The sequence below is a fragment of the Garra rufa genome, chromosome 11 (assembly GCF_049309525.1).
Source record: "Garra rufa chromosome 11, GarRuf1.0, whole genome shotgun sequence".
NCBI lineage: Eukaryota > Metazoa > Chordata > Actinopteri > Cypriniformes > Cyprinidae > Garra > Garra rufa.
The window spans coordinates 5819831-5891919 of NC_133371.1; the positions used below are offsets into that span (position 1 = coordinate 5819831).

Consider the following 72089-nt stretch of genomic DNA (forward strand, 5'->3'; position numbering starts at 1 on the left):
TACTGTTTAGTTTCCTGAATGATAGACGACTGTTTTTATCTTTTGTGTCCGTTGTTGAACTAAATCTAAAACTAAAAACTAAAAAACTAAAAACGAACAAAATTGCATCCGCATATTCACACAGTTATCACTGTAACCACTAGGAGCTCTTATGTGCTCTTGGTTTCCCTAGTGTTCAACACACTTGAAAAAACCTCCATTAAAACCACCTGAGCAAATATATTTGCTTAGGACTCCTATTACAGCACCTTGACAACAGCACATCCACAGAGACAATGTGGAGGAGAAACAGGAAATATCAGAGTGTCTGTGTAGGACACACATGTCTATACACAGTCACATCCTACATGGGCAGATATACACTCATATACAACTAAATCAACTTATTTTGCTTTATATTATGCATATTTGGCACTTTCTGAGGCAATGGGCTAATTTCTTTCCCATCTGTGTCTCATGAATTTCTATTTGTATAGTCATCAGGATTCCCAAACAGGGTTCACAAACCTCTGAGGGTTAGTGATGGAACCGATGAGGTTTGCTAGGTGAAGAGAAGTTAAGAATTAATTAAATTTTCAAATTTAAGATTATCAAGTTAAAAGCTGCAATTTAAAGGAGTACAGATAATTTACTCACCCCCTTGCCATCCAAGATGTTCATGTCTTTCTTTCTTCAGTCGATAAGAAATTATGTTTCTTGAGGAAAACATTTCAGGATTTCTCTCCATATAGTGGACTTCTATGGTGCCCCAAGTTTGAACTTCCAAAGACGAGCATCTGAGGTTAAAAAAGTATGAATAAAAAGACAATGACCAATCGTTTTGCTAGATAAGACCCTTCTTCCTCGGCTGGGATCGTTTAGAGCCCTTTAAAGCTGAATTTAAACTGCATTTTGAAGTTCAAACTCAGGGGCACCATTGAAGTCCATTATATGGAGATAATTCCTGAAATGTTTTCCTTGAGAAACATAATTTCTTTACGACTGAAGAAAGAAAGAAAGTGGAAGTGGTTAATAATCTTTACCTTTATGATTTATTTTAAATTATCTGTTTACCTGCATGTCATGTAACCTTTAACCAACATTAAAGAATTTTACTTCAAGTAGACATTTTACTTGGCTGATAAAAATAAATAAATAAAAATTGGGAGCCCCTAATATAATTAACAAGAAAAATGAGATACTGCATTATTTGGCAGATTTAACTATGCTTATTGTGTACTGCAAAAGATTTAAATTAAACAATGTGAAGTTTACAAAGAATTACTTTTAAAATGATTTTTAAATGTATCAGAATATCAACCAGTTTGTATGTCGCCATCATTATTGTTACATATTAATTGAATGCAATTTTTATCTTCTCTGATTTTAACTGAATAAAATCAACTTTAATCACTCATGAGATTGCAGAAATATCAAATAACAACGATCTAATTATCCAGTCAATTCCCAAAGAGAAAAGTCCCACCGTTATTTTCTCTTGTTCAAGAAGGCTATGTGTCACAATATGGGAAAAAAGTCTATTGCAATTTTCTTGAAAAGAGTGCAGTGTGAATTGGCCTTTAGGGAGGCCACAACTTAACCTGTGGTTTGTGGTGATGAGGGATGGTCTCACACTCTGGTTGTCACATGCTGAGTGTGACCCAATGGCATTTTGCCGTTTCCCCCAAAACTATCCCGTTCCTCCACAGGGTCAACAAGAGAACTCCAAGAGAGACGTCTCTTTGCCACTGTGTGTGTTTTAATTTATAGGCCTCTCATAATGATTTATTCTAGTTTCCCAGTTCAATTATATTTTATTTTTGATGTGCTATGTTATCATAAAAAAAAATCCATATGATGATAATTTAAAGGAGGCAGTAAGTCATGAGTTTTTGATGGATTCCAGATCAGTCTCAGCTGTGAATGTCATGTTGTGGTTAGGGAGGAAGACGAAGAAGAAAAAAGAAGAAACCAAGAGCAGCTATGGTGTGAAGAAGCTGCATATGTTTGACAATTCCATTGATGACTCAGAAAAGGAAGGGCAGAATCAATTAACTCAGTTCCTAGAGATCCTTTGCATGTAAGTGTCACCTCTTTGATATATGTGACCCTGGACCACAAAACCAGTCATAAGGTTACATTTTACAAAACTGAGATGCACACATAATATGAAAGCTCAATAAATAAGCTTTCTATTGATGTATGGTTTGTTAGGATAGGACAATATTTGGCCGAGATTCATCTATTTGAAAATCTGGAATCTGAGGGTGCAAAAAAATCAAAATACTGAGAAAATCACCTTTAAAGTTGTCCAAATTAAGTTCTTAACAATGCATATTACTAATCAAAAATTACATTTTGATATAATTATAGTAGGAATTTACAAAATATCTTTATGGAACATGATCTTTACTTAATTTCCTAATGATTTTTGACATAAAAGAAAAATCAATAATTTTGACCCGTACAATGTATTTTTGGCTATTGCTACAAATATACCCCAGCGACTTAAGACTGGTTTTGTGGTCCACGGTCACATATGTATATATGTATATATATATTGTTCAAGATGTCTTTTTTTGGAACACATCTGATGCATTTCTGACCGTAAAACCTCACACAGATACACTATATTGCCAAAAGTATTGGGGTTGGCTACTTTAGTTATTTCCATGAGTACAAATTGTAATGTTTAAGCATTTAATGATATTCTAGGGAATTGTGTGCTTCTAATTTAATAGCAACAGCTTTGACAGAACCCCTTTCTATTCTAACATGACAATCCCTTTGTGTATAAGGCAAGGTTCAAAAATAAATGATTGATTCAGTCAGTGTGGAAGAACTTGACTGGTCTGGAGAAAGTAAAGTCCTAATCTCAGCTGAACACCTCTGGAGTGACTTTAAATGCAGACCTTGAGCCAAAAACTCATCTCCAAACACCAATGACTTGTGCATACACTATATGGACAGAAGGATTGGGACACCCCCTTCTTTAGAACAGAAAAGGGCACTTGCAAAACTGTGGCAACAAAGATGGAACATGATTTATGTATTTAAAAAATGTATTTCCATCTCTGTTGTACCAGTTTTGGAAGTGTCTAAAATGACTGTATACATATGTAAAAGTCATTGGTGTTTGGTGATGAGTTTTTGGCTCAAGGTCTACATTTAAAGTCACTCCAGAAGTGTTTAGGGGGATTAGGACTTTTGTAGACTTTTCATTAAGTTCCTAAAGAATTTTATCAACTTGTGGACTATGGGCATCCGATTACCCCTTTAAGTAGTTTATTTTTGTTGTTGTAAATTTCCATTTGGATGTAAATGTGGCTCCAGTATTGGAAATAATTCATAATACAAAATTTCACTTAATTCACTATAGACCAATTATTGGTTTGCAAACATTCGGGATGCGCGTTCATCATGGTTGCAGAAAACCCGGGAGGGATAGTCTTTATGTCTAGAGAATTACACGGATACAGTACAAAATAGTTAGATTTAAAAACATTATAGATCATATTGATTAAATGTCATTTTAAAAATATTCTCCGCATATTACTGTCACAGTTCTGTCAGTTCATGTCTTTGGTTTATCCCATTTGTTTTCCCCCCCGTTGATCTGTGTCATTTGGTTTAGCCCTCATCATTATTTCTAGCACCTGTCCTTGTATCATTAGTCATCTGTGTCACCTGTGTCTGTTGATTAGTGTGTCTTTAAAAGTCTATCTGTTTTATGAGTTCACCGTCGGTCTTTGTTAATGTTATATGTTACTCGTGTGAGGACTATCATCTGTGTTCCTACCTGTTCCTGCCTTGTTCATCTTTGAGAATTATATTAAAAATAGTGTTTATTGTGTATATCGTCTCGTCTCGTCTCATCCTGCACGTCAAACCGTAACAGAAAGACCGACCGAAACAGTTTTTTCCGGCACCTTCCCCTACGTTTATTTTTTCGTTTTGTTAGCCTCAGTGTTTTGTTTTTTTTGGTTTTTCTTCATGGACCCCACAGTTCTCCTGATCCTCCTGAGGCAGGGGGAACGCTCTCTTGAGGACCACACACGTGAGTTTCTCTTCCTGGCAAACCAGTCACACTTCCCGGATAGCAGCCTATGCGTCCACTACCGCCTAGGACTGAACTCTGCCACCAAGGCGCTGCTATCCGGGGAGGGTCCTCAAGAGAGCCTGCCGGATGTCATCGAGTGGGTGTTGGCGTCCTGCCAGTCATCCTGGACTGTCGACATCGTCAAGGAGGACGTCAGCCCCACTCCAGACCCAGAACCCAGCCAAACATCACCCCGACATGCGGAGTTGCAGCCCGAACCCACCGCAGATGGAGAGCCAGAGCCGAGAGCGACAGAGCCAAAGCCTGACCCATCTGACCAGGTGCGAGAGCCGACTGCAACATCGGCGACGGTGGATTGCCACGTGGAGCGAGAGAGGGCGATAGAGAGCCCTGCCCACTGCACCACCACTGAGGGTGAGCTTGGACCTAATTCTGGGGACTTAATAGACTTTTTCTCGGATCTCATCGAAGATAACTCTGGTAACTTAATTGACTTTGATATGGAAATATCCGTCTGTCCTGTCTGCCCGGAATTCCCACCCACCCACCCTCTGTCATCTGATGCCATGTTCGTCTGGCCGCCGCTGTCCCCTGACAGCCCCTCAGCTCACCCTCAGCCCACCACCTGTGCAGTGGGCTCGCCGCGGGGCTGCCAGCTTCCATCGGCGTCTCGGCTGGAGGATCCCTCAGCTCCGCCTCCAGCCTCCGAGTCCAGGACTCCGCCTCGGCCCTTCGACCCCGCGGTTCCACCTCGGCTCTCGACGCCCTCCTCTACACCGTCGCCCGTCGATCCACCAGCTCCACCGGGCTCCATCGTCTTTTCGGCTCCGCCCTGGTCAGTCGTCACCCCATCGTCACCTCAGGACTCTGCTCCTCCGGCTGTGCCTCGTCGCGCCGTCCCACCGGCTCCTTGGGACTCCTCCTTCCTGCGGGCACAGCCTCCATCCTCTGTCGCTCCGGCTCCGCCGCGGATCTCCGGGACTCCGCCTCCGTCTCGGGCGCCAGAGCCTGTTCCACCTTGGCCCTCCGGATCCTCGGCGTCACCCCGGATCATCGGCTCTCCGTCTTCGCCTCGGGCTCCTTCTCTATCTGCTCCGCCTCTGTCGGTCGGCCCCATGGAGTCGGCACGCCTTCATCCACCATGGTTCCTCCCTCCGTCGGCTCCACAGTGGGCCGTCATCATGGCTGCGGTCTGGGTCAGTTCCTCCTGCCTTACGCCCCACCCATGTCCTCCCTGGCTCCTCCCTCCGTCGTCGCCCCTCTGGACTGTACTGTCTTTCACCTGGACTTTTGTTTTGGTCCCCCTCCTGGGGTGGCGTCCTCCGCCGAAGCCACCATGGACATTTTCCTTTTTTTTCGCCCCTCTTTTCTGTTTTGTTTTTCTTTTTCTACGGCGCGAGGACGCGCCTATTCGGAGGGGGGCGTAATGTCACAGTTCTGTCAGTTCATGTCTTTGGTTTATCCCATTTGTTTTCCCCCCCGTTGATCTGTGTCATTTGGTTTAGCCCTCATCATTATTTCTAGCACCTGTCCTTGTATCATTAGTCATCTGTGTCACCTGTGTCTGTTGATTAGTGTGTCTTTAAAAGTCTATCTGTTTTATGAGTTCACCGTCGGTCTTTGTTAATGTTATATGTTACTCGTGTGAGGACTATCATCTGTGTTCCTACCTGTTCCTGCCTTGTTCATCTTTGAGAATTATATTAAAAATAGTGTTTATTGTGTATATCGTCTCGTCTCGTCTCATCCTGCACGTCAAACCGTAACAATTACGTAGTACACCTGTGCAGCCATGAAATAAAATAATAAAAAAAGGTAAATTTGATTTTATATTTCAAAATTCTGACTTTATTCTCACAATTCTGAGATTATATCTCACAATTCTGATAAGGAAAAACAACTCGCCATTCTCTCTTTAGTATAGAGTTTAGAACAGAACAGAATAGAGTTTATATCCCACACTTCTGGCTTTTTTCCCCTCAGAATTGACAAACTCATTGTTTTTTGAGTTATAAAGTCTGAATTAGGAGATACAAACTTGCATTTGTGATTAGAAAATGTCAGAATTGTGAGATCAAATAAATAAGTGTTATGTAAAAATGTTAACAGTAATAGGTTTAAATAATAATTCATGCTGTAATTGTAGGGTTAATAAAATAACAATGAAAAAACATCAAGTAGGAAGGGTGGAAAATGATCATAAACATTTGTTCAAAATGTTGTTTAATTATTTATTTTATTTATGAAACCCACATTCAAGTGTTTATAAAAAAGAAGCTAGAATAAAATGTTATTGTTTACAAACAGATACCCTGTGCTTTGTTTTGATGTTTTGTTCAGATAGTCATATAACAAAACATATACAGATTAATACCTAAATAGGGACATAGTAGTATACTTAAAGTATGATGTAAAGTTACGAAAAATGCATAAAAATATTTAATTAGTAAACTATCAGTATACCTATAAGTTCACTTTTAGTCTACTTGTAATACAAACTGAAAACATAGATGTAAACTAGTTGTGAACTCAAAGTTTACTACTTAAAAGTATACTTTTATATACTAGAAAGTGGGACAATTTAGTCCCAATGAGTATTTAAATAGTAGTACACTACTAGTACACTAATATTTGCATACTTACCAAATAAAGTATACTTAAAAATATACTTGAAGTATACTTCTTTTTGATTGGGGAATCAAAATCTGTTTCTCAACAAGTTTGTGTTAATTATTTCGTATGTGCTGTCTCATTGTAATGTATGTGTAAATGTATTTCAGTATAGTGAAGTTCTCCAGTTACCTGACTGAACTGGATCTGGGTGAAAATCACATCGGAGAGGATGGTGGGAAAGTGCTTTTAGAGGCCCTGAGAGACAGACAAGCCGGTATGGATTTAGAGAAATATGAAAACATGACTTTAATAGGGCAGCGGTCACCTCATGCAAAAATGTTACATTTTTAAAGTGGTTACTTAAATACCACTTCAGAGTTGTGTCTCACTGAAGGGGATGAGTGGATGACAGCTCAGTAAAATGAGATTGTAAATCATTTTTCTGTCTTTTCAACAGCTAAACTATCCCCAATAAAAATCCAAGTTTCAACACGCATGTCTACAGAAACATTCAGTGCCATTTTGAAAAGTGCGAAGGAGCTTAAATCTGGGAAAAAGAGAAAAAGGATGAAGGTACAGTATGAGATTTTGTCATTCTACACACTTACAAATGTGGAAACTGTAAACAAATGACAATAGAGATTTATTTTTGTTAAATGTTTCTAGTCACAAGGCTTCAAATTATTTTAGCAGTGGTGTATGAAGTACCTGAAAGCCATACTTAAGTAAAAGTACAGTAAACGACTTTGGTAGAAGTTGAAGTCACTGTTTAAAATATTACTTAAAGTCTTAAAGTATGTGATATTTATTGTACTTAAGTACAAAAAGTATTTTTTAAATCTTAAATGTACTTAAATATTGAAAGTACAAGTAAATGCAATTTTTTTTTCGCAATTGCGAGTTTATATCATCCATTTTTGAGAAAAAAGTCTGAATTATGAGTTTATATTGCAATTTTGCAAAAAATGTCTTTCTTTCACCTTTTTTATAAAGTTATAAACTCATAATTCTGACTTTTTATCTCAGAGATAAAACTCGCAATTCTGACTTTTTTTTTCTCAGAAATGGATGATATAAACTCGCAATTGTGAGAAATAAAGTCAGAATTTCAATATAAACTCATAATTCAGACTTTTTTCTCAGAAATGGATGATATAAACTCGCAATTGTGAGAAATAAAGTCAGAATTTCAATATAAACTCATAATTCAGACTTTTTTTTCTCAGAAATGGATGATATAAACTCGCAATTGCGAGAAATAAAGTCAGAATTTCAATATAAACTCATAATTCAGACTTTTTTTTCTCAGAAATGGATGATATAAACTCGCAATTGCGAGAAATAAAGTCAGAATTTCAATATAAACTCATAATTCAGACTTTTTTCTCAGAAATGGATGATATAAACTCGCAATTGTGAGAAATAAAGTCAGAATTTCAATATAAACTCATAATTCAGACTTTTTTTCTCAGTAATGGGTGATATAAACTCGCAATTGCGAGAAATAAAGTCAGAATTTCAATATAAACTCATAATTCAGACTTTTTTCTCAGAAATGGATGATATAAACTCGCAATTGCGAGAAATAAAGTCAGAATTTCGAGAGATAAGCTCATAATTCAGACTTTTTTCCCAGAAATGGATGATATATTTTTAAAATCTTAAATGTACTTAAATATTGAAAGTACAAGTAAATGCATTTTGTTTTCGCAATTGCGAGTTTATATCATCCATTTCTGAGAATTATGAGTTTATATTGCAATTCTGCAAAAAAAAAATGTCTTTTTTTCACCTTTTTTTTAATAAATTTATAAACTCATAATTCTGACTTTTTATCTCAGAGATAAAACTCGCAATTCTGACTTTTTCTCACAAATGCGAGTTTGTATCTTGCAATTCGGACTTCTTTTTAGAAAATTCTGGCTTTTTTTTTCTCACAAAAGCGAGTTTGTATCTTGCAATTCTGACTTCTTTTTAGAAAATTCTGGCTTTTTTTCCCCAGAATTGCGTGATACAGACTAAATTTTTCCCAGAATTGGGTGATATAAACTTGCAACTGTGAGAAATAAAGTCAGAATTGCGAGAGATAAGCTCATAATTCAGACTTTTTTCTCAGAAATGGATGATATAAACTCGCAATTGTGAGAAATAAAGTCAGAATTTCAATATAAACTCATAATTCAGACTTTTTTCTCAGAAATGGATGATATAAACTCGCAATTGTGAGAAATAAAGTCAGAGTTTCAATATAAACTCATAATTCAGACTTTTTTTTCTCAGAAATGGATGATATAAACTCGCAATTGTGAGAAATAAAGTCAGAACTGCAATATAAACTAAATTTCAATGCAAATGCAACATTTCTTTGGAGGGAAAGGCAATAAATCTTTGGGGGAACGCAATACTTTTGTGAGATTTTTTTTTTTTTTCATACAGTTTTGCAAAATTAAGGAAAAAACATCTTTTTTCTCACATTTGCGAGTTTACATCTCGCAATTCTGACTGAGATCCCGACTTCTGACTATTTGTAGTAAGTAACGAATATGCTTCGAGGAAATGTTTCTGAGTAAAAGTATACATTTTAATTAGGAAATGTAGTGGAGTAAAAGTAAAAGTAGGCTAAAAAATAAATAAGTAAAGTACAGATACTCCCCAAAAATACTTAAGTACACCAACACCACTGCATTTTAGGGACACTGTCTAGAAATTGAATGTTGAATGTAATTGAATTCATAGAAGTATACATTTTTGTGTGCCATAATTCTCCTAACTGTGTCATTTTTTGATTTCTAAAGGGAAAAACGAAGTAGATTGTCCATCTGGAGGATATGACTTATTTACACAAGAATGTTTTTCTGGACTATTTCACCATATTTTCAGTTGTCACTATGGTTTTTTAGAAATCATCTTCTTTTTATGTGGTCTGAATTGTGTTTGATAACAGCCGTACACCAAATGTGTTCGCACAACAGATTCCCAGATTACAAACCTCATTTGTCAGCGCCGCAAAAACAGGGGTTCTGGATCAACTCTTATTTTATGTCGATGTTTGTTCTTAAGTACTTCTTTGTTTTTCTTGTCCTTTAAAGTATGATGATCAAATGCAAATGTAAATGGTGCGTGTTGCATCAAGGGAGCAATTTTTTATTTCCACATTTTTATTTATTTTATAATAATTTATTCATATAATCATTAGCAGAGATGGCAAACACATATTTCACTCAAGTAGACTTACAGATACTTTTTTAAAAGACTGAAAGTTGAAGTACTGACTATGCTGTTTTACTCAAGTTAAAGTAAAGAAGTAGGAATATGTACTTAAGTAAGGAATTAAAATGTATGCTTTATAAATAGCATAACTGAGGTGAGTTATGTTTGATTAACAATGCAATGTTAATCACTGTAGAATAATATAAAAAAATATAACTTCTGCCCAATTCTGTGATAAAAAACCATGTCAGATCACAAAAGGGACGTCATTAATTTAACACACATTGGAAAACTTGATTGCACACATGCTACTGTGGTAAATGTATTTATTACACACACCAATTTTTTTACTTCCTCTGTTTCATCCATAATGTTAGCCATTTTTCTCGCTGCCATCTCTGATCATTAGTCATTTATGTAATTTATCATTTGATTATATATAAATGATTTTTCTATTTCTTATTTCCCTTGCTTATGCGTTTTCATTGTTGTTTAATCTTCTGATTGTGAGCATTCATTAACTGTTTTGTCTTCATGAGTAAGAGATAAGGCAATGTTTATGGAGATTCAAAGTTTATGAGATGTTCTGAAGCAGTTTGAAACACATGCAACTTATTATTCAATAAACTCTGCTCCTTTTTATCATCATCGTCTTCCGCTTCTGTTCTTCTCTGGCTTTACTCTGTCAACATCTTGGCTGACAGAAGACTGCTAATACAGTTTTGGGTACCAGACAAGACTTGATGTTTATGAGGTTTGGGTATCAGCGATTCTGCTGACTAGTTTAATACACCAAATGTAGGCTTTATAATAATGTGAACTGGTGAGGCCTGTTCCGAATGGAACCCTTCTTGGAAAACCTCTGACCACTGTAGTGTAACTCCGGTTCAGATTGTTACTGAACCTCTAATAGCCTTGGCCATCTTTGTGGAGAGCAACAATTCTAATTATCAAATCCTCAGAGAGTTCTTTGCTCATGAGATGCAATGTTGAACATCCAGTGGTCAGTATGAGAGAATTGAACTTAAAACACCTCATTTTAACTGCTCTAATACAAGATACATAACTTTGTATGGTCCTGTCAAGCAGACAAAAGCATAAACATGATGAATAGGACATGTGGCTTTGCGTGGTTAAACAACATTCTGCTGTTTATCACTTTTGTTGCCAGCTATTTTGACAATAATGGCTGTAGAGTTATTTTCAGAGGACAGTACATCTATACTGCTATACAAGCTGCACATTGACTACTCTAAAATATATACAAGTTTCATTTCTATAGTATTGTCCCTTGAGAAGATATACTAAAATGGTTGCTGAAAAGTGAGGGGTGTACTCACTTTTGTGAGATACTGTATGTGGAGAGCAGACTAGATGTGCTTTCTGGTAAATTTGGTTTTGTCTCCACTCTATGGCCAAGAATGATTCTGCACTGTGTCGCGTTCATTTCTATTGATTTACAATCTGATTGATTTTACTTCTGCCTCTGTACTAGTACACTGAACAAAATTATCAATTGAATTTACTTTTTTTAAGGTAAGTGGTTGCAATCAATTTAATTTGCATTTAAGTAACAAAAATGGTTTATTTAAATGTAGCTAAAATAAATTGATTGCAACCACTTACCAATGAATTTTTTTTTTTTTAGTGTACATCACAAAATAATGTGCATCCAAAACTGAAATCTGACAGCATAGTGTCAAATTTCTCTTGTCTGGATCCCATTAAGGAATGTCTGTTTGTATGGCTCCAAATGTTGCAGAATAGTGGGACAAAATAAATAGATTGTGAAATTAACAAGCCAACAAATACCAACATTAAAAAATACCAAAACGATAATTACATTTTTTTAACCCAGTATAGAGCTACACTTTTTTCTCAACTTTTTCTAAGACATGATTTCAGTATTTATTGTTCTTAATTTAACTGTATTGAAATGTGTTTATATTTTATTGCATTAAAATTTTAAGTCTTTTAAATCTTTAAATCTGAACATGTTATTCCACACAATTCTGCAAAAACTGAATAAACTTGAAACTGTGTTTACTACAAAGGTTTCTATAAAAAGTAGTCAGAATTAAATCCATGTGTTTTAATTTGCTATAGTCGTTTTTTATAAGGTTTATAATAATTGTTTTCATGTTTTACAGAAATAAAAAAGACATGTTGCCATTTTATTTAGCAAAAATTAAAAAATAACTAAAAAATAGTGTTTAACCCTCATGTTGTGTTCTGGTCATTTTCACCTTTTTCTTTTTCTTTCTTTTTTTTTTTTTAAGTTAGTATTATCACATTGGACTAAAACTTTTTGGATATTTTTTCCCAACCTTGTTGTTACAAAGAAATACAAAAAAAGGGTAATCCCTAACTTTTGAAATGTTGTGTATATAATGTATAAATAAATAAACTGTCCTAATTGAAAAAAAGTTGATAAGAGACTACACAATAAGTTTCTTCATTGAAAAAGAAAAAAAAATCATACAAAGATACAAAACCTGTAGGCTACTAAATGAAAGAAAAGAATAAAAAACAATCCAATATTTGGTGATGTTGTGCAATTTTCAACACAGCACAGGGGTTACGCCACCTTTAGTGATGTCAATAAAATAATAGCAATATTTATAAATAATATAAATAATTTTAACATAAAAACATTACACACCATCTCTTTCTGTGGAAAATCAGTGTTTTTTTTATTTTTATTAATGCTTGAACAGATAGTACAAGGGATCCCTTGAATCCATAAAATAATGACCAATAATTATAAATTAAACATTAATGACAAACACAAACATATACAGATAAATAATAAATTAAACATTGCTACAAAAAAGAGAGATTAAAAAACACCAGAATGTCAATGACATTACAATGATATTATAAAGATATTCCAACAAACGCATATAAGGAAATCATCTAAATAGATGGATATTTCTTTAGAAGCGATGTCAGTTCAGTTTTAAAAAGGGGATAAGATGGGGAACTATTTGCAAATTTTTGTTTGTGAATGAAATATTCACCATATAAGATAATTAAGCAATAAGGTACGAGAGGCCGTGCTGTATCGTGAATAAATCCTCAAGTACCTTATTGCTTTTATAAAACGGTTACCACACAATAAAAATATTAAAATCAAAAATATATATTAATTTATATATATTAAGTTGTATGTTTTCATAAAGTAAAATCATTAACTGCCTTCCGCTGTAAAAAGTAGTCCCTAACTGCTGCAGCTGTGTTTACGTTGCTAAGGGTGGTTGCTAAGGGGGTTCAATGATACACAAAACCGTTGAGTGAAGCGGTCATAGCAGTGCCGTATCATGCAGAGCCATATAAAAAGATATATATATATATCTTTTTATATGGCTCTGGTATCATGAATACGACACAGCTGCTGACCAATCAGAATTGAGGAATGGAACTAACCGTTTTATAAAAATAATAATAATAGCATGTTCCAGGGGTTTATTTTTTTTTAGAATTTTTATAATAAAAAAGAGTGTTCAACATCAGAATCAAATATATGAGAACCTAGGACAATAAAAAAAAAAAAAGTCTCCTCTGCTTGTTTGCAAAAAGAACATGAGCTGGCCATGTCCAAATATTTAGAAACATTAGAATTAACAGGCTATGTTTTATGTAAAATTTTAAAATGTGTTTCCTTTGCCTCATTAGAAGTAAAACATTTCCCAGGTAAAAACCAGTCTATATCATTAACCAAGGACCTCCAGTAGAACTTTCCTCTTGAAGAAATGTTCTTTATGAATTGAAAAAATTGCCCAATAGCGTTTTGTCCTCCGCCACGCAGAGGCGCTGTGACGAATCAGTGCAGCGCTAAGCGGAGGTCACGCATGCGCACTAACTACTGTTTCTAGACGTTTCGAAATTCAACGCAGAGGAAGAGCACTGTTATCCTTTTCCCCTCACTCTTATTATTATTATCATATCTAAAGCCTTTAAAATAGAGTTGTGGTATCTTTATAATGGAGCTGGAAGGTGGCAACTACGAGCCTGGTTTTGTGGGCATCAGGTTTTGTCAAGAGTGGTGAGTTTAGACGAGTTGTTTGTTTCTCAAACTAATATCTCTGATCCGAACTGTATGTGTTTGTTTTGATGGCATGAACCGGTTTTATATGAATCTCTTTCTTTCTTTTCACAGTAATAACATGTTGTATCCTAAAGAGGATAAAGAAAACCGCATCCTGCTATACGCTGTAAGTTTTTTGTTGTCAAATCTGTGCATGAATTGTTCTTTTAGTCCATATTAGAGCGTTTACATTACATTTACAGTGCCTTGCAAAAGTAGTCATACCCCTTCATTTTTTTTCACATTTATTTTTGTTGCAGCATTATGTTAAACTGCTTTAAATTAGTTTTTCCCCACATCAATTTACACTCCATACACCGTAATAATGACAAAGCAAAAACCAGATTTGCAAATGTTACAGATTTATTAAAAATAAAACACTGAAATAAGTAGATTGCATAAGTATTCATACCCTTAACTCAGTACATAGTTGAAGCTTCTTTACAGCCTCAAGTCTTTTTGGGTCTGATCTGACAAGCTTCACATCTGCATTTGGCAATTATCTGCCATTCTTTGCCTCACCTTTTCACCTCTCAAGCTCTGTCAGACATTTTCTAGAGTCCTAGTTGTTCCAGTCGTCTTCCATTATGGAGAATGCTTCTGTCAACCTTCAATGCAGCAGATTTGTTTCTGAACTCTTCTCTAGATCATCGCCTTAACACAAGTCTGTCACTGAGCTCTACAGGCAGTTATCTTGGTTTTTGCTCTGATATGCATTTTCAGCTGTTAGACCTTTTCTGAGAGGTGTGTGCCTTTCTAAATCAGATTCATTCAAATGAATTTGCCACAGTTTACCTCCACTTCAAATGTAGGAACATCTAGAAGCAATATGAATGCTCCTGAGCTAAATTTCCAGTGTCCCGGAAAAGGGTATAAATACTTATGCAACGGGATTATTTCTAATAAATTTGCAAAGTTGTTACAAACCTGTTTTGTGCTTTGTCATTATGGTGTAGGAGATGTAGATTGATGTGGAAAAAAGTAATTTAAAGCAGTTTAACAAAACAAAATGTGAAAAAATGAAGGGGTATGAATACTTTTGCAAGGCACTGTACATTTAGATATCTAGCAGACGGTTTTATCCAAAGCCACTTACAAAAAAGGACAAAGGAAGCAATCAAAAACAACAAAAGAGCAATAACATGCAAGTCTCATTTAGAATAACGCAGTACACGTATGTTTTTTTTTATTATATATTAAATAAAAAGAAAATACATAGAATAAAAAACAAAACAAAAAGCAAGCTAGTGTTAGATGCCTAAAAATAGATAGAAGCTAGTGATAGTTTTTTTTTAAAGAAAATAAGCAGTAAGTAAATTAATAGATAGAATACAACACTGCAAAAAAATGCTTTTCTTACTTAGATTTTTTGTCTTGTTTCCAGCCAAAATATCTAACAATTCTTAAATCAAGAAGGATTTTCTAGACGAGTAAAAATTATTTTCTATTTTTCATTACAAACATGTCAAAATGAAGTGAGACCTGTCAGTGGGTTAAGAAAATTAATCTTATTTCAAACAGAAAACAAGATTATTTTTCTTACCCCATTGGCAGATTATTTAACTTGTTTCAAGCAAAAACGCACTTAATTTTGACTTTTTACTGAAAACAAGAAAATAATTTTTACTTCTACAAAATCAGTGAACAAGAACAGAGAATCTAGTGTTAGTTAGTTGTTTTTTTAGTAAGTAAATTAATAGAGAATAAGTCTAAAAGGGCAATTTTTTTTTGAAGAATAGAGTTAAAGCAATAAATGAGTATTTTGTGCATGTCTATGTGTTGATTCATGATTACAGTTAGATCTAATTATCAAATGTGATCTAATATGCATATGACTTATGATTACAGTCGATATCCAGAGCATTAACCTTTAAAAAGGCTTAAAAGGGGTTTAACATAGAAGTGTTCTATATAACTTGATTCTTATTAATTGACAGAACAATCCCTCACTTGTTTGTGTTCATGTATGTTTTCAGTGCAGAAACTGTGACTATCAACAAGAAGCCGACAACAGCTGCATCTATGTGAACAAAATCACCCACGAGGTTGAGTGAGTGTCTTCCTGTTTTATTTACTGAGAGACAATGCATTGGTTTGAGACAATGCCTATAGAATGACTTTGTTTTGTACTGGAGACTGCCTTTTAGGTCACTCTAAATGTATGTTAGCACTGTTTAAAAGGGCATGGTGAATGCTGGATAAATAGGTCTGGGTCCATCTGATTCTGATTCACAAGCTCTTCTTCGTTTGATATTGATTCGATTGGAATTTGGATATATCAGGGACAATACATCAATATTTCTGAAAGACAACAATCTCAACCAATGCTGTAAACTAAACAGAGAGCCCTGTCAGTAACATTTACTATATTATTAAAGTTTTAAATAGCAATAGACCCATTTAGAGTAGATGTCACTTTCAGCTGCGTGCACATAGTGGTTGCAGAAAAACACTGGTAACAAGTGGAGGTAAATGGGTAAAATCCATGGAATAAGAAAAAAAAATACGTTTTTGAGCTTTTTAATGTCAAAATCAGTTTAAAACGTTTAAATAATAATTGTAGTGTTTTTTCGACAATTAAGTGGTTAATCTTGTTGTAATATTTTTTTTTATCATATATATTGTTTTATTTTGTTTACTGTGTGTACACTGTACAGTATGATATGATGCTAGTAGATAAAATCGCAGCCTTATGCGGTTTAGAAATCGCGATATTTTTTTTTGTGATTGCGATTAATTGCACAGCCCTACTCCCTATTAGTCTAAACTCTAAACCAGGGGTGCCCAATCCTGTTCCTGGAAATCTACTATCCTGCAAAGTTCAGCTCCAACCTTGATTAAACACACCTGAACCAGCTAATTAATCTCTTAGGTAGCACTTGATAATTACAGACAGCTGTGTTGGAGCAGGGCTGGAACTAAAGTCTGCAGGTAGGTAGATCTCCAGGAACAGGAGTGGGCACCCCTGTCCTAAACCATCAGTTGCAGGCTCAAGTGTCTCACGCTCAGATTTGATCAAAATTTTGGGGTATTTCGGATTTTTTGAGAACTAGTAGGTTTTTCGCCCAATCGGAACCAAACCAGTGCCGAAAGTTTCTCTGTAGAGCGAATATCAATAATTATTTTTTAAAAAGTCTAACTTTGGACTTTCCACCAGAAAGGGATTCCAAAGGGGTGGGGGCTCTCTTAGTAAAATGCCTGTAACTCCAGAACAAAATAAGATATCTTCAACAAACTCAGAACAGGTATGTAAGAAATCAGTCTGGGGACGCAGGACAAAAATCACGAAGCTTGGCCACTTGGTGGTGCTATAAAATTTAAAAATGGCTATACCTGCGCAACCATTTGTCCTATCAGCATGCAAATCGCTGTGTACGGTCTTGGTCCAAAGTGCCAAAAGTGTCTATAAGGACATTTGCATATCCCCAAAAAAACGACGTCCGCCATTGGCCGATGAAATTTGAGCACCTTTTAGACAAGGTTAACTGAGGCCGATTGGAGCGAAACTCGTTGGGCCTGTTTGACTCATGGCCCCAAAGGTCTGTGAGAAATTTGAAAGAAATCAGCCACTGGGGTGCGATACCGCGTTTTTTTTTTTTTTTTTTTAATGCCGTAAACAATTGTGCATTGCTGTGTTTTTTGTGCATACACATAATATTCATATCATATAATAGAACTCCTCATTCAAGACAACTTTGCCTCTTTATCACTGCTGTCAATCGAATAGATTGTTAAATGATTGAGAAGATTAGATTACAAAAACTACTTTTGCAAACTAGTCCTGGGTTTTTCAGTCAGTCTGGAAAAAAACAGTGCTGTGCAATTGTGTGGACTCGCTAGGTCAATAATTATATAGAAAATGTTTAAATTTGCCCTTTGGGAAGATATAATGGGGTAATTTAGAAAATAGGCCTGTCTGAATTTTCCCTTAAATCCTATAAAGCCTAAAGGAAAACTCAATACTTCACAAAACCTGCTGAGCACATGCGACAGGTGATTCTAAACAAGCACACAAAGTTTTAAGGAGATCCAACCACAGCTGGCGCTATAACAGTCAAAAATGTTACAAAACATCCTATTTCCATGGTAAATTACCTGTGTTTTGCAAAAAAAAGGCTTGCTACATGTTTTTTTTTTCATACATGCTTAAATGCCTTAAAGCGCTTGAACCCCGTTAATCGCTGCTTGTAGATATATTTCATTGTTGAATTCTGAAAATTTAAACAGAGACGGACAGCTTTTTAATAACAGATTTATTAAAACATACAATAAAGACATAAATGACAGGTTAATTAAATGTGTAATGATTATGTAATGTAGTGCATAGATTTAGTAAACTGCTACTTTCTAGAGATTTTTCAATGTAACGTTACGTCACGCTGTTTACAAATTGTTTATTAATATCTTTCAAAACACAAATGTTCTACCTACCAAAACAGGATTATTCTATGATGTTTATTGGTTAAAGAGATTTTTCTAAACACCACTAACCTCAACCCTCTTCTCTGCCAGTGAACTCACTCAGATCATTGCAGACGTGGCTCAAGATCCAACACTGCCTCGGACGGAGGACCACCCTTGCCCAAAGTGAGTGATAAACATGTTTCTTGATGTAGATATATACTAATAATGGTATTATTGTAATTCCCAGAATTCTCATAATGGCCCGTTTTATGATGAATGTGTGGTTTTAGGTGTGGACACAAGGAGGCGGTGTTCTTCCAGTCTCACAGCATGAAGGCTGAGGTAATGACACACACACACACACTGCAAAAAATGCTTTTCTTAGATTTTTGGTCTTGTTTCCAGCCAAAATATCAAAAAATTCTTAAATCAAGAAGGATTTTCTAGACGAGTAAAAATTGTCTTGTTTTTAGAAAAACAAGTCAAACTTAAGTGCGTTTTTGCTTGAAACAAACTAAATAATCTACCAGTGGGGTAAGAAAAATAATCTTGTTTTCTGTTTGAAATAAGATTTTTTTTTCTTACCCCCATTGGCTTGTTCTAAGCAAAAACTCACTTAATGTTGACTTGGTTTTTTTTTTTTTTTTTTGAAAGCAAGAAAATCATTTTTACTTGTCTAGAAAATCCTTCTTGATTTAAGAATTTTTTTATATTTTGGCTGAAAACAAGACCAAATATCTAAGTAAGAAAAGCATTTGTCTTGATAACTGCACTAAAAATGTATTTTAAACCGTTTTCACTCAGAAATTGCTGGTAAACACACTTTTTTAATTACAGCAATATCATAAATGCTGTCTAGCATAAACTTGGAACTTTTGATTTTCTGAATGCAGGATGCCATGAGGCTTTACTACGTCTGCACTGCCCCACACTGCGGCCACAGATGGACAGAATGAGGAGGCGTTCTGAGGTCCTGCGTCACTGTTCCATTCCCGAACATTATTTCTCAGTTTAGGAGACGTCTATTCTGGAGTGGATGTATCTTGTCAGTGACCCATCTGTTGGTCACTGATGCATTTGGTGTTTATTTTAGTTGTGAATTTTAGTGTGAGATTCATGCACAAACACCAGCGACTCGTCCTTTGACCTGAAGTGTTTATAGTTCTTCATTTTAATTCTACACAAGTGTATTTTTTTGAAGGTTTGTAATAAAAGATTACAAAAAGTATGAGTTTTCATTTTGATAGTTTTGAGGATTCTGGATGCATTTTTTTATTTCATGGTGGCTTGGAGTACAGGGAACGCAAGCATTTCTCTATGCACCTGCCACCTTCACTAACCAATGAGAAGAACTTATAAACTGCCTATTGTAATAAAAAGAGAAGAGTTAAGAGCTGTCCGGTTTTCCTTTAAAATAAATGCTTGATGGTTCAACGTTTGGAAAGGAGGATCACAGAACCAGTATTAAGCAGCCCAGGTATATTTGTAGCAATAGCCAAAAATACATTGTATGGGTTATCCATTTTTCTTTTATGCCAAAAAACAGTAGGATAAAGCATAGGATAAAAAATTTACAGATAATTTCCTCAACACTTTGTCATCCAAGATGTTCATGTCTTTCTTTCTTCAGTTGAAAAGAAATTATGTTTCTAGAGAAAAACATTTCAGGTATTATCTCCATATAGTGGACTTCAATGGTGCCCCTAAGTTTGAACTTCCAAAACGCAGTTTAAATGCGGCTTTAACGGGTTCTAAACGATCCCAGCCGAGGAAGAAGGGTCTTATCTAGTGAAACGATCTCTCATTTTTTGAAACAAATTGACAATTTATATACTTTTTAAATTCAAATGCTCGTCTTGTCTCTTCTCTGCGATGCGCTTGCGTACTCTGTGTGATCTGGGTCAATACAGGTACAATGCATGTCGAAAAACTCCCATCTCGTTCTTTTCTTCCCCAACTTCAAAATCATCCTACATCGCTGTTTTACCTTTTTGTTTTTTTATAAATGGCGTTTGATCTTTGCGTGTTCACTTATCTGTGTTGGTATTTCTGCAGCAATGTAGGATGATTTTGATTTTGATGTTGGGGAAGAAAACAAGATGTTTTTCGATATATACAATCTTGAGCCGGAGTTCACATAGACATAGACAAGACAAGCGTTTGAGGTTAAAAAGTATACAAATTGTCAGTTTGTTTCAAAAATAACTGATCGTTTCACTAGATAAGACCCTTCTTCCTCGGCTGGGATCGTTTAGAGCCCTTTGAAGCTGCATTTAAACTGCATTTTGGAAGTTCAAACTCAGGGGCACCATTGAAGTCCATTATATGGAGAGAAAAAAACAATTTCTTATCGACTGAAAAAAGAAAGATGAACATCTTGGATGCGTTAATTATCTGTAAATTTTTGTTCTGGAAGTGAACTACCTCTTTAAGGAAAGATCATGTTCCATGAAATTTCCTACTGTTAATGTATCAAAAACTTAATTTTTGATTAGTAATATGCATTGCACCCTCAGATTCCAGATTTTCAAATAGTAGTATCTCATCCAAATATTGTCCTATCCTAACAAATCATACATCAATGGAGCTTATTTATTCAGCCTTCAGATGATGCATACATCTCCCTTAACACCCGTAAGACTGGTTTTGTGGTCCAGGGTCACATATTGGTATTGCACTTTTAAAGTTGTACTGGGAAATATATTTTAAATATATTTTAAATAAACATTTTTTTAAACATTTTTAAACATTTTAAATAATCTTTTTTATTATTTCACAGTGTATATTACAGCTAATTTATAATCACAATATGTTTGACTATATTGTGTAGCTGTACAAACCTGTAGCTCTTAAACAAAAAAATCTCAACTGGAGTTTTTATCAGAAAAATCGCATTATTATTTTATTTTTTTCAGTTGTGTATGGAGAGTACAAAGTGAAAAACCCGGAATGGAGCTGGGGTAGAGTGATTACGGAACGCTTTGACACACAAACCTTGAACGCGGTGTTTCCGACTCCTGGAAAGTTTGTAAAACGTACTTTTCAACGTCAGGTGAAATGTTTGCTAAACCTCAGATTCTCTGTATTAATTTTGCATAAAGCAATTTCACACTGTTGATGATGCTGTTGCATTGCCACTACCAGCGTGTCTGCCTGAATCAAAGTACAAATAAGGTCTCACTACCAAGAGAATAATTATTATGCTAGATAAGACCCTTCTTCCTCAGCTGGGATCGTTTAGAGTCATTTGAAGCTGCATTTAAACTGCATTTTGGAAGTTCAAACTTGGGGGCACCATTGAAGTCCATTATATGGAGAGAAATCCTGAAATGTTTTCCTCAAGAAACATAATTTCTTATCGACTGAAGAAAGAAATAGATGAACATCTTGAATGACAATGGGATGAGTAAATAATCTGTAATTTTTTGTTTTAGAAGTGAACTACTCCTTTAAGTAAAGATAATGTTCCATGAAGATATAAATTTCCTACTGTAAATATATCGAAACTTAATTTTTGATTAGTAATATGCATTGCTAAGAATTTCATTTGGACAACTTTAAAGGCAGTTTTCTCAATATTTAGATTTTTTTTTGCACCCACAGATTGCAGATTTTCAAACAGTTGTATCTCAGCCAAATATTGTCCTATCCTAACAAACCATACATCAACGGGAAGTTTATTCATTCAGCCTTCAGATGATGCATAGCCTACATCTCCCTTAACACCCGTAAGACTGGTTTTGTGGCCCAGCGTCACATATTGGTATTGCACTTTTAAAGTTGTACTGTAAAATATATTATAATAACATTTTAAATAATCTTTTTTATTATTATTTCACAGCTAATTTGTAATCACAAAATGTTTGACTATATTGTGTAGCTGTACAAACCTGTATAGCTCTTAAACAAAAAAATCTCAACTGGAGTTTTTATCAGAAAAATCGCATTAAAAATATTTTTTTCTCAGTTGTGTATGGAGAGTACAAAGTAAAAACCCGGAATGGAGCTGGCGCAGAGTGATTACGGAACGCTTTGACACACAAACCTTGAACGCGGTGTTTCCGACTCCTCCTGGAAAGTGTGTAAAACTTTTCAACCACAGGTGAAATGTTTACTAAACCTGATTCTCTGTATTAATATCTTGTTGCATAAAGCAATTTCACACTGTTGATGATGCTGTTGCATTGCCACTACCAGCGTGTCTGCCTGAATCAAAGTAGGCTACAAATGAATTACTCTAGTATTAATCAAGGTTTGATTTTTCCAACTGTACTTAGAGAAGTAGTTGTGCAATTGCACAAAGCATTCATGCAAGTGACTGCCTCTTTTTATGTTATGCAATTCTGCCAAGCTGTCACTTCTGTTATTTTTGCAATGATAAAATATCGCCTATTCACATTGGCATTTCCATTGTTCGCTATGAAAAACCCGTGCAGTGAGATTTCTTCATCTGCCTGGAGGACTACCTGAATCTGCACGAGACAGGAAAGTACGCGGAAGCTCAACATGTTTGTCCCTCCCAGTCATTCACGGCTATTAAACCCGACAGTTTGCAAGTCATGCACATTTACCGGGTTTGATAGAAATGAACGGTATGGACGGATACGCACCTGGAGAAACCGTGGATGTGAATGCAGGTGAGAGCAAGCGTCCACAAGCGATCGTGTGCATAGTCTGTCGTTGCATGTTTATCTGATCGCACTGTTGTTTCGCAGTGGCTGTAGTGTGTCGACGTGGTTGGAACGCCGTGGAACCTCGGGTCAGGACCGAGATGAAGAGTCCCGCGCAGACGGTGATCGTTCACCACACAGCGCTCCGGTACTGCGCGCACCCGCGAGATAGCGCCTCTCAGCTCGCGCACATCCAACACATGCACATGCAAGAGAGGGGCTTCGACGATATCGGTTACAAGTAAGATAATAAAACGATACATTTAATATCTGACTAGTCTTTATATCACAGTGCAATTAAGATCTTACATATACAAATGCATATAGTATGTCATTATGTTGCGAAAATGCTTGTAGATCAACTTTGGATGTAAAAGTAATTCAGCGCTATTGTTTGGGTAATATTTGTATGAATCTAAAATGAGACTAAAATACTATGAATATTTCTGAATTAAAATTCTTAATGGTGTAACTATAAAAGAAAAATGTTTACATAAGTAGCCTGGCATAACGTAATTATGTTTATTATTATTATTATACACAAATAAGAGCAAAACAGGAAGTCATTTTGGTGTCATGTGACACATACACAAACAAAAACACACAGGCAAGTTCCCTGCGGATTATTAAGAATGTCTCAATGTGTTCTTCTTTAAAATAATAATAACCAGTGCTGGGTGTAGCACATTATTATAATGCAATATTACTTTTTCCAAGTAACTAGTGAAGTAACGCGTTACTTTTTAATTGACAAGAAAATATCTGAGTTACTTTTTCCAATAAGTACTAAGTTACATTTTCCAAACATTTATTGATTAAAAGCTCTCCTGTCCCCATGTTGAGAGAAATTGTGAGTAAGATGTTACTTTAGTTCTAGAATAAATGTGAACATGCGTTAATTCATCTCACTCACTAAAAAACAAATACAGTATTCTTCAAAATGAATAAAAACATTGAAATTCAATGCAAACCTGCAATAATTAAATATGTTAAATAATTCAAATATCCTATATGTAATCCCAATAACTAATAAGCAAAAATTACTCAGGATAATCTAACATTTGTTTTCCTTTTTTTATTGCTGAAGAGTTGACATTTTTGTACAGACGTCAATTTACTTTTCTCTAAGCCTGAGGCTTTTGGTGTGAAAATGCTTTTACATTTGACAAAAATAGAACTTTTTATATTAAAAACAAACAAGTCCTGCCCAGATTTAAAAAGTAACGCAAAAGTAACTTAACGGATTACTTTCCATAAAAGGTAACTAAGTAACGTAATTACTTACTTTTTTAGGGAGTAACTCAATATTGTAATGCATTACTTTCAAAGGTCCACTGAAGTGCCTTGAAACACGCAGCGTTATTCTATGTGGTGACGTACTTTTAACTGAAACAAAAACATATCGCCCAGCCCCGCCCACTTATTTTGAATAGCCAATAGCGTTCCATTAATATCTGTTCGGGCCAGAGCCGTTGAGCTCGTAAAGCCGCATTTGTAGCTTATGACAGCCACAGACTAATAAATTACCCCACAGATTCAATATGAAACTCTTGCTAAAATAAAATAGTGATCATAATCATGCTGAGGCTGTGTAGTTTAATACATGCCGATCGCACATATGATCTGCTCCGTGTTTTTGCGTCTCTGTGTAGGGGGCGGGACACTACGGACTCTAGAGAGCATTTGATTGGACAGAACGTTTGATGAGAAACTGAAGCGCACGGTGATATCATCAAAATCGTTGATTCATATTGGCGGAAGTGACGAGACTGTAAGTTTTGAATGCCCATATCTTGTAAACGCGAATTTTGTCGTTGTTTTGAAGCACACTAGCTTATAGATAATCTTAAGGCTAATATATTCACACTAAAAGCCAAAAAAACTTTCATTTTGATTTCAGGGGGACTTTAAAAGTAACTTTCCCCAACACTGATAATAATAATAATAATAATAATAATCACACAATATTTTTATATTTTATCTCAAAAAGTCATGTTTAAATTCTGCTGACAAATCAGGACTGACTCTATACATTACTCATCCATCCACTCATCTGTCTTTCCTCAGCTTTCTGATCTCTGGAGATGGGATGGTGTATGAAGGGCGAGGATGGGGGGTCGTAGGGGCCCATGCAAAAGAACACAACTTCAATTCTGTTGGCGTCGCATTCATGGGCAACTTCAGTGGTGAGAATACGACTGATTTTAGAATGAATGCAATTTGTGGTGTTATTATTTGCAATTGCAATTATTGCAATAATGCAATTATTTAATGTTCTGTTAAGATGTTTAGTGAGTTTGTAAAGGAAAATAGACATCGTGTAATAATGAATTCCAAATGTTCAACATGTGCTAAAGAACATTTCTGTTTGTGTGTAGATGAACTGCCCAGTTCTGCATCACTGTCTGCTCTGCTGAGACTGCTGCACATTGGAGTGCTTCACGGTCATGTGCGGCCCAGTTTCGTTCTTGTGGGACACAGAGATGTGGCAAAAACTGAGTGTCCAGGGGAACATTTATACACTCTACTACCAAAACTAAGAGACCAATTACAAAACCATTGACCCATTGACCTCTTTTCTATGCATAAGTTGCATTAAATCCTTGCTTGTGTGTGTAGCAATGTGTGAATGTGAAAATGATACTGTGTTACATTTTGCAGTTGTGAGTGCCTTGAAAAAATCCCTTGTCGAAATATCCTAAAGGAATACTAATGGATTGATTTTTATTAAAATTTGGAACCAGTCCTGAAGGGCATAATTAAAAGTGCACTCAAAGGAAAAACTGAAAAACTGAAAATTCAGGTTATATAGTAAAAATCTTGTTTGATACCTTCAGGGTTGGATACAAATTATAACAGAAATTACATTAGCAACTCTATATGATTTTTGGATGAGGGATATTTTACAGATGATTCATTTAAAGACTAGCCTTGAAATCTACAAAATCTCAATTAAGTTATGTTTGTCATTTCTCTGTACCAAAAACCTAGTTCAGATGGACTGAACAGTTACGTGCAATAAATTAATACTCGGGTGTTAAAATATCCTAGAAAACGAAAGGATTTGCAATTGTGTTTTTTTATTTATTTTTGAGCTCTTTTTGTCCATCTGACATGTGTATTTAATGTTTTGCATAAATGCCTTTTTAGGAGGCAGTCAATGATCGTCCTTGTGTCTGTGTTTCTAGCATTAAACTCGTATTTACTGTCATTGTTTCTCTACTCGTATTTCCTCTTTCACTTAATGTACACTTATTATTATTCAGTAATAACTTCATCTGCTAGTCTGTTTATTTTTTGCACTTTTACTGTTGTACTTTATTCATTTTGCAATTGCCTTTGTGCTATGTTCATACCCTCAACTACACTCTTAAAAATAAAGGTGCTTTAAAAGGTAAATTCATTTAAAGGTTCTTTAAAGAATCATCTATTTCATACCTTTTTAGAATCTGAAGAACCTTCTTTCGCCACAAAGAACCTTTTGTGAAACAGAAAGGTTCTACAGATGTTGAAGGTTCTTTATAGAACCATTTAGACAAGAAAGGTTCTTCTATGGCATCGTGAAGCACCTTTATTTTTAAGAGTGTAGTAGCCTAAAAAAATGTTTAAACTGGAAATTAAATCATCACTAAAAGCCATCAGTTAGGGTCAGTTTAACCACTTACAAATGAGCTAAATTTTATGTAAAACTAATTTAAAAGCACATTTTTACAATTTCACATCTTTCTTAATTTAAATTGCAGTTAAGTTCTATGAAAATTGACAACTGGTATTATCTGAATAGGCAGTTTCTCATGTTTAATCTGATATAACATCTGCCTTTATGTATTTAAACGTAAAGCAAAATGTCCCCTGTTGGGGGGACGGTTGCAACATTTCACTTTGTCTATTCAACTGTAAATTGCACGTATATTATCATATGCACACATGTTACAGCAATATGAGTGAGTAGCTGACAGACGTGGCTTTATTGTGTTAAAAGTTTGGCTTTCTAACAAACCATCTCTGAGAAACTAAAGGAAATGCAAAACATGTTGCAACCGTCCCAAATATACTTTTGGAGAAAATAAAAATTAATCCTAAGCATCGAATATCATTCTAGCACCTTTTATATTTATTTTTTCTTTTATATGTATTTTTATTTATTTTTAAAATCTTAATGTCCAGATCCCTGTTTATGTTCCTGCAAAATGAAAACTTTTTTTTTTCCTGTAACAGTGCAACCATATAACAATGATTTAGGTTTTCATTAATAAATATAATTATGCAAATAATTAATTTTTTTTGTGAATAAATACAAAAAAGTGCAAGAATATACTTCTCTTAATTTATTCCAAAACTATAGAGCTAATTACTTGAAAATAGGACATATTGTAAAAGTGCAAGGATGCGCACTCAGGCTTGGGTGAATTTGCCTTTAATTTTATAATTTAATTTTTAATTTGCCTTTAATAGTCAGGATGAATATGAACAGGAATCAATTGAAAGAATGAGCAAAGGAAAGATTTTTATGAGTGTCTGAAAATGGGAAATGCAAATGCTTAAATGTTTTTTTGGGCTAATTTGCCTTTTATTTTCTCCAAAACTATACAGTAAAATGACTTGAACAAGAAGCAATTGAAAGAATGAGCAAACCTATAAGGGAATTTTTCAGAGACTGTTTGTATTAGAAAGCTGTAATTTTAATACAATAAAGCTACATCTGTCCGTTACTGTCCACAAAAGGGGACAGCTGCAACATTCAATAAAATGTAATTAAATCATTCTTAAATATAATTTTGCAATTTCTTTATTTTATTTGTGCACAGGCACAGTCTTTAATAAGGTAAATTGGCTGTAAAAAAAACAACCAAAGAATAGTAAATGAAACAGATTTTTTTTACCTATTCACTTAAAAAAGGAGAGATTCCTAACTATTAAAGGGGTTTATTAGAATTATCACTATAAAATTACAATTACGTAATGTTATGGCAAGCTTTTAAATCAATGTAGTGGTAAGCCATGATAAAATTGGTATATTAGCTTAACAACATTTCATTGATACAAGCTAACTACGCCTATAAGAAGCTCCGAACGCACTGATTAAAATGTTATGTTTTTACAATGCATCACACAAACAACTTAGACACTATGACCAAAAATCTCATCTTTAAAAAAAATCTGACTGATATACTTTTAAACCTCAAATGGTTGTCTTGTCTAGCTCTGCAAGACGAGTTTTTGAAATTAAAAAGTATATAAGTTGTAAATGTTTTTAAAAAATAACCGATTGTTTCGCTAGATAAGACCCTTCTTCTTTGGCTGTGATCTTTAGAGCCCTTTGAAGCTGCATTTTGAAAGTCGGGGGCACCATAGAAGTCCATTACATGGAGAGAAATCCTACAATGTTTGCCTCAAAAAACATCATTTCTTTACGACTGAAGACAGAAAGACATGAACATCTCGGATGACAAGGGGGTGAGTACATTTACTGTACATTTTTGTTCTGAAAGTGAACTACTCCTTTAAGTAACAAGATTTTTAACCTATTCGCTTAAAAAAAAAGAAGAGATAACTAACTTTTTAAGGGGTTCATTATTATTATCATTATAAAATGACAATTATGTAATGTTGTGGCAAGCTTTTAAATCAATGTAGCCGTAAGGGACAGCATGTTGATGATTGCAACAATGTGTAGCTAAAGCACTGATTAAAATGTTATGTTTTTACAATTCGTCGCACAAACAACTTAGACGCTATCTCATCTTTAAAAAAATTACTTTTTACCATGATTATGATTTTTGGTTAAAGGAATGATCGCATGTGGCTGATTTCTTCCCGGAAGTATGAGGGGCCAATAAAACATGTGCAGTATGAATATCATCTCTGTATCTTATTCCTGCTTGAAGAAATAAGGCATGTTGCAACTCTCCCCGATAGGCCACTATTTTTGCCCGATAAGTGCGCGCTCCCTTATGGAGCCTAGGCCATCCTCTAGAGATCAGGGCTCATGTCCATCCTAAGCTGTTTGTTTACTCACATCCCCAAGTGTTGTCGTCTGTCTCAACTCCTTAGCATAACGTCGTTTTGCTTTGCCTCGCTCGTTTCTGACAGGCATTGACTCAGATGAATGTGTAAACAGAAGGGCGGTCTCAGGTGAGAGGCTTGAGTTTCACCGGCTTCCGAAGTGTTATAATTGAGCCTTGGAGTTCATTGATCAGTCAGAGAGATTGGCTGTGCTGGAAACTTATCAGATCTTTGTTTTGTTTTCATCGGACGTCTCTGAAGAATGAGCGGGCACTTGGGTTGAACTTTTAAGTTCTGTTGGACACCTTTAAACATGGAGGAACTAAAAGCCCCCGTGGGTTTTTTTCACAAGTCCTCATTCAGCATCAGCAGCTTGCTGCTCCGGCACGAACGCGCGAGAACGGACACTATCGCCGCGCACGAAGCACCGCGCTCCCGCGCCGCGAAGCCGCCAGCGCGCTCCAATCAGTCAAATGATGGAAAAGACAAGCAGATACGAGAGCGGAACGAATTAGCAAACAGACCAGATAAAAAAGAGGTAGTTGAAGAGGCAAAGTGTGAAGTAGCTGGACAAGAAAAGAAGAGTAAACCTGATAAGCCTCCGTTCAGTTATAACGCGCTTATCATGATGGCCATCCGCCAGAGTCCGGAGCGTCGGCTCACCCTCAACGGCATCTACGAGTTCATCATGGGGAACTTCCCGTACTACCGAGAAAACAGACAAGGCTGGCAAAACTCCATCCGACACAACTTGAGCCTTAACAAGTGCTTCGTTAAAGTGCCGCGCCACTACGATGACCCTGGAAAAGGCAACTACTGGATGCTGGATCCATCCAGTGATGATGTGTTCATCGGCGGAACCACCGGGAAACTCAGGCGCCGGTCCACCGCGGCATCCCGAGCCAAGCTGGGGATGAAGAGAGCCGCGCGGCTGTCCTCCACCTCCACCGCCGCTGGACTAGCGTTCGCGGGGTCGTTTTACTGGCCCGTCCCGCCGTTCGTAACCCTCCAGCATCGCCACCCGAACCCCGCGGGTCACCACAACAACTACGCCTCAGTTCTCTCCCAAAGCTCGCGCCACTTCAGCTCGGTGGCTCCCGCTGCGGAAAGACTTCTTCTCCCATCCGGCCAAGAGGCAACTTATTATGGCATGGGTTGTGAACAGATGACCTCCGCTTCCTCCTTCTCCACATCTGCCTCTGTGCCTCTGCCTCTCTCCGCGCCCTGCTCTTTTAATTTACTCTCCAATCAATCCAGTTACTTTTACTCCCATCAGGTGCCTCACACAGCGGGACTGTCACCCTGGGCGCAGGAGGACGCTTACCTCTCCAAAACGTCTCCTTCTGGACAGTTGTTCCCGGGAAAGCCATCTCCTGCTTCTGATTACATTGGAGGACTATGCACAGACATTCCTAATTACTTTCCGCATTTTAACACAGCTGTTTGATAAAAAGCTTTATATTAGGTGGCCTTAACTACTATGTACTTAGATCAGAGAATAAGTACAATATACTTAATGTGGTCATACTGTATTGCAAAACACTTTTGATTCTATTAAGGGTAAGGGATGGGTCAACTATTTAATAATAAGTCATTACAGAAATTAATTACAGATGTACATAGGTATTTTTAAAAATATAAGTACAATGTAAAAACATGCAGGTACACAATAAGTGCATTGTAGCAAAAGATTAATTTAAATGTAAGTACATACACAGCAAAAAGATTTTTTTGTCTTGTTTCCAGCCAAAATATCTGAACATTCTTAATTAAAGATTTCTATTATTATTTATAAGCCAAAATTAAGCAAGTTTTTTGCTTAGAACAAACAAAATTATCTGCCAATGGGGTAAGAAAAATAATCTTATTTCAAACTGAAAACAGGATTATTTTTCTTACCCCATTGGCAGATTATTTTGCCCGTTTCATACAAAAACTCACTTAATTTTGACTTGTTTTTTTCTGAAAACAAGACAACATTTTTTACTTGTCTAGAAAATCCTTCTTGATTTAAGAATTTTTAGATATTGTGTCTGGAAACAAGACAAAAGTAAGAAAAGCATTTTTTGCAGTGTAGTAGTTAAGGCCACCTAATGTAAAGTGGGACCAAAGCTTTTTTTTAAACAAGTATTTATTATTATTATTATTATTGTTGTTATTATTATTACACTGCAGGTAAAAAAAAAAAACGTAGGTTTTTATGTTTTTGAAGGAAGTCTCTTGCTCTCTAAAATATAGCAAAATAGCAATAGTATTAGGATATGATAAACTGTGTTATGAAATATTATAATTTAATTTAACATTCAGCAAAGCTGAATTTTCAGCATCGTCTTTAGTGTCACATGATCCTTTAGAAATCATTCTAATATGCTGATTTGCTGCTCAATTATTAGCAATTATTATTGGTGCTTAGTTGTTTCTTTTTATTATTAATGTTGAAAACATGTTTTTGCTGCTTATATTTTCGTCTATCCACACACTCTTAAAAATAAAGTTGCTTCAAAAGGTTCTTCACAGCGATGCCAAAGAACCATTTACTCAAAGGTTTAAAGAACCATGTCTGTTTTATCTTTTTTTTTTATAATCTGAAGAAACTTCTTTTGCCACAAAGAACCTTTTGTGAAACAGAAAGGTTCTTCAGATGTTAAACGTTCTTTATGGAACCATTTAGACTAAAAAGGTTCTTCTATGGCATCGTGAAGCATCTTTATTTTTAAGAGTGTACTTGCTGAATAAAATCAGAAATGTTTGTTTCGCAACAAATTAGCATATTAGAATGATTTCTAAAGATGTGTAATAATGATGAAAATTCACAGCAATAAATTTACTATATTTTTCATGTTATCAATGCAGCCCTAATGAATATAGATTCTTTCAAAAACATAAAAAAAAAACTCAGTTATCTTGACCTGTAGTGTATTATTAACACAGAGTTTGTGTTGTTTTTGTGTTATTTTTTATGCATTATTTTCCTGTAAGGCCAAATATTTGTGGCCAAATCAAATGCAGTCTTTTGCAATTTTTAGTCCCAAAAATAAAAAATGAATTCCACTGGAACAAAAGTTACCCAAAGTATTTTAAGCAAATGATGGCAACACGCTGAGTTTAAAAACTGTGCACTTCTTAATAAAAAAAGGAAGTAGCTAAAGGAAACAATCATGTTTTGTTCTGACCACATATGTCTGTCAAAGCGTTTTGATGCTATCATGTTTTTTTTTTTATATACGGCGCAGAGTAGTTTGGGTGAGTTAGGATGCAATATGTTTAAGTGCATGATTCTGTCCGGTGTTTTTCCATATGTCAGGTGTCTTGGTGTTGTTCAGCATTTACAGTCACTCACATAATCCTGATTGTGTGACTATTTCCTATTTCATACAATGAATTAGCTTTACACAGCCTGCAGGTCTTGGCCTGTCATTTTGTCTTGACACAAACATGTATCCACTTCAAGGAAATAAATGTTTTGGAGGAACTTTTGTTGCTGACAATTATTTGTTCATTAATTGTTAAATGACAGAATTTCCCATTTTTAAATTCCAGACAGGTAATAGTTTTTCATATATATTTAAAATGCATATGCACAATATTAAATAAGTTATAATTTTATTGTTTTATTTGTACTTTAAAACCTTTAGGACCTGAAATAACCTATGCACTCTTAAAAATAAAGGTCATTTATTGGCATCGAGGTGCATGAAGAACCTTGAACATCAGTGGAGCCTTTCAAATGTAGAAAAGGTTCTTAATAATCAAAAAAGGTTTTTTAGACTTTTAAAATGTTCTTCTAAATGGTTATTTTAAGAACCGTTCACTAAAAGGTTATTTGGGGAACCAAAAATTCTTCTATTTCATCACTGCAAAAACACCCTTCTGGAATCTTTATTTTTAAGAGTGTAGTTCACATCTGCAAGACTAAATGACCTAACCGTTGTTTTTTTTATTTATTTATTTTTTTATTTTCCAATTAACGTCCTCATACAAATCATCACCTTAGAATTATAAGGTTTATCTGCATTCTGAGCACTTTCGAGATATTGAGCTTCAAAGTTTTTGCATTCCATAGACTTCTGTAGATAGAACCATTTTTGTTTTCTAAAAAAAGGCCCAAAATGTACACAGCTTAGAAACATCAAATAATGTAAACCAATTGTCACAGAATAAGACTATATAAATAACTCAATTTTGACAAAAATGTCAGATAGAACCTTATAATTCTAAGGTGACGAAATATATAAAACTGTCCATTTAATAACTTTTAATAGTGTTTCATTTTCAATATGCTGTGATTTATACAGGCGAAACAGAATAGATTAAGTCTGTTTGAAAAATTCACATGACATGCCGTCTTCTTAAACTCATCCTACACTGCAAATGCTTTTCTTACTTGGATTTTTTGTCTTGTTTCCAGGCAAAATATCTGAAAATTCTTAAATCAAGATGGATTTTCTAGACAAGTAAAAAAAATTTTTTTTGTTTTCAGAAAAAAACAAGCCAAAATTTAGTGATTTTTTGCTTAGAACAAGCAAAATAATCTGCCAATTTCTTATTATTATTTTTCTTACCCCATTGGCAGATTATTTTGATTGTTTCAAGCAAAGACACTCTTAATTTTGACTTGTTTTTTCTTAAAGCAAGACAATCATTTTTACTCGTCTAGAAAATCCTTCTTGATTTAAGATTTTTTAGATATTTTGGCTGGAAACAAAACAACAAATCTAAGTAAGAAAAGCATTTTTTGTAGTGTATGAATTAATAGATTATCGATTTATTAAACAATATATTGAATTTAGGAATTTATGATTTACTATAATGCAGTGTTTTATGAAATGGTTTATGTTTGTTAAGTAACAACACAATGATAAATAAAATTGATTAAACAGGTCTAGCTTGAGTCTATAGAACAAATCTGGAAATTAGTTTTTCACATCTTTCTCCCCTTCTCTCTCTCTCTCTCAAACACACACACAATGTCTGAGCGTCCCTAGAGTGCGATCACAGCCTCAGCTCAGTAATGAAGTGGGTCTCCTTTTTCAAATGGCTGAGGAGGGGAGAGATAAAAAGAGATGATAGAGGAAATTCAAAGAGAAAGAGAGAGAATTCAACCACAGCACACTAGAAATAAAAAAAATCACTTTCATCAGATTACACCACTTCAAATAGACACAAGTGGTTTTTCACATTTGTACAAGTTGCGGTAATTGAGTGAGCTCCATGAAATGTGTTGCCCTTGAACCAAGGAAACCAGTTACTGAGTACAGGTTTCACCTCACAAAAACGGACCAGCGAGCAAACCTTACATGCCCTCACTGAGTTCATGCCGTTTCCCAAATCTGTGTTTGAAATGTATTTTTATTACTTCTATTTGTTATTGAATAAAATTAATAAAATAAATTTAAGTGCTTTTTAAGCTAGTTAATAAATGGAGAAACACATTTTTTTATAATGCATGTTACATGTTAAATAGGAAAAGAGTAAATTATGCATATTTACATGCAACTAACCTTAAACCAAACCCTAATGGACCATATGCACGGATAACTTCCTTGTTTAAACAAGCCAGCTCAGTCATTTCCGGTCAACTGTACTGTGCCTTAATATGAGTCTACTTTGCTTGTTTTTTTTTTACATACTCCATTCACAATCGAAGCAAAGTTTTGTTTGTCTAAGAGAACCAAACGTCATATATAGCATTTTAAGAATGACAAACGGCAGGTAAAAAAAATTGCGAGTAAATTGGCTAAATATGTGCGAGTAATTGCTATGATTAACAAAAACTGGAAGAAACATCTGACAAGCTGATGGCAAAAAAAAACAGCTGTGCATTAAATGATTCAGACTAAATTCAGAGTAACAAAACTACAGCAGTATCAAGATTGTGTTGGTTAAATATAGACTATTTAATAGCTTTTATAGTTCAAGATAAAGCTTAAAAGATGTAGTTATTAAACTATATAAAATATTTCAAATTCACATCGATTCATATTGAGTGCATTATTTAATTCTTATACCATTTATATTTAACTTATTTCATTCGTAGCGAACTATATATAAGTATTTAAATAATTCACCCTTATAGGCTGTTTGTGTCTGAGCTTATTTATTTATTTATTTATTTTAATGACTTTCTGCACTTGCTATACAATATACAATAGTGTGGTAAAAGTACTACAATTTATTATACTAGTAATTTTAAAATAAATCAAAAAGCAAGACGTCCTGAAACAACTAGGAAGTTGAAATGGCAGCTGCAGCCAGTGATTGATCCTCTGCTGCCATCTTCAGGTAATATGGGTCATTTCATATCATTTTTATCTTGAAAAGATGTTTTCCTTGAAAAGACATGAATGAAAAGTGATTTTTTTAAAAATTAATTTTATTGCACAGCTGTATAGTTGAAAAATAATGAGGGCTTTAAAATATTACAAGATTTTAAAAATGTGTTCATGACTATTAGGCAAGTCACCGATTATCAAGAATATGATTAAGATGTCCTTGAAGAGAAGTATCGCTAGCTAGCTAACGTTAGCCTAAACACGTTATGATAGTGTTTAGCTCTCAGCATTTAAATGTACAACTATACAGGTAATGTCCTGGGATTACCAGGCTCCGCATTTAAATTTTATGTTAAATAATATGAAACTGAATGTTGATGCTGCTATCATTATTTACGTTGTGCGCATTATTTACGTATGTTGCAAAATATTATTTTTCTCAATTACTGATAAGAACTAAGCAGTGGAGGAGTCTCAAGAGTGTCTACCTATATATATAGCACATGTAAAATAAGCTTCAGCAGAAGTTTACGAGCTGGCTTATCATTGTGCGGAGTTTCTAAAGAACGCTCTGTGCATATGGTCAATTGGCACTATTTTATGTGCATTTCGAAATACCCCAAAATGAAAATTAGCTGCAAATTTAGTGATGCAGATGAGTTTGTTTCTTCATCAGATTTGGAGAAATGTGTCATTCCATTATTGTCTCACCGATGGATCCTCTGCCGTGAATGGGTGCCGTCAGAACAGCTGATAAAAACATCAACATAATCCACAAGTAATCAATTTTTGGGTGAACTATTATTGTAAATGTATAATTACACTAGTACAAAGACACCTTAAAATAAACAGGAATATCATACTACCCTCCAAAGGCAAAGTGCAGTAACTACACATTTGGTCAAAATTCAGTTAAGGCCTAAAATGGACTTTGTGACAACTGTTTTGTCTTGTGGCAAAGTTTCCTGGTTAAATTGTGTCCCGTTGCAGAGAAAAGAGATGAGAGATGAGAGTGTCAACATGTTTGACTAGCTGGTGTAAAAACTTTAAAGGCATTTTTCTCAGTTTCAGTGTTGGCGTAGTTACTGCACTTTGCCTTTGGAGGGCAGCATACTACTCCTCCTATTATTATTACGACTTACATTTGCTAAAATGCTTCCTGCAGCCTACACATTACATCACATTTTGCTCTGGTGAACTTTACCTCACCTCTCAATATTACTTGAAAGGAGTAAGAACACACAGATATGTAAAGACGCCTCTCAGGACAGCTTCACTGTAACCTTACTGTTGGCAAACTACAATCTCTGATGCAAAAGATAACTGTAACTTTTGCTGAGTTATTATATTATTTGTCTGCAGGGCAATGAGAGGCGGAAATGAAGAGAGAAAAGCTGAGAGGTAAACAAATAGACAGGTGTAGAGATGCCCAGAGGCTGCTGTAAGTTGAGACTATTTTCCTTTAATTTGTGTAATAAATGTCAGCCTCTGTTTGACAGCTATGACTAACAATTTCTACACCCCTCCCTCACACTATGTACAGCCTGCAATAGAAACAGCTGAGATATAAATCTTCTGAGCATGTGCTTCTCCACATGATGCCCTGAAGCTGGTAGGTGTCCTGAAACCTTCTGGTGGGACCACACACAAATGCACACTTTTCATTTCAAGTTTTTCTAACTTACTTCAAGGTTTATGTATAGTTTGAGAAAACATGTTGTAACATTACAGTTGCAATTAAAATTATTCAGCCTCCCCAGAAACGGCAGTACTTTAAATGATTTTTGCTCTTTCTGAAGATCCAGGACTAAATTGCATCTACAACAGTTTTCTGGCATATTAAAAGTGATAATGTCAATATATAATGTAATGTTTTTGAGTTGTAGGATTTAGGAAATGCATGTGCTGAAGGTGAGTTATCCCATTAATATATATATATTAATGGGATAACAGCAGATGTACAGTATAAACCTGAAGATAAACATTTTCATTTTATTTAGCACACTGAATGTTATTCTAAAGCTTAACAGCTCTTTGCCACCCTTAAAAATAAATCTAAATGGACATACCATAGACTTCTTTTATGCTATAATTAATACATTTATTTTTATTCATCCAGTGTTATTATTTATTTATGTGCTCATTGTAATTACAACAGACTGACAAAGTCTTTTTATATTATTATTATAATGTAGAAAGTCCTAGAAAGTTACTAATTAAGAACGTCCACAAATATCTAGTTTATATATATATATATATATATATATATATATATATATATATATATATATATATATATATAACAATAACCATTTTATTTGCTGTTTTTGTTGTGCTACAAAACAGCACATAAAATTGGCAAATAATAACAGTAAAGCAAAGCAATTGCATAATTTATTAATGCCGCAATGCACTCTGGGAGTCAGCGAGTACACTGCAAAAAAAAAAATGCAAAAAATTTCTAAACAAGTAAAAATTTGTGTCTTGTTTTTAGTAAAAACAAGTCAAAATTAAGTGAGTTTTTGCTTAAAACAAGCTAAATAATCTCCCAATGGGGTAAGAAAAATAATCTAGTTGTCTGCTTAAAATAAGATTTTTTTTCTTTCCCATTGGCAGATTATTTTGCTTGTTTTAAGCAAAAACTCACTTAATTTTGACTTGTTTTTACTAAAAAGAAGATAACAATTTTTACTTGTCTATAAAATCCTTCCTGATTCAAGATTGTTTAGATATTTTGGCTGGAAACAAGACAAAAAATCTAAGTAAGAAAAGCATTTTTTGCAGTGTAGCTATACTAACTGCAAATTGATATTACATAAAATTTTAAGTTAAATGAACTGAACTTGGTAATTAATATTACTAAACATTTTAAAGTAAATAAACTGATTTGTTTTAAGTTCAAATTACTTATTTTTTTAGGGCAACCAGTTTCCTAATGTTTTTTAAGTAAATTCAACTTATCTGGGTTTATAGTGTATCGCAAAGAAACCCACACACAAACGCTCCTTGAACAACTTTGGTTTCTGTTTGTAAAGAGCACTTGTAAGACTCTAAAGATGGGAGGAAGGAAGTGATCTGAAGAGGTGAAAACATTAGCCGCCGTACCTGAAAGACTCGGGGCTCGGTGTGCATTTTCTAACGATAGCAAAGCTTTGTAAACCAATTCCACAGACATGATCCTCAAATCTCCACACTATAGGGTGCGATTATCCTGAGCAAACCCACCACCCTGTGAAATCACATGGGTAGGATAGGGGTCCGTGGGCGCCCGCCTGTCTCTAAGCAGTAAGCCAATCCCCTGGAGCCTAAGCGGCGTACAGACTCGCATCTTTGTCCGACTCACAAACTCACCACATCATACAGCCGTCTTTTCTGTCAGTCATGACACATAACAAAGACATGTCTGTTTGGTCTACACACCTGACCCCTGCCCCGTGAATATTACCCCACACCACGGCTAAGAGGCCAGACACATTCTTCTGTTATCGATACATGCTCACTTCAATGAGGCAGATCACTACATCACACTGTTGCATTTCATCACAGCAAAACATTTTAGAAGTAGCAGAGGTAGCCAAACATTACAAGCATATAGTAATTAAAAGCATAATTGTGTCTGCAATTGAAACCACACACATACATGTATGTATATACACTACAAAAAATGCTTTTCTTACTTAGATTATTCGTCTTGTTTCCAGTCAAAATATCTAAAATTCTTACATCAAGAAGGATTTTCTAGACGAGTACAAATTATTGTCTTGTTTAATTATTAGTCAAAATGAAGTGAGTTTTTGCAAATTACAGTTACACGCAAAATAATCTTCCAATGGGGTAAGAAAAATAATCTTATTTCAAACAAGATTATTTTTCAAGCAAAAACACACTTAATTATGCCTTGTTTTTTCTGAAAACAAGACAATTAATTTTACTCATCTAGAAAATTCTTCTTGATTTAAGGATTTGTAGATATTTTGGCTGGAAACAAGACAAAAAATCTAAGTAAGAAAAGCATTTTTTGCAGTATAGGAAAGTCAGTCACTTTTTAATTTTAAGAATGATTATTTAACACTTGTTCGGGTCATTCCTGTTATACAGTGACTTTTCTGTCACTTTGTGATTTACTTATTTTCTTTAAAACGAGTCATATATTTATAGGATTTTTTATAATATTATTATTATTAATTATATGTTTAGGTCTTATTTATCACTTAAACAGAGATAATACACATTTAAAAATAAATTTTGTATTTTACACAGTTTTTTTTATTGATATAGGCATTCGGTTTTATCATGTCCTCAGTGCAAAGTAATCAACTTCCACATATATATATAATATATATAATATATATATATATAATTTTTTTTTTAATTTTTTTTACAATTTTAATATGTGTCTCTAAAGTCACCTTCCACCCTGTTAGTATGTTCTTTCTTGCCTTCCAAAATAGACTGCAATTCCATTGAGACCATTTTAAAGAAGTGATATTGTTAATTTGTCCCACTTGAATTCAACTGTACAGACTGAGGTAAGCCTCAACTCTGAATCCTACCTTTTTTTTAGCTTTTAAAATGTTACCCTGTTTGTCACAGTCTAAAAGTTCCACCCTGTTAGGCTATGTTATGGACCATGTTTGTCTGGTCAAAAAATGTAAAAAACATATCTGACATAGTTCTGTTTATCTGTAGAAGATTAGAAAGCTAAATGTTTATCACTCAAAGAGCTACAGCTACAACATATAATATTTTTATATTTCCCTGCTTGCCCCAGTGGGCAGTCTTTTTTCCTCCAAGCTTGGGTTCTGGATTGTCCACCTTGTTAGTTTCATGAGCGGGGAGATATAAAAATATTATAACGGGGTGGAAAATCCAGAACCCAATCTTGGAGGAAAAAGACCGCCCACTAAGGCAAGCGGGGAGATATAAAAATATCATAACAGGGTGGAAAATCCAGAACCCAAGCTTGGAGGAAAAAAGACAGCCCACTAAGGCAAGCGGGGAGATATAAAAACATTATAACAGGGTGGAAAATCCAGAACCCAAGCTTGGAGGAAAAAAGACAGCCAACTAAGGCAAGCGGGGAGATATAAAAATATCATAACAGGGTGGAAAATCCAGAACCCAAGCTTGGAGGAAAAAAGACAGCCCACTAAGGCAAGCGGGGAGATATAAAAACATTATAACAGGGTGGAAAATCCAGAACCCAAGCTTGGAGGAAAAAAGACAGCCCACTAAGGCAAGCGGGGAGATATAAAAACATTATAACAGGGTGGAAAATCCAGAACCCAAGCTTGGAGGAAAAAAGACAGCCAACTAAGGCAAGCGGGGAGATATAAAAATATCATAACAGGGTGGAAAATCCAGAACCCAAGCTTGGAGGAAGAAAGACAGCCCACTAAGGCAAGTGGGGAGATATAAAAATATCATAACAGGGTGGAAAATCCAGAACCCAAGCTTGGAGGAAAAAAGACAGCCCACTAAGGCAAACGGGGAGATATAAAAACATTAAAGAGTTGTGAGAAAATGAGATGCAGCAACAGCAGGTCTTTAAGTCACAGCAGCAAACAAAGCTATCAAATCAACGAACAAAGGTAACAGATAACAAAGATAATTGTAGCTATAATATGGATTCTTCACTTAATGTGAGAAATTGTTTTGTTTTACAGAAAATTAAGGCAGGGAAAGAAAAAACAAGAATAGAAATTTGTAAATATTAAGTTTTTGTGCATAAAAAGTGTCTGTAAACAGGGCATTTGTGTTTGTCTGTTAATTTAGTTCATCTAAACGAATTACAGAATCTTTAGTTTAATTAATTAATTATAAATCAAAAAATATTTCTTATGTCTGACTTCTCTAAACTGTAATTATTTCTCTAGCCACCTCAGCAGAGAATTGCTTTGCCACTTGTCATTATGATTGATTGTGAAAAGAAACCACATAGCTGAGTCATTCCATGAAAATGGCACAATTTGAGTCCCTCTCACCTCTTATGGTGTATTTCATCTCTTGGGTCACCAAACTTTATATTTAAACAGCTTTACATATATATTGAAATGCACCCTTTAATACAGTGTAAAAAAACTGAACTAATTTTTATCTTTTTATGAGAAATAATACAGTTTTTTCCTTTGACACCACCTATTTTGTAATGTCCCTCATGGCCTTGATGAAAGTTTACTTTGAAAATACCAAATCAAACTATTTAAAAAGTCAATAAATTTTGATATCAACCTAAACATCTATTTGTGCTCTTTTTCTGGTAATGTTTCTTTTTTTTTTCAAATTTAATTGTTAATTATTAATTAAAATCACAATTATTTCTGTACCTGAGTAACCCCTCAACCCCGTTACACGAATGATCCCACCCCCATAAATAAAATGGTGTGATCCAGAATCTATTTTTTTGTGTCCCTCCCCCAAAAGAAATCTAGGTTTTCTTTTGTATTGTTTTGAATCAATATTATATAGGTGCAGTTCCACACATTACAGATGACAAACAATACCTGTTAACACTGGTGTTCCACCCTGTTATGCTCCAATCCACCCTGTTAGACAAGTCATTTTAAATAATAATTTGACAGCAAACTTAAATATTTGGCATCCTTTTGTCTTATTTTATGATGTGAGGAGCATTAACAGCATATATATGTTTTTAAACAAAATTCAATTGTTTTATGTTTCAAGAATGGCATTAGGGACATATATGACCCAGGAAAACCTCATTATTGATTAGCATTTACATTATTAATATTTGTGATGACTATTAGGGTGGAATATTTTCACAGCCTGTGTCTGAACAATCTACCCATAACTATTATTTTTTTAAATCCCTGAACATGGCCAATATGTATTCCTAATAGTTAAACATGTCACTATTTTGGTGGTAGAATGCTAAAAACATGAAAAAAAAAATTAACTTTATAGAGCCAAAATGTTACTGGATACCAGGAATGACCTGTTAACTAATAGTGGAACAGACTATATCTGGTCATTTATTACAATGGCAACTTCTCATTAAATAGCACGTATGAAAACTAAAATTGGCTAAAAACAAGCTTATGAATTTACAAAACCGGAACCGGAACTTACAACTCAGTAAGGCGGCACAGACCCGGAAGTGATTTTAACGTTGTGGAAACGTGAGGCGCTTGTGTGCAGCTGCTCTCATTTCAGTGAAGAAGAAGAAGCCGAAGCCTAATAAAACATGTAAGTTAGTTTTACTGCACTCAGCATATAATTATAAACATTTGAACGCTACTGCAAGGATTTAAATAACCATGTTGTAGTTTTATAGCCGCTGTAGAAATCACTTAGTAGCACTAATGCTAACGTTAGCCGCTACAAATGAACTTTCTATTGTATTGGCTGTTAAGATTCTCCTCTCTTTTTGTTTGTTTTGTAAACGTCGTGTTTGGTTGTTTATTCATTGTCTTTCTCATTGCTTCCGTTTTTTAACAGTTTTACTGTGAATATCTTGCCGTAGTGTTTATTGTTTATCGCTGTTTGTCAAAGCTGAGGTATTTTAGGCATGAATTCTTCACATAAGTCACTAAACGCGACATATTTTCTAACTAGTAGCTGTATATATGCTCTGCAAGCTGTGGTATTCATCTCAGCTCTTTATTCAGATTTTCTAACATCTCTCTCATTCTCTTTATTAGGAGTTTGTTAAACAAGCCCAAATCTGAGATGACTCCAGAGGAGCTCCAGAAGAGAGAAGAGGAAGAGTTCAACACCGGTCCGCTTTCAGTGCTCACCCAGTCTGTGAAAAACAACACACAGGTTCTTATCAACTGCCGCAACAATAAGAAGCTACTGGGCAGAGTCAAAGCATTCGACAGGTACCTGATGTGATTGCTTTATATAAATGTACTCTGTAACTACACACCAGCTTTAGTGACATGCACAGATTGCATAACAAAGTCAATCCTAATGCATAACACACACAAAAGTTTATATATGCCAAGACAGTGGGTCTTAGTTAATAAAAAAATGTGTAGATTGTTGTGCTCAGTAGAGCTTCAGCCCGATTCACAACATTTTAGTCTTGTTCTTAGACTTATATTAAAGGCTGTATCAGCGATTCTAGGCTGAAACATAAAATGTCACATGACTTTCGCTCTGCCTTCCTCACATCCCTGCACCAGTACGAAAATCCACAACACCAACCCCCTGACGGTGATTGGTTGGAACACGGTTTGTTTTTCTGTGGAATGGTTGGTAGCACCAATAGTTTTTTTGGCATATCTCGGACCCTAGGCTGACCACAGAGACGCGTTTTTTTTACAGCCGATTTATGGGGCAGGCAGCGAGCGGATCGTGAAGAAAGGTCAGCTGAATGTGACACTTTATGTTTCAGCCTAGAATCGCTGATACAGCCTTTAATGCATTTGAGTGTTCAAAACAAGCGGCCATGTGCCCAAGGTTAGTCATTTGCATAAAACACACCTAAACCACCTCCCCATAAGGGGAGATTTCCATTCCGTTCCTTCAGTTTTTCCATCACTTTTAGCAAATATATGACATGCTTTTACCTATGGTATGTGCAGCTAGATCCTCAAGCAGTGCCAAGTGTGCCATCTTCAAAAAACGATTTGAAAAGCAATGAACACTTTTTATACAGACCTAGATGACTCCTTTGCCAGCTGTACATATGCTAGGGCTGGACGATATGGTCAATTTATATTGTAATACATTTCTTAATGGGCCTTTTTTTACACTTCTGCGTTCGAAAAGCGGAAGTTTAGAATAGTAGCATAAAAAAACCTCCACTGCAGCCTATATCAATAGCTGTGCCCATAGCACAAAATAGAAATTCAGCAGAGATACGTCTTCTAAAAACATCAGTCATTAATTGAGTATTGTGAAACCAAGGAAGATGGCTTTGTTATCCCAACGTCAATTTTGTGACTTAAAGGGGAGCGTGCCAGCCATACTGTATGTGTATGAGCAACACTTCAGAGTTTGACCACATTGTTATTACAAAGCTGCAAGAAAAACAATACCAACAGCATTTTGCATTAAAGGGCATGTCAGTTAGGCAAAGCTTAAAATGTTAATTACGACTAAAGACTGGTTTGATTTTTTTTTTTCATGCACTTACTTTACGATGCAATCCTCAATAATTATTTCAAATTAAAGTTGTTCAAATAAACTAATATTTCCAGCCTATAGACGATTATTTCGAAACAATAACGATGATAATTAGTTTTTTTGAGCAGCAAAGCAGCATGTTAGAATGTTTTCTGAAGAATCATGTGCCACCGAAGACTGGAGTAATGATGCTGAAAAGTCAGCTTTGAAATCACAGGAATAAATTACATTTTAAAACATGGTGAAAATAAATAAATAAATTCGGGCCAGTGTTTGATTTTGTTCGGTTTCGGCTTCAGACAAGAATTTTCATTTTGGTGCATCCCTAGTCAATAGTTTTCGTGATTTAGGTGCTCACTCTTTTCTCTGGATTTTCAGACATTGTAACATGGTTCTGGAGAATGTAAAAGAGATGTGGACGGAGGTGCCTAAGAGTGGCAAAGGCAAGAAGAAGTCAAAGCCAGTGAACAAGGATCGTTACATCTCAAAGATGTTCCTGAGAGGCGATTCGGTCATCGTGGTGCTGAGGAACCCACTCATCACTGGGAAGTAAAGCTGACGTGTAACACGTCTGTTCCAGTACAGCCAGTCTCTCCTGGACGCTCATACACCTCAACAACTCTCACTCACTTGTCAGCTCATGGTGAAGTGTTAATTAGAAATGTCAGCTAATTCAATCTTTTGCATTCGAGGAGCAATGCATAGTTTGCCTTTTACTGTGACAACTGTATTTGGATGGGACAAAATATAAAGATGATGCCATTTGAACCTTTTTTTGTTTGTTGTATAAAAATGTTTTTTTTTTTTTCTAAATAAACCTTTGGCTATACAAACTTCTAAATGTGTTTTATGATTCTTTCAGAAATTGCTTACGGAGTGTTCATCAGACAAAAGTTTCACGTTGCTGTTTGTCCTCTCGCTGTCTGGTGCCCGTCTCCATCCGACTCTCATTTGGTCGAGTCCCTCGAAATATTTCACCCTAATGTTCTTTAAAAAAATCTATTTTACACTATGCTCTTAAAAATAAAGGTGCTTCAAAAGGTTCTTCAAGCGATGCCATAGAAGAACCATTTTTGATTCCACAAATAACCATTCAGTCAAAGGTTGTTTAAAGAACCATCTCGTTCTTACCTTTTTGTTTTATAACCTGAAGAACCTTTTGTGAAACAGAAAGGTTCTTCAGATGTTAAAGGTTCTTCATGGAACCATTTAGACAAAAAAGTTCTTCTACGGCATCATGAAGCACCTTTATTTTTAAGAGTGTAGGTTCAAAAAATAGTTCCCCTCAGCACCTTTTGGACAAAAATGTCCTCATTCAAACCCATTAAAACTGTGATGGGGCCATTAATCTATAAAATGATTCAATATTTGGTTTTTATTCTGTCGGCTTTTTTTCTAAATAAACATTTGGATATTCCACAAAGAACCATTCAGTCAAAGGTTCTTTAAAGAACCATTTCTTTCTTTCCTTTTTATAATCTGAAGAACCTTATTTGCCCCAAAGAACCTTTTGTGAAACAGAAAAATAAATCTTCTATGGCATCTAATTTTTTTGCGTGGTCCCTTTAAATGCCATTGAGCTCTGCTTGCCCCGCCCCTCCTTGTTGGGAGTTTATGAGCCGTCATGTTTACTTCAGCGGCGTTTAGTGGCGAAACTTGCCACCAAGCACATTATTAAGAAAGACCGTTTGCAAAGATGCATAAAAAACCCTTCTACTCACTTCTGCTGTGGGTGAAGCTGCATCAGGAACGATTCACATGAACATAGACGCATATGTTGATCGAGATCGGCGCGTTCCATTTAAAAATGAAAGTAATGTTAAACCTCTGTGTCTTCAGCGACTCAGATGTCTGGAATAAATGACTACTGCTATGTTCATTATTACATCCAACAACAGAACACCCCAATTGCTCAATATGAGACATTCTTGTCTTCCTCTGCACCTGAGTCACACAATGGAGATCGGAGTCGGACTGTTTCAGCTCGGTGAGGGCGGGGCTAAGGTAAGGCGCTCATGTCAATCAACTATCGTGGGAGTGGCCTCTGTCTCTGTGTCGTCACACCCACAAGAAGCTGAGAATGAGCTGATTTTAAAAAGATGATATTACTTTTAAAGATTAAAAAAAACTACCACTGGGTGGATTTTGATCATTGTATCGATGTGTACACAAACAGCCAAGACGCATTAATGTTCAAACAACATGTAAAAGTGAGTTTTGCATCCGATGACCCCTTTAAAAGTGTAGGTACAAAAGATATCTTCATTGAAACCCACTAAAATCTATAAAATGATGCAATATTTGGTTTTTATTCTGTTGGCTTTTTCTCTAAATAAACGTTTGGATATCCAAACTAAATGTGTTTTATGATTCTTTAACCGTTTACAGCCAAAGCAGAAAGAGTGTTCATCAGACAAAAGTTTCACGTTGCTGTTTGTCCTCTCGCTGTCTGGTGCCCCTCTCATCCTCTCCATCCGACTCTCATTTGGTCGAGTCCCTGGGCAGCAGCTTGGGTGTCAGGGTGGATTTCAGCAGGCAGCACTCAATAAGTGACAAACTGCCGTTTAAAGCTCTTTGCATTATTAATGTGACCAGATGTGCTGACTGTCACTTCACACCCCTGCCCTCCACCGTGGGCTCCGCTGACCCCTTGTACGAAAAGCTGTTTTAAATCGTTCCTTTTTGTTTTAACAGATTTGTCTGATGTTGTTGAAAATGACAGATGTTTACGTTTTAAACGATTAGAATGTGCTTTTGAAAGGGGTTTACTGTGATCAAATAAATGTACATTTCATTGTGTTTTAAAAGTATATATGGATAGAAGGGTTACCTCAGGACTTGACCTGAGAGGACAGTCTCAGGAAATCACTCAGTCAGGTTACTTAAATATTCAGCGGAACAGTGAAAATCTAACACTTCGGGTTATCCAGTGCTATCATATTTATTAAAGTTGTTTGTTCGTTTCATTTAATGTGTTTTAATACAAAACTAGAGAAAACAAATGTAAACTGATGGGATCTGCTTCTATTAAAATTGTTTAATTTAATGTTGGATTAAAAGATTTTAGATTTGTTGTTTTAATTACTGTTTGATTAGGCTGTCATCCCTATATGCAATGCTCAAATATTTAAATAAAATCATTTTATTTTAATATATCAAAGATTTCCCCTTATTCAGCAAAGATTTAGCATTAAATTCATGAAAAGTGACTGAAAAGATATAAATGTTACAAAAAATGTCCTGAGAAAATGTGCAAACAAAGGTATTACATTTTCAATTAAACAACTACAAAAAAAAAAAAGAAAAAAAAAGTCAAATACAGGGCTCTATGCTTACTTTTCTTTTTAGGAGCACTTGTGCTGTAAAAAAAAAAAAGAGTACAGTCAAAATTTCCGGAGCACCTTCTTAATCAATAATCAAAATATCTCATTAAATATTTGCCTTGCCATTATGAGGTGATATTTGACTCCTTAAAAAATATTTTTAAGCTTTTTAAAATTTCTAGTTAAAACAACAGAATAAGAATAAGTTACCAATCAAATAAAATCAGTATTACCAAAATTAATTTATACTCAAGAGGTGGCACAGAAGAACACAAGAGTGGCTTGTAGATGTATTTTCATATGTTTAGTGAGGCTCAGAGGTGGCATGAGTGCAATTAATTTCATAAATTCATGTTGAGATTAATGTTTAAATGTAACATTTCAAATATATAAATATTAAACGATTTAAATAACTGAAAGATACTTTAAAAATTAAACTAAATCTGCCAGTAGGTGGCGGCGAGTCACTGATTTAATTACCGAATCATATCATTCATTTTTGTTCAAATGGCTGATTCATTCAGGAATAAGGTAAGTGACTTTATGAATGGGAAATTGGAAAAAACACAAGTTCATTCAGAAAATTAAACAGCGCTGTGTTTGAATGGAGATGCACAGTGACCATTTTTGTCGACAAAATAGAGCAAAATCAGGCAATAGTGTTATAGTCAGACAATGTAAGTCACTTAATATTAACTTCTTAATTATTTAACTGTTGTATTGAATCAATATCTTATCTACAAACTTCTTAAAAATCATTAAAAGCTGTCACTCATCTTTCGTTTTATTCATCAATTTTAATCTACGCTAGACAATTAATCTCTTATTATCACTGTCTCTACATTTGTTTTATTAAAGGATTCATGAGATATGTCTGTGGTACGTTACTTATTACAAAAACACGTCGAAACCTTTGAATATGCTGATCGGATCAGTTGCACATGCAGTGTTGGGGAAAGTTACTTTTAAAAGTAATGCATTATAATATTGAGTTACTCCCTAAAAAACTAACTAGTTATGTTACTTTTGTGTTACTTTTTAAGTCTGGGCAGGGCTTGCTTGTTTGTTTTAAATATAAAAAGTTCTATTTTTGGCAAATATAAAAGCCTTTTCACACCAAAAACCTCAGGCTTAGAGAAAAGTAAATTCCCGTCTGTACAGTAGACCGCAGAAGAAAAAATGTCAACTCTTCAGCAATAAAAAAAAGGGAAAACAAATGTTAGATTATCTTGAGTAATTGTTGCTTATTAGTGTGGATGAATTGGATCATCGAAGGTCGACAGCAAAGACATCGGTTAATAAAATGGGATTAAATACATAAAGGATATTTGTATTATTTAACATTTAATTATTGTAGATTTGAGTTTTTATTCATTTTGAGGAACACTGTATCTGTTTTTTTAGTGGGTGAGATGAATTAATGCATGTTCACATTTATTCTAGAACTAAAATATCTTACAATTTCTCTCAACAAAGGAGAGCTTTTAATCAATAAATGGAGGGAAAAGTAACTCTGATATTTTCTTGTCAATTAAAAAGTAATGTGTGACTTTACTAGTTACTTGGAAAAAGTAATATTATGTAACTTGCTTTACTTCTCACGTGTTGCTCCTAAATATTTTTTCATAGTCGCACTCTCAGTCAATTCAGCCAAGCCCTGTATTAGTATATTAGAATGATCATGTGGAATAAATAAAACTTACATTAAAAATATATATATTAAAGTGGTTATTTTAATTTTCATATGTGACCCTGGACCACAAAACCAGTCTTAAGTCGCTGGGGTATATTTGTAGCAATAGCCAAAAATACACTGTATGGGTCAAAATTATTGATTTTTCTTTTATGCCAAAAATCTTTAGGAAATTAAGTAAAGATCATGTTCCATGAAGATTTTTTTGTAAAATTCCTACTATAAATATATCAAAATGTAATTTTTAATTAGTAATATGCATTGTTAAGAACTTAATTTGGACAACTTTAAAGGTGATTTTCTCAGTATTTTGATTTTTTTTGCACCCTCAGATTCCAGATTTTCAAATAGATGTATCTCAGTCAAATATTGTCCTATCCTAACATACTATATATCAATAGAAAGCTTATTTATTGAGCTTTCATATGATGTATACATCTCAGTTTGATAAAATTTAACCTTATGACTGGTTTTGTGGTCCAGGGTCACATATTATTACCCTTTTTATTATAAGTATTACACTTACGCTCATAATTTCTACACCACGAATGATATCTCAAATTGTACTTTTTGAAGTGTCTTAAATTTATGCCTGGTGGAAAAATTTGCATGCATGTCTTTAAAAATTCAGTTTTAAGTAGAGTTTCAGAAAAGCTGCTTGTGATCTGAAGTATGGTAGTGCTAAAGAAATGTATTACAGTAGCATTAACAGTGTGTCTGTTTTAGATCATTTCCCAGGCTCCTGAACTGAGTTGAAGCCAGAGGTGCTGTGCACCTTGAGGTAGTTCTCCAGTTCCTCCTGTCCAGCTGTGTGGCGTTTTCCCTCGGGCCGCTGCACCTGGATGCTGTGTGTGGCTTTGCCTGAAGCTCTGAATACTAGAGCCCTGACTTACAGGTGACGCATCAGCCTGAGATCTTATCACAAACTGCTGTCAAATCTGTGATTTATAGGTTTAAGTCTGGAGTGTTTTGATCATGTTTGAGTTGTCCTTTTTCAGTCATTTTGTGGGGAATTGTCTATTGGACCTTGGTTTGTTTATACGATATGATATGTACCGTCTAAGACATGCATACTCATCACTCAGCACTGCAGTGAATACTTGATCCTTACTTGGCAGGGGAAAAAATAACACTCCTGACCTTTCTGCAAATTACTGTCTGTTATTAGTTAAAATATTTCTCCACTTTCTTGACAGCTACATAATTGTACACAGATATAATAATCCCATAAAACAATGGATTACAACCCACCTACAGAACACACCTGAAAAGTGAATGAACTTTTGGGAAATGTCTTATTTAGGACTCATGAAGTCAAATTTTGTCAGTTTTATTTTTTATTTTTTGTAATTATTTTGCATGTGTTAATGCTAACTGCATAAATTTTGGCTCAGGTGTGTATTTTTATTGGAATTCTAATATGTCACCCTCATCTCCTTTAATACATCTATTTTACACTACACTCTTAAAAATAAAGGTGCTACACGATGCCATAGAAGAACCTTTTTCTGTCTAAACGGTTCCATAAAGAACCTTTAACATCTGAAGAACCTTTCTGTTTCACAAAAAGTTCTTTGTGGTGAAAGAAGGTTCTTCAGATTATAAAAAGGTAAGAAAGAGATGGTTCTTTAAAGAACCTTTGACTGAATGGTTCTTTGTGGAACCAAAAATGGTTCTTCTATGGCATCGCTGTGAACCTTTTAAAGCACCGTTATTTTTAAGAGTGGATGTACAAAAAAATAGTTCCTCTTAGCACCTTTTGGACAAAAATCTCATTGAAACGCATTAAAACTGCGATTTTTAATGTCATTGCCATTTATCTATAAAAAGATGCAATATTTGTTAATAGGCATTTAATTTGTTGGCAAAGATTCCAGAATTTTTTTTAAAACTTTTTATTATACGGTGCCATTTTTGTCAGTTTATAGTCTATTATAGAGTCATTTGGATGAATTATGCAGCTGTAGTTGTGAAGGTATGTCTGAATGAATGTCAGAGTGTGGTTTATATGTGTGTCCTAAATAATTTATTTGTGTTTGTGGAGCTTTGCTGGAATCTAATGGGAAAAGTTTGGTACTGCACCCAAACAAAATCTTACTAAAAGCTATTTTAGATTTATGGCTTTGATTTTCTATCAATTTCTGAGTTCAAAATGTTTTATAAAATATATATTTTATTTTAAAAAATGAAAACCTTTCCAAATATTTACCATAATAACCATAGTACCAAAACGCAGTAGAACCATTCTGTGTAGGAGTAATAATTGCCCCAAACATGTTTGGATACTAAAACCACATGGCTGAATTCCGATTCTCATTGTATTACATATAAAATACAAAACCAGGTTTGTTCAAATTTGCAAACAAATAGTTTTCTCAATTGATTTGACACTTTTCTCCAATGCAGTGTACTTGTCATTCTCAAAATAATTTGCACAGCCATCCCAACACAAAATGATCTTAAGCAAACAGTTCAACTTTACTGCACAATTAAGCACTTTTTTCTAGAATTGCATTTATTAAAAGTAAATATTAACATGAAATCTATAGACATGTTCTCTGTTGATTATAAAACACATTCAGCTGCACAAATGCACTAATGAAAATATGTTTAAATCTTCAACAAATCTTGTTTTCTATACTGTATATTGTATATATCTACAGGAAATAAAAATTGTTATGCAGCACCTGCTATCCCCCCAAAAAAACAAATCACCCATTTAAACTTAAAATCTGTTTGTGGCAACTTTAGCAGCAAGAACTGCAAACAAACTTTTCTGATGACTACAGATCAGTCTTTTGCAACGCAGTGGTGCTTTGCCGTATACATGAATTATCCTGAGTCCTTGCCTTTTATTTACATCTGGAAAAGAATTTCATTGCATTTTATCTACTACATATTTGCTGCGCTTGCATTTTTTGCATATTATTGAATAGTTATCAGCTTAGGGACAATTGAAAATATACCATGTTTATTCGATAGAATGACAAATTGCAGAATTTTGTTTGTTGTTTTTGGACAAGTTGTGTATAAATGTTCGTCACATTTGTAAAAAAAAAAAAAAAAAAACTTTTTATTCAGTTATCTGATATCTGTTTAGGACAATTGCAAAGTGTTCAGCTCACTGTGTTAACTGTTTTGAGAGCAGTGACCTTAGTCAAAACTCAGTTTTAGATGATATTTAGTGGATGTGTGACGTCAGTTCTCCTCAAGGTGTTGAGAATCATATTACCTAACATAATTTACTAACTTTTGACAACCGCATGTCACAAAAATGTGTTCCTCCTCCCTTTTGAACAGTGTAAAATGGGTATTTTTTCCTCAAAGAATAGTCATTTTTAATGATTTTGAAACAAGTGCACTGCAAAAAGTTTTCACCAGTTTCAACTTAAAAACTTAAGTTTAGCAGCTGCCTTAAAATGTTAAGTTAAATCAACTTAAGTCATTTAAACTCACAAGTTACATCAACTCATTTTTATTGTAATAAGTTGAAAAGACTTGTAGTTTTAAGCTGATTTAACTTAAAAACTTAAGGCAGCTGCTGAACTTAGGTTTTTAAGTTGAATCTGGTGAAAACTTTTTACAGTGTGGCAGCTAGAATGAGTTTAATGCATTTTCATTCAGCTCTAAAATACAAAAAAATGTTTTTTAATTGACAGCGTATAAATCCATGTTATACTTGTTAGAAGTATCATTGAAAATTACAAACACTACTTTTAAAATGTTAAAAACTGACTGGTTAATAAAATGTGAGTAACATGCAGAAAAATACAGAATGGATTCATATTTACATGGCTCTGTCTTATAGATGTTTACTTTATTTGAACGCATCCTGCCATTTTAGCTCACTTGAAATCAAGTTTTTATGATAATTTCAATTAAAAATGCTCTTTTTGCATAAAAGCTGCCACATGCATTTATTTTTGATAACTATATTATGAAGCTTTGGGGCTTCTACATTTGCATAAAAAGGGTCACTAAATATATACATTGGAAAAGATTAGTTTAATACTCAATAATTATTAGTTTAATGCTGAAGGTAATTTAAAAGGTTAGAATGCCACTAAATTACATTTACATTTACATTTAGCAGATGCTTTTATCCAAAGTGACTTATAAAAGAGGACAATGGAAGCAATCAAAATCAACAAAAGAGCAATAACATAAGTGCTTTGACAAGTCTCATTTAACCTAACACAGTACATATATCAAGTTGTTTTTTAATTAATAAGTAGAAAATGGAATAATAAAAAAAAGCTAGTGTTAGAGGCCTAAAATAGATAGAATACAACGAAAATAAAAGCTGTTAAGTTTTTTTTTTTTTAAGAAAACAAGCAATACAGTGACTTATAATGATTCTGATTCTGACAAGTAAATTAATAGAGAATAAGTCTAAAAGGGCATGCTTTTTAAAGAATAGAATTAAAATAGAAGGTGCTAGAGTTAGAGGGTTAAATAAGGTCACATAAAATTTCTGGAGCCCGACCAGAGCATATTTCTGAAATGATTGATTTTATAGAAATAATTCTTGAAATGAAACACAAGCATATTTGTTTTCAGTTTAAACGTTGCTTTTAGATTGATCCTGTTTTTTCCTTTGATCTTTCGCATCTTTGAGTGTTTTCTCGGAGTGTGTGAAATGAACTTGAATAAGTTTGCTCGGGGTGACTGCTCTTGGCAGGAAAGCGCTATGTTTTATTCAGCAAGTTGAGGCGATAAGAGGGGAAGTGTGATTATGATAGCGATCTGTCACGCGTCGATACTCAGTCTCCCCCGCGCGCGCAACGCGATACTGTCGCTCTCACATCAGCCATCGATCGCGCGCGCGGTAACTCGAGACGCCGCAGTTTGTTTCCAAGCAGCTCCGCAGCCGCGAGATCAGGTGCGCGCTCGGTAGCCAAAGGGTGGCAGGACAGTCATGATGCACAAACTGCGCTTGAACTGTCCTGTCACCCTTTGGCTTCTCAATGCCACTTTGCGCGCGCCTGATCTCCTGCGCGCACCATCTCTCTGTCTGTTTGTGCGCACGAACCACTTTAGTTACGTGCCTCATCTCTATTTTTGCTACTTGAAATGAATCAGACTTTTACTGAAATAAAATAAAATGAATGAAAAACTTTTAAAATTCATTTTCTATCGTTTATATTGAAGTAGGCCTACTAATAAACTGAAATAAAAATGAACAAAACCATAGGCATATTCAAAAAGTAACTCAGTAATAATATCTCAGCAATACTAAAAAACCTTGCTTGTGTTGTTAGAAATATTTCTAACAACTAAGGCCTATAGCACTTTAAAATATATATATAAACATTATTAATACTTCATTGCCTGGTTGGAAAATGAAAAAGATATAACACGATGATTGTTTTATATAGGTGACAACTGATTTTAATGTAATATTTTCTTAAGCAGTGTTGGGGGTAACGCATTACAAGTAATGCAAGTTATACGTAATAATATTACTTTTTTAACTAGTAACTAGTGAAGTAACGCAGTACTTTTTAATTGACAAGAAAATATCTGAGTTAGTTTTTCCCCCATTTATTGATTAAAAGCTCTCCTGTCCCCATGTTGAGAGAAATTGTAAGTAAGATTTTAGTTCTAGAATAAATGTGAACATGCATTAATCTCACTCACTGAAAAAACAGATACAGTATTCCTCAAAATGAATAAAAACACTGAAATTCAACGCAAACCTGCAATAATTAAATGTTCAATAATACAAATATCCTTTATGTATTTAATCCCATTTTATTAACCGATGTCTTTGCTGTTGATCCAATTCACTAATAAGCAAAAATGACTCAAAATAATCTAACATTTGTTTTCCTTTTTTATTGCTGAAGAGTTGACATTTTTTCTTCTGCGGTCTACTGTACAGACGGGAATTTACTTTTCTCTAAGCCTGAAGCTTTTGGTGTGAAAAGGCTTTTACATTTGACAAAAATAGAACTTTTTATATTAAAAACAAACAAGCAAGCCCTGTCCAGATTTAAAAATTAACACAACGCATTACTTTCCATCAAAAAGTAACTAACATAATTAGTTACTTTTTTAGGGAGTAACTCAATATTGTAATGCATTACTTTTAAAAGTAACTTTTCCCAACATTGTTCTTAACCGTTTTCAGACATTTTGGTTTTCTCATACTGATTTCTGTAAATTTAAACAGAATTTGTCATAGCCATTGCTACTGACAATATAAACAGGTTAGAAAGTGATACTGACGGGGGGAAAAAAATCATAAATTAAAGTAATACTTCCGAACATGTTCTGTTTAAAACATTGCAGTTTTAGAAAGAAATATTAAGAACATTTCTTATGGTCCATTTTTTAAAATAATGTACCACCCACACTCCTAAAAATAAAGGTCCTTCACGATGCCATAGAAGAACCTTTTTTGGTTCCATTAAGAACCTTTAACATCTGAAGAATGTTTCTGTTTCACAAAAGGTTCTTTGTGGCAAAATAAGGTTCTTCAGATTATAAAAAGGTAAGAAAGAGATGTTTTTTTTTAAAGAACCTTTGACTGAATGGTTCTTTGTGGAAGCAAAAATGGTTCTTCCATGGCATCGCTGTGAAGAACCTTTCAAAGCACCTTTATTTTTAAGAGTGTATGACTTTGTGGTAGGAATTGCACTTTATTTTGTGATGATAATTGATCCACAATTGAGCCCATATAGACCAACATTGTGCTTGCTGTGTGAAGAGTTTTGAAAAAGTGACCTAAGTATTGGTAAATGTGTCCTAGTGATTGTAAAAAACTGTAATACTAAGTAAAAATGACTGTTGTTGTAGAAGCTGAACCATGTTATTTAAATTATGAGTTAAATCTAATTGGGGGAAGAAGCTTGTCTTGTTAGAATAAATGGTAACAGGAGTGTCTATACTGTCTAACCACAGCACATTTTAATATAACAACTGTTTTAAGTTGTTTTTAAGTGTGTTTCTTCACATTCATGGTTTTTACAGCTCTTTCTTTCTTTACAACTGTTCCAGTTCCTTTTTTTGTTTCTCACATTTCTTATGTCTCGTATTATTCAGCAACACTCAGAGACACTAAAGCCACAACCAGAACAAAATTTATGGAAATATATCATTAAAAAATGACAAAGATCCACATTTAAAATTTCTGGTTCATTGTCATTTTAGTGGTATTTTTCAACGACCCCTAATTTTTTATTTTCTTTGGAGAAAAATAAAGGTGCTTCACGATGCTATAGAAGAACCTTTTTTGTTTAAATGGTTCCATAAAGAACCTTTAACGTTTCACAAAAGGTTCTTTGTGGCGAAAGAAGGTTCTTCAGATTATAAAAAGGTAAGAAAGAGATGGTTCTTTAAAGAACCTTTGACTGAATGGTTCTTTGTGGAAGCAAAAATGGTTCTTCTATGGCATCGCTGTGAAGTACCTTTCAAAGCACCTTTATTTTTAAGAGTGTACTTAGGTCACTTTTTCAAAACTCTTCACACAGCGAGTACAACATCAGTCTGTTGGGCTAAATTGTGGATCAATTATCATTGCTTTGGCACAAAATGCATTCATTGGTGACATGTTTCAAATTATATTGACACAAACACCACCAAAACTTAGGTACTAAACTATTTAATTTGCTCATGTTAACAAACTGTTTTTAAAACTGTTAAACTTAAGTTTAAAACCTAGCCCAGTACAAAAATGAATAAGACAGTAACTTGTAACATTTCTACAGTAAATCATATTGAGAAATATTCTGAATGTAAAAAATCAAATACTGTCAAAGCAGTTGCATGTAGCTGAACATCTCCACAAGTATTACAGTTTTTCACTTTCATCTATACAAAAGGGGAAAACTTAGAAAAAATGTTTGTACTGTACGTAAACATGCACCATGTAACATATACTGCAATGATTTATAAACAGAGAGAATCATGCATTATTGAAGGCATTGTTTTGGTAGTTTTAGTGAATTTTTGAATGTGAAATGAACTGCTGTGTCAAGTTAGAAAAGGTTAGGAGAGCTGTGTGAAGAGTTTCGAAAAAGTGACCTCAGTGTTGAGAAGTGTATCCTAGTGATTGTAAAAAAAAATGTAATGTACACTCTTAAAAATAAAGGTGCTTCATGATGCCATAGAAGAACATTTTTGTTTAAATAATTCCATAAAGAACCTTTAACATCTGAAGAACCTTTCTGTTTCACAAAAGGTTCTTTGTGGCAAAAGAAGGTTCTTCAGATTATAAAAAGGTAAGAAAGAGATGGCTCTTTAAAGAATCTTTGACTGAATGGTTCATTGTGGAACCAAAAATGGTTCCTCTATGTCAAGAACCTTTTAAAGCACCTTTATTTTTAAGAGTGTATGACCTTGTGGTAGGAATTACGCTTTATTTTTCAATCCCCCAAAAATATGTAGGCTATCTCGTGTTTGTATCATGCTATATATGTACTTACATCCCCATCTAGTGGTAAACATGAAAAATAGCTTACTGTTAATGTAGAGACAAAGACTGTCCACTAAGTGGCGTAATATAACCATTGTTTACATTTGCCATGGATTTGAAAATGATTTTGTAAATTATTTTTGTAAAAAGAATAATAAAAGTCTGTTTTCTGTTTTTTTTTTTTTTGCACGTCAATAGATTGTCAGCAGATAGTTGTAGTGTTGTTTGGCCTCTGTCCAGAATGCCTTTAAAGATTCTTTACCATTTCTTGCTAGCTATCAGCCTGTGACAAACACACACTGCAAAAAATGCTTTTCTAGCTTAGTTTTTTGTCTTGTTTCCAGCCAAAATATCTAAAAATTCTTATATCAAGAAGGATTTTCTAGCCAAGTGAAAATTATCTTGTATTCAAAAAAAAAAAGTCAAAATTAAGTGCATTTTTGCTTGAAACAAGCAAAATAATCTGCCAATGGGGTAAGCAAAAAAAAATCTTATTTCAAACGGAAAACAAGATTATTTTTCTTACCCCATTGGCAGATTATTTTGCTTGTTTCAAGCAAAAATGCACTTAATTTTGACTTTTTTTCTGAATACAAGAAAATAATTTTCACTTGGCTAGAAAATCCTTCTAGATTTAAGAATTTTTAGATATTTTGGCTGGAAACAAGACAAAAAAAAAAACTAAGCTAGAAAAGCATTTTTTTGCAGTGCACTCACACAATATTTACATGCACAGTATTTTCCTGATGGTGCTTTATGCTGTAATGCATCACCCTATTTGTCTCGTATTTCAATGCATTTAAAAGCATGATTCCGGAAGAGTGTAAAGAATGTTGTAGGCCACGGAGTCCGGAGCTCGATCCTGTGAAACTGTGCCATGCAAGCAGAGCCAGAATGGGAGCTTGTAAAAGTGGCTCGATGGAGGAGGGGTGAGCCTAAAATTACAACCCACTAGTTTCCTTTTAGATAAGACGCTTATCAAAGCAGTCAGATGTGTATAATTCACATTACACATGCACAAACACACACTACAAAAGGTCTTTTGATAGTTGTACATCTGTGTCTTTTCTCGTGTGTTCTCCTCTGAACCAAAACGACACGCCTGACGGGACGAAAATCTGATTATGTAATTATCAGAGGCTTACATAATTACTTCAAATGTTTATGATTAAAAAAAAAAAAAGTTAGTCATGTGTGAGTGATGTAAACTGCCTTCTGGAGGATTATAGGTGGTTTATAATCGGACATATTTGTCAGACATATCCATATCTACTTTGGCATTTGATTTTGAAGGTTTTAAATAGGCTTCCAGACATGAGACAAACTATTTGTGTAAGTGTGTGAGAGACTGAGACGGCCAAACAGACACAGAGCTAGCAGATGTGACACACATGGTTGGATATTTTCCATTTATCCAAAGAAATGCCAGAAAATGAGATATTTGATCTTCACACATGCAAGCTATTTCCTTTTTTAATTGAAATGACTAGTGTGGACACATATTGTCACTGTAGATTGATAGATAATAATGGATGGATGGATGGTAAAAACTAAAATAAATCATTATGCACTAGTGACTTCAGGCATTACAACATTATATTGTGCAGTATGAAAATGGATAATCACTTTGGGATTTGCTGAAGATTACATTTAACAGTGATATTAAATTATTTGTTTTTTGAAAGATGAACTCTGACATTTACTTAACCCCTTAAGTGTCAGCAGTCAGCTCTTTTTTCATTGTCTTTTTCAGTAATCATCATAAATTATTGCGTTGCCATGGAAATGGTACTTTAAAATATTTTAGCAGTCTCCTCCCCTTAGTGGGTGGAGTCAAGTGTCATATTACCAAATGTATTACAGCCAAAATTTTGTTATAATCTTGACAAAATACATATCGTCAGAAAGGTCTGAGTCTCAAGATTCCACATTTGGTGGATAGCAGTAATATTGACAGAGAAATTTAGACATTTGTGACAGAAAAATGCATTTAAAAATTCTATGGAGTGTTGATGGCACCTGGTGGCTGTTTTTAATACCAACTTCAAATTTGAAACAGTTTATTTAGACATAAGGCTTTCATTTTATAGCAGTTTTTGGATTGAAAAATATTCTGTAGCATAATATTATTATTACAAATTTGTACCGTGTATTTTCTTTACACTAAATTTAAACTTCTATAACTTTTTTATTCTTTAATATTTTGAAATGATTCCACATCTGCAGTAATCTTTCATGAAAAAAATTCCAACCTTAGGTTCCAAAGTGTTGATGAATTATAACAATTTAAGTTTGGATAGTGCACTTTCACATATATGTCCATAAATAGGGTGTGACACTTAAGGAGTTAATTATAAATGCTTCAGCAGATTTGGATGCATTCATTTACTTTTCTGAATTACTTTGGAATTGGTTAAATAATATATAATTTGAAAGTTTAAAACCTCAAATTTCATCTTGTGAAAGCTATTTTTAAATTGGATATTGCGTTACAACGGAAATGGTACTTTCAAACTAAGTGGGTGGAGTCATACAACCATATTTGGTTATGTTTTGATAGCAGTAATTTTGACAAAGAAATCTAGACATTTGTGACAGAAAAATGCATCAAAAAATTCTATGGTGTTGATGGCACTTTTGCACCTCACTCCAGAGGTGTTCAGATGGACTTGACTAGTCTGCAGAAAGCAAAGTCCTAATCTCAGCTGAACACCTCTGGTGTGACTTTAAATGCAGACCTTGAGCCAAAAACGCCAAACACCAATGACTTGTGCATATGGCTACAGTCATTTTAGACACTTCCAAAACTGGTGCAACTGAGACAGAAATACAGTCTTCAAATACATTAATTATTTTTCAATTCTTGTTGCCACAGTTTTAGAAGTGCCCTTTTCTGTTCTAAAGAAGGGTCTGTCCCAATACTGTTCTCAATATAGTGTATGTACAAGTCAATGGTGTTTGCTGATGAGTTTTTGGCTCAAGGTCTGCATTTAAAGTCACTCCAGAGGTGTTCAGCTGAGATTAGGACTTTGCTTTCTGCAGACCATTCAAGTTCTTCCACATTGACTGAATCAATCATTTATTTTCCCTGCTGAAAAATAAAAAACATCTAAAACCAGCCCAGGCTGGTTGGCTGGTTTAAGCTAGAAGTAGCTGGTCTCCCAGTCTGGCCAGAACCCCCCTAAAACCAGCCTGCTTACCAGCTAAAACCAAAGGCTGTTTTTATCACCAGGGTTTGAACCTTGCCTTATACACAAAGGCTTTGCCATGTTAGAATAGAAAAGGGTCCTGTGGAAATCAGTAAAGTAGTCAAACCTGTTCATTAGAAGGGGGTGTGCCAATACTTTTGGCAATATAGTGGTACTCATGGGCCCGGTTTCATAGACAGGGCTTAGCCTAAGCCAGAATTAGGCCATAGTTCAATTAAGACATTTAAGTGATTTTTAAAAACGTGCCTTAGAAAAAACATTACCGCTGTGCATCTTGAGACAAAACAAAGGCACTGATATATTTTAAGATCAGTCAGTGCAAGTTTCTTTCAGTTGAAACAGCTCAGATTTACATTTTAGTCTAGGACTAGGTTTAAGCCATGTCTGTGAAACTTGGGGATGGTGTTTTTCCCATCATTAATTTGTAAAGCAGGACTGGAAATACGGAGCTCGGCCGCTAGGGAGTGGATGAGTACATTGCTCTGGCTGTTTTTCAGCTCGGGAGGGGGAGACAGACAGGAATGAAAGCTTTTCCTCTGAGTTGAGAAGCAGGTTGGGCTTCGGTCGCGAATGAACGTTAACAGACCGACCGGCGAACAACAGGAGTTTGTCGAAAAGCGTCTCCAGACTTTACAAGCCGCCGCGCGAATGGAAACGAGGGTATGAGGCGGAATATGTGTAGACTTTGCTCGGAGCGAGACATGAGTCGAGGATACTGATTAGAGTTGACACAAGCCCAGCTCCAGTAGCAACTCTATCCACACTTCACCTCCAACCCCCTCCTTCACTCCTCAACCAGGAAATCATCGTGCTGTGCTGCTTATCCTTCTTCCCACAGATTAAACAAAAACACCAAACCCCTCCGTGGGTTTATCCATGAGGATCTCGTCGTTTTCTCCTGGGTTTTCGCCTCTGGAAGTTCGGCTTTACGTCTGAAGAGGATCCGCACTGTCGTCGAACAATGAGGTAAAGCGCGTCAAAGCGCATTTGTTGCCGTCGCTTTTGTTTGTACTTAGTTTTGCGCGCTACAGTGTAACAAATCGTATTGATCATGACTGAGGCCGCATGTGTGAGTGACTTCGGGCTGTTAGCTGCTCACTTTCTGTGCTGCTACTCGCACCCATTGGAGGTGGGTCATCACAGGAGCAAGTGTGTCCTTTCGGGGTGTTTACACACTCCAACTCGTTCGTTTTGTCTGGCTTTGACAGCCAGAGAGTTTCTTCTTTCTGTGTCGTGTTGCTCTGCTAGCCGCTGAATGGAGCTGTTGTGAATAAATATGAATAATTTTTTTGCACTGATTTTTCATGAAATACTTTTGAATGACTTTGAACTAAACGATCCAAAATGGGAACCTTTTCCATCTTCAAAAGTGATTTTAGACATTTTGTCAAACAAATAATGTCTATGGATTGTTAATACATAGAGTTTAACATTTAAAGCTAAATTATTAAATTTTATACGAATTTTCCTATTCGTTTTGGTCATCACTAGCCTTTTAGCACAGTTAGAGAATGTCTGAAATGGCTTTAAATATTAATTTTAAAATTCAAAACTGTAGGTTTACTGTACAAACTCTGGGTGCAGGTTTGAATAAACACTAATTGTTTACACTTAATTTAACAACTTTTAATGTTATTTTGAAAAACACTAAAACGATATTTAATTTTCACAAATCTGGGAACTGTTTTAAAAGTAGTTTTTGAATGTGGTGCACCTGCATTGTACACTAGATGTACTATTTTGAAGAACTTTGTTTTACAAAACGCACAGATAAACTAACTAAAATCGATAGCTGTATCCTCAGGCGGTGTACACGAAGTTGTTTATTGTGCATGTTGAAAATGCAGCTGTCAAACGGTAAATTGGCTCTTTGTAACACGTAGCCAGTCCTCTTTTGTGAGCCCTCCCGGTTATTTCTGTTCTGGGAGTTGGCCGCGGAGCGAATGCACAAATCCTAGTGTGGGGAAGGTTTGGCCCATGAATATCAATTAGGTCACGGGACGGGTGTTCAGCCAGTAGCGAGCGTCTACATTCTCATTAATATTTATGAGCACAGCCTTTGCCATAGTAGGGTTGGTGATTTGGCGACCAGGGCTGTACCCGGAACTAACCTAAATTTGCGCCATACATGGATAGAAGCCTGATAATTCCACATCCTGCTGCGGCCTGTGCAGCTTTACAGTTGGACAGTTCAAGAGCACTTTTTTGTTTAGTTGCGTATTGCGTAGTCTGGCCATGCCAAGTGGTGTGAATCCACTAGTAATATACATATATATGTGTATATATGTATGTATATGTGTGTATATGTATGTGTATATATATGTGTGTGTGTGTGTGTGTGTGTGTGTGTGTGTGTGTGTGTGTGTGTATATATATATTAGGGCCAGGACTCGATTAAAAAAAAAAATCTAATTAATTAGAGGCTTTGTAATTAATTAATCGAAATTAATCGCATTTTAATCGCATATGAATATTTGACCTGAAAACAGTGAGGAGTAAGTTTTTTTCATATGGATTTTTAATTATACCATTGAATGACTGAATACATAAGCTTAAGCAACAAAATATTGTTTATTTTTGTTCAACCAAGTCCAACAGACCAGTGCAATATTGCCATTAAGTGTAGCAATAGGCTCGATGTCCTGTGGTGAAATGCGAATTCTTTGTTGCATAGCTTGCACACAACCATGCTCATATCGACGCTTCCGTCCATTCGTTTTTTATAACAAAATTTCCCATCCACAGGGCCAACCAAAGCGGTATCATCAGCTTCTTTGCCCATGTTCACTGTGGTTTGTTTTTGTCTGAACGCTAGTTGGTGCTCCAGTATAATCGGTCCGCCGAAACTTATCCAGGAAACGTTCCGCAGTGCAAAAATAAGTGCAATTAAATGCGTAAAAAAAAATTAATGCGTTATTTTTGTGTAATTAATTAATCTAAATTAACGCGTTAAAATCCCGGCCCTAATATATATATATATATATATATATATATATATTATATATATATATATATATATATATATTAGGGGTGGGCATAGATTAATTTTTTAAATCTAGATTAATCTAGATTAAAATGGCTAATTTGAATTCTGCTGAAGGCATTCAGAATATGTGTGCTACCCAAATAATGACTAAAAGTAAGTCTTCGAGAACGGGCCAGGTGGCGCATTAGACCAGGCGCTCATCTCCTGTTTCCAAAATGCATCACAAACTGCTTGACAATTGCATTTACAACATAATTACCTATACAAACTTGTGTAACCAAGACAAGTACTTCTCCGCAAAAGGCTGCACGACGTGCGCGTTGCCGTTAAATACACAGACGCGCACGGGCATGGATTTCTGCGTGCATAGTCTTCCATTAAACTGCGTTGCTTTTAGAAGCGTCAATTCAGTTGTTGCATATAGTTTAATGTCTTTATTTCGGGATTATCAAAGTAAATTATAACTCACGTGCCCCAGTAAAAAGGGTCTAGCAACGCACCTGCCCTGAAGCGGCTTCATAGCTGCATCCATGTCTGCACGTCTCATTTGATGTGGTCATTTCACAGAAGTTGAAGACTTGTTCTCACCTCCTACAGTGCAATTCGACTACGTATACGTCATCCGCGCTAAAATATCAAGGTGAAAGTCATCATATCTTGCGTAGTTTAGACCCAGCTCCCAACCCAACTTTGAGAATAGATTAACGGCGATATTTTTTTTATCGCCCGATAAGAGTCTCACGTTAACGCAGCACGTTAACGCCGATAACGGCCCACCACTAATATATATGTATATATATGTATGTATATATGTATATATGTATGTGTGTGTATATGTGTGTATATATATATATATATATATATATATATATATATATATATATATATATATATATATATATATATATATTCATATAACATCTGAATGACATCCCTGGTGAAAAAAACCCCCAGCTAAAACGAGCCTTGGCTGTTTTTAGCTGGTCATCAGGCTAGTTTTAGAGGGGTTTTGGCCACTTTTCCAGTCTGGTCATGCTGGAAGTAGCTGGTTTTAGCTGATCTCCCAGCCTGGTCAGCTAAGACCAGCATGACCAGACTGGAAAAATGGCCAAAACCCCTCTAAAACTAGCCTGATGACCAGTCTAGGGTCTAGTCTGGTTTTAGCTGTTTTTTTTCCACCAGGGATTATCAACATAATTAAAATGATAACATTTGCCAGAATTTCATTTTTTTTTTTCCTGATTGGAAAAAATGTTTCAGAGGTTCATCTTGTGCTTGAACGGATGTAAGAAAATCTGCACAAAGGAGTTAATGACCTGTACATAATGACACAAATTTGTTTATATTTGAATAGTGTGTAGGTCAAATCTTAAATATTTCTTCTTGAAGTTAAATCATGATTTTTCTACGCTTTACATGTTCTCAAATGTTGTTAGTTTCTATTTGGTTTGTAGGAAATTCTACAAAGTGTCCACACTTTGGAGAAAGGAAGGAAGTGGCAACACCTTGAGAATTTAAAAGACTCATTTTGCTATGTAAATAACAACAGTAACCTGCGTGACAGGTTTTTGTCAATGACTCTTTTAGATCTGTCTCGCATCAAAATAAAAGTACGTTTAAAATAAACAGATGCCCTGAAAGCTCAGCCAGGCATTTCCATGCAAATTTTAATTCAGCGATGTTATCAGGCAACATGGGTTGCCATTGTGGCAGAGAAAACTTGGCTCGGGGAGGTGTGCTGGGTCCAGGCAAAGAGCGCCGGGGTAGGCGTGGACCACGTGTGCAACCATGAGTTTACTGTGTCGGGTCTGCTTGCATAATGGCTGAAGAATGGAATGTTGTCACATTTACAAGTTTATTATCCTGTCATGTTGGGGAACGTCAATATCAGAGCGCAGCGGAGCGGTTAGCGCCTTGTTTTGAATGGCCCCTCAAACTGACCTTGTCATTTTGGAAACCCAGTATTGAATTCATGGGAGCCCAGGCTAAATCATTGACCTCGAGTCCATGGGTTAAAATTACAAAGGTGAACAATCAAAGTTCAAGTGATAGTCAAACACTGTACATGGTCCTCTTTTTCAAGTGGCTTAGAATGCCTCAAACCGTGTGTGTAGCCCAAGATTTACTTAACTATTCAGGGCTCTATGAAACCTAAAATCAGTGTTTTCCATTTGCATTTGTCTGGATTCTATAATAACGTTTTAATGGAAGTTTAAAAAGGAATACAGTAGTCAACATTTGAAGTGGATCAAAAAGGTTCATCAAAGTTGTCCTAAGCCCTAAGAACGAGTATTGTTTTATTATGATTTGATATAATTTTATTGTCAGAAATGTTGGTATTTAAATAAATGCGTAAACCCTTTACTATTTAATTAATCTTGTAAAATTTGAATAAAAATACAATTTGTATAATTGCTTTTTTATTTTATATTTTTGAAAAAACAAGTTTTCTGTTTAAATTAGCAGGAAAATTGTGATATTCCTTAAAACGCAATGTTTCAATAATTTTTATTTTTTATTATTACCTTGAGAAATACATTCTACTGGGTCATTCTGTGTCAACTCAACCAGAGGTTCCCAGCTCAAATTTTTGATTTTGCTAATATTTATTCTGAAGAAAGATAGACATGTATAGTGATGAAAGCCAAAATATTAAATGTCATGGATAAACATTTACTGAGTATTTCACTATTTTGTTGAGGGAGGTGAAAATGGCAATTTTCACCTTAGAGTCAAGTTACGGGGGGGTAAAAATGACTTCAGAAAGATGGCAGCATCATTATCTTATTTTTTACACAGAGATTGGTAGTTATATTTGAAAAATCTGTTGACTTTAGCAGTCTGCGGTGCATAATGTGCCAATGGTTACCAGTCAAAAATGGGAAAACAGCACTTTTCAGGTTTTTCTCCAAAGTTTGCATGCCTGTAACTCAAGAAGTATTGAAGATATTTGAATGCCCTTTACGATATAAATTTTCTTTTTGCCATCTTTATTTTTAAGGCTCTATGAGATTTTAATATAGCTCCAGGAATAAATCATTAAAATGTACACATTTTCATTTTCAGTTATTCAGCGGATGAATAATTACTGAGTAATCCACTATTTTGTAATTTTTGAAATGAGATACATCTCTAGTTGTAACATCATTTGTTCTTCAGACAATCCTTTTTTGAAAGAAAATAAGTATCATATTTTTTCAAACTGACACATTTGGTTTTTGACCACTGAAAGTGTACATTTTAATGATTTACTCCTGGAGCCATATTAAAATTCCAATATCTCTGGAACCAAATCTTATAGAGGCTTAAAAATAAATATGTTAAAAGAAAAATTTACTAAGACCCAATATCTAAAAGGGCATTAAAATATCGTTAATACTACTTGAGTTCCAAGCATGCAAACTTTGGAGAAAAACCTTTAAAAAGTGCTGTTTCCCCATTTTTGACTGGTAACCATTGGCACATAATGCAACAAAGATTGCTAAAGTCAACAGATTTTACTAATATAACTACTAATCTCTGTGTAAAAATAACATAATGATGCTGCCATCTTTCTGAAGCCATTTTTACCCCCCTGTAACTTGACTCTGAATCTAAGGTGAAAATTGCCATTTTGACCTCCCTCTACAAAATAGTGAATTACTCAGTAAATATTCATCCATGACATTTAATATTTTGGCTTTCATCACTGTCATGTCTATCTTTCCTCAAAATAAATATTAGCAAAATCTAAAATTTCAGCTAGGGGAGTTTTTGAAATTTGGTTGATTTGACACGGAATGACCCTACTATCCAATAGTAGTGTGTTTAATGTCATAATTTCCTTGTGGTTTAATATTAACAGGCACTGATCTATATCACAATCTGATTGTGTGGGCAGACCTACTTTTGATTTATTCATCTGAATTATTGCCAAATCCATGACAAAATTTAGTTATTATGACTGGATGACTAGACCCTAACTATTGCTTTACCTTTTATACTGCAGTGGATATATTTGCACAACTATTAGAGGTGTGGAAAGCTTTATGATATTTACATTTAAAGTAATGCAGAAACATTGAGTAATGGGAAAATATGGAGCAGGAAGAACTTGTATTGAAGGGGTGTAAAAATAGTTGTTATGACGTTAGTCTGGGGCAGGACCGTCTGTTTTGTCTAAGCAATGGCAGACACATTTTTGAAATGAAAAACATTGGATTTTTTTGTGCCCCCTAGAACTGAAATGACACCCTTCAGCTTTAAATGAAAACACAAGCACACAGGTGGTCCACATGCAGCTGGCTTTCGGCACTTGCTGTGTAATCAGTCCAGTTTGTTGCTGTGTGTATTTCTGTGTTTGTGGAAGTGCATGTCTGATTAATGGCAGCTCTGTGATTCATTGCTGTTATCAGACTGATGGCTGTGAGGGACTAGCCCAGCATGTCTTTATCTAAATGACTTCCACTCCACTACTGCTTGAGGCTAAAGGGCTTTAGGGTGGCACCGGTGGCTTTGCGACCCATGCCAGATGCTGCAGTGCAGCCCTTCTGCTGCTGGTATTTCATTTGTTATGATCTTGGGTGGTTACAGACCGTTAGATATTGAAATGATAGAGGAGAACAAAGGGGTCAATTAAAATGTTGGCTGATGGGTGACTGATGGGTGATACAATGTTCTACTGATATACTGCGGTATATATTATGGATGCACCAAATGTTTGGCAACCAAAATTATTTGGCCACAAATAGCAAATAGAGCTCTTTCAGTGTTCAAATAAACGAAAAGGGCTGAATAAATTGTACTGAACAATGACAAATGATCTAATGCCTCGTTTCCACTGAGTGGTACGGTACAGTACGGTACAGTACGGTACGGGTCGGGTCGGAAAACCATGAATTGGCTAGCGTTTCCACTGCCGACAGTACCCTTACTTGATAGGCGTGGTGTATGCCGGAAAGTAGTGATAACGTCACTTGATAGACGTGGTGTATGACGGAAAGTAGCTTGACGTCATTCTCGCGCAAAGAAGAAAGCTAAGACCGCAAACATCAATGGAGGACATTCGCGAGTTATGTTTCGCGGTGGCATTGTTTTGCAAGGTGTTGTGTGTGTTTTAAAAATGGCGCCTCTTGTGTTGCGTTGTCGTTCTGTAGCACGCGCAAGTGACGATTCTCTGTCAACCAATCAACGCTCTGCAGTGAGTCTAGCTCCACCCTTTAGTACCGTTCCACTGTGCTAGGTACCACAACGGAAGGGTACCCAAAAAGTGGTACGGTACAGTTCGGCATTTTGGTACCATTCACAACTTTTGATAGTGGAAACGCAAATAAATGCGTACCGTTCCGTTCCGTACCGTACCGTACCGCTCAGTGGAAACGAGGCATAATAGAGGCTCGCAATAATGCAGCAAACATGTGGTCAGCGTAAAAGCATCTAAAAGACTCAAAACTCATTCCAAGCACCGACAGCGAGAGACTGTTTAGAAGCGCATCCGCATCGCATGTGTTCCATGAGAAGAAAAAGGTTACTGTACACTGTAAAAAGTTTGCTGTAAATTTTACAGTAACTTACTGGCAGCTGGATGCCAGTAAGTTACTGTAAAAATGTTTACAGTATTAATACTGTAAGTGCATTTACAGTACTAAAAGGTCTTTACTGTAATTTCATTTACAGTATTTTTACTGTAATTTCATTTACAGTATTTTTACTGTAATTTCATTTACATTATTTTTACTGTAATTTAATTTACAGTGTTTTTACTGTATCTTCAATTACAGTATTTTTACTGTATTTTCAATTACAGTATCAGTACTATAGAGTTTATTTTCATTTATTTTAAACATTTTTTACCTGTAAAAACAATCCAATTAACCTACAGCACTGTAATTCAAGATTTTTACCACCCCAACCCCATAAAAATCACAATAACTCATAAGCATTAGTTCTGATAATATTCTTTTTAATTGTTGAACATTTTCTTTTTAAAAGTACAGAGACTTTGTATCATGGCAAACATACACATACTGAAAAGCAAAAATAAGTAAGTACACTACCAGTCATAAGTTTTTGAACACTAAGATTTTTTTAAAGAATTCTCTTCTGCTTACCAAGCCTGCATTAATTTGATCCAAATTTAATTTATTCCTTTGATCAAAGCTGAATTTTCAGCATCATTACTCGTCTTCAGTATCACATGATCCTTCAGAAATCATTCTAGTATGCTGATAAACATTATTTAATTTTTAGATTTTTCAGGATTCTTTGATGAATAGAAAGATATTATTTAGCAAGGATGATTTAAATTGATCAAAAGTGATAATAAAGACATTCATAATGTTACAAACTATTTCTGTTTCAGATAAATGCTGTTTATCTGAACTTTCTATTCATCAAAGAAACCTGAAAAAAAATGTATTTTAGCATTATAATAATTTCAGCAACATCATAATAATAGTTTTTGAGCAGAAAATCAAATTATTAGAATGATTTCTGAAGGATCATGTGACTGCAGTAATGATGATATAAATTAAGGTTTGATCACAGCAATAAATTACATTTTAAAATATATTCAAAAAGAAAACAGTTATTTTAAATAATAAAAATGGTTCAAAAGTGTACTGTGTTTGCTGTACTTTGGATCAAATGAATGCAGGCTTAGTGAGCAGAAGAGACCTTCTTTAAAAACATTTAAAATCTTACTGTTCAAAAGCTTTGTCTGGTAGTGTAAATAAAATAAAATCATACAGTAAAAATGTGTTTGTGTTGTGTTAAATTTTAGTAGTTTTGAGTCAAAGTTGACAAGCTCTCTGATGAGAAACGGCAGAATGGGATTCAGGCTGATGCTTGTTGTTTGCACCCTCTTTCCAGAAGTCCATCTGATCTGTGACTGTCAATGCATTTGCTGCCACAAAGGTTGACTGTCTGAACAAACCTGCAAGCACAAGAAAAACAGTGTTTAAAGAATTTGCCTCAACTGTCAAACTTGGTGCTGTATGCATTTAAAAAAAAAATGATATACTACATACGAACGCAGTAGTAAGAAAAAAAACTGAAGAAACTTTTTCTTGAAATTTTTTATAAAGAATTTTATGAATGGTTCAGTAAGTCACTGATTCTAGGTGTTTAAAAAAGGTAAATTCATTCAGTAATGAAACACTGCTGTGTGCAGAGATGCACAACATGGCTTTGTTAAGAACCGTTTTTACTAAATGGAGCAAAAAGACAATACTTTCTTCATGATTTAAATCACTTAATATTACATTCTTGTTTATTGAATTTTGTTGCCCTGACACTCAAAAGTCTGCCACAGACCATGCTAAATGCTAACCAATCTGTTCATATAAACATTCTAAACGTGTGTTTCCTAGAAAGTCTGTGCATATAATAAGCCTACTATGATTAAAAATCTCTAATTGTTGCTTTACAGTAACAATAATCTAAATTGACAGACGGTAAGATTGCTATTATGAATTTAAAGGTTACAGTAAGTTAAAGATACCTGAAGCAGCTGCATTTTGCTGTTTAAATGCTGGTTTAATAGAAATAATTTTAATGTGCATGCAAACTCAATCTTGATGTGACAAGACATGGTAATAAAAAACATTCCCCGGAAATAAATACCTTTCAAATGTGTACTTTAAATACAATATAACTTGCTTAGGATAAAAGCATCTGAAAAATGCATGAATGTAAATGCAATGTAAAACAAATTGTGTTTTGGGTTACCTGATTCTGCATGTCTGTAAAATGGACAGCTGGCTGTATGATGATTCTGCCCCTGATGGTCAGCATCCAGTTAGTGCTTGGAGAAATCTCCTGTAACAGACAGTGTCACAACACCCTTTTAGTGTTACTATAGTTTATGATCAGAAAAGACAACTACTGTACAGTAATAAAATCTACATTTTTAATAAAATAAACATTTATAATATTTATTAGCAAAACTTGTTATATTAATATATTGCTAGCCCGTTACTCTCTTTAAAAGGTTAACCTGTTCTGCAAGTCAGTGGAGAACAGCAGCCTGTGGCTAATTTGGCTAATTTAGTAACGTTAACATTAACTTAGTTAAATTGATGAAAGG

General features: G+C 34.9%; 5 protein-coding genes and 1 long non-coding RNA gene across 7 annotated transcripts in view; 5 read left to right on the forward strand and 1 right to left on the reverse strand.

The window, feature by feature from the left end:
• Window positions 1-13745: 13745 nt before the first annotated feature.
• On the forward strand, window positions 13746-19744 carry polr2i (RNA polymerase II subunit I). Its single transcript, XM_073850841.1, has 6 exons — window positions 13746-13907; window positions 14022-14076; window positions 15926-15999; window positions 18462-18536; window positions 18644-18695; window positions 19247-19744. The coding sequence occupies exons 1-6, from the start codon at window positions 13846-13848 to the stop codon at window positions 19307-19309; spliced, it is 381 nt and encodes a 126-aa protein (XP_073706942.1). The 5' UTR covers window positions 13746-13845; the 3' UTR covers window positions 19310-19744.
• A 3203-nt stretch (window positions 19745-22947) lies between these two features.
• pglyrp5 (peptidoglycan recognition protein 5) lies at window positions 22948-25800 on the forward strand. Its single transcript, XM_073851035.1, has 4 exons — window positions 22948-22990; window positions 23069-23264; window positions 25091-25209; window positions 25402-25800. The coding sequence occupies exons 1-4, from the start codon at window positions 22948-22950 to the stop codon at window positions 25584-25586; spliced, it is 543 nt and encodes a 180-aa protein (XP_073707136.1). The 3' UTR covers window positions 25587-25800.
• Window positions 25801-29342: 3542 nt separating this feature from the next.
• On the forward strand, window positions 29343-30476 carry foxg1c (forkhead box G1c). The gene has a single exon (XM_073851098.1). It carries the CDS (start codon window positions 29343-29345, stop codon window positions 30474-30476), a length of 1134 nt encoding a protein of 377 aa, XP_073707199.1.
• Window positions 30477-42408: 11932 nt separating this feature from the next.
• On the forward strand, window positions 42409-45182 carry snrpd2 (small nuclear ribonucleoprotein D2 polypeptide). The gene is made up of 3 exons (XM_073850843.1): window positions 42409-42507; window positions 42963-43142; window positions 44773-45182. Coding segments are annotated over exons 1-3 (357 nt in total). The 5' UTR covers window positions 42409-42505; the 3' UTR covers window positions 44948-45182.
• Window positions 45183-61552: 16370 nt separating this feature from the next.
• Window positions 61553-72089, forward strand: part of vaspb (vasodilator stimulated phosphoprotein b) — a 75452-nt gene continuing 64915 nt past the window's right edge. For both annotated transcript variants that reach the window (XM_073850614.1, XM_073850615.1), the window contains exon 1: window positions 61553-62004. In XM_073850614.1, the coding sequence (XP_073706715.1) occupies window positions 62000-62004 (5 nt within the window). In that variant the 5' untranslated portion in view covers window positions 61553-61999. The remainder of the gene's footprint in view (window positions 62005-72089) is intronic.
• The window catches only part of LOC141345136 (uncharacterized), a 2133-nt gene continuing 663 nt past the window's right edge, over window positions 70620-72089 (reverse strand). Inside the window, exons 3-4 of the long non-coding RNA XR_012356947.1 lie at window positions 71732-71821; window positions 70620-70937 (exon numbers count right to left, since the gene is read on the reverse strand). This is a non-coding gene — a long non-coding RNA (uncharacterized lncRNA). The remainder of the gene's footprint in view (window positions 70938-71731; window positions 71822-72089) is intronic.

Excerpts from the sequence above, each read along its gene's own strand:
- polr2i (XM_073850841.1), top strand. The coding sequence starts at position 13,846 with ATGGAGCTGGAAGGTGGCAACTACGAGCCTGGTTTTGTGGGCATCAGG. Across the intron at positions 14,077-15,925 it reads ACCGCATCCTGCTATACGCT|TGCAGAAACTGTGACTATCA; the intron begins GTAAGTTTTTTG and ends GTATGTTTTCAG. Across the intron at positions 16,000-18,461 it reads AAAATCACCCACGAGGTTGA|TGAACTCACTCAGATCATTG; the intron begins GTGAGTGTCTTC and ends CTTCTCTGCCAG.
- pglyrp5 (XM_073851035.1), top strand. The coding sequence starts at position 22,948 with ATGGACGGATACGCACCTGGAGAAACCGTGGATGTGAATGCAG. Across the intron at positions 22,991-23,068 it reads AACCGTGGATGTGAATGCAG|TGGCTGTAGTGTGTCGACGT; the intron begins GTGAGAGCAAGC and ends GTTGTTTCGCAG. Across the intron at positions 23,265-25,090 it reads TTCGACGATATCGGTTACAA|CTTTCTGATCTCTGGAGATG; the intron begins GTAAGATAATAA and ends GTCTTTCCTCAG.
- foxg1c (XM_073851098.1), top strand. The coding sequence starts at position 29,343 with ATGGAGGAACTAAAAGCCCCCGTGGGTTTTTTTCACAAGTCCTCATTC.
- snrpd2 (XM_073850843.1), top strand. Across the intron at positions 43,143-44,772 it reads AGAGTCAAAGCATTCGACAG|ACATTGTAACATGGTTCTGG; the intron begins GTACCTGATGTG and ends CTGGATTTTCAG.